Genomic DNA, 72,089 nt, shown 5'->3' with positions numbered 1-72,089 from the left:
TTCCAGCTAGCTTCTAACGGGCTCATAGAACCGGCAAGTAATCCAAATGGATGGCTATTTACGCTGTCTGAATTACGATGCACGTTTTCTGACAGGGTTTCCATGTTGACCTTTCTGATATGGAAACCCTATCGCAAAGCATGTTTGGGGGACCCTAGCAGGGTCCTCTTCCCCTTGCGGCCTCGAGTTGGGGCCATAGGTGCCCCCTGTTAATCTCTGCACCCTGTGGCAACCACGGGGTGCAGGGATTGACATCACCTCTCAGTTCCCTTTGGGAGCATGTACTACGGCTGGGTTACAGCTGTAACACATGCTTCCATAGGGAAATGTCTGTTTTCGGTTGCATCCTAATCAGGCAGTCAGGACCCCTGACCAGGGGTCGATTAATCCTGTATCTGAGACTGTGTCAGGCAGACGTAAGTCTGCCCATCATAAACGTCCCCTAAATTGTTCTGGAGATACTTAGTGGTTGTTCATGTCCACTGCTTAATGCCTTCTCTAAGTACGAGTGATGCTTCTAACCTTAATATGCATTAACAGGCTTGTTATACTGTGAACCTTCTAATCCTGTGGGTTCTCTAACATTTTCTCAGAGCTTGTGTTACTGAAATACTTCTACTGCATAAGCTTTACTGATTTATGTACTTCTTCTTTGAGCAATGCTAGCAGTTGCCATCATTTGCATAGAAAATGCCTGCCGTCTGTGCACACTTTCAGTTACCTGCACAGAACCCAACATAATCCTCAAGAAAAACTTTATCAGAAATCATCTGTATACATTTGTAATATGTCCTTCTTTCTTTGTTAATGTTAATTAACAGTCATGGGGCATTAGGGCAGCTGTAGTACACAGTTTAAAAGGATTTTGTCAATTTTGTTATTTTTATGGTAGGTACAGGTAAGTGGGAAATACTGGCTTTATTTGATTTTTCAAATTTCTGTCCACCTGGGATATTAATGTACTGGTCCTGCCTGTATAAAACTGTCCAGATGCCAACCCTAATCATACTAGAGTAAAAGGAGCAATATAGACATATGGTATCTGTAAATGTCACCTGATGGAGTAATGTCGTTGTCACCGATTTATGCCAGGAGTGAAGGGCCAAGTCTCGGAGACTTATACTCATCACACAAGGTCGCACATGAAAGAACATGTCCACAAATGCTCAAGACCTGCTCATGACAAATGCTTTCAGTGCTCTCTGAGCATGCACTATTGACTGCTGTTTCTTCTCTGAGCATGCAGTAGTAATGTACCTTGGCTACACGTGCTCTAATTGGGAGGTCAGCTGCGATTGTGGCAAGGCAAAACAGTTTAGAAAACTAAAAAATTATACATCACTATTCATATTGTCCTACAGTCTACCCGGTATTTTGCTTCTAAAAAACTTTATCCACAATAAGAGGCATACATTATACTTGGGTTTCATCCAACAGCTTAGGCGCAAGTTGTGCACACCAAAGATAGGAAATACCTTACATTAAGGGAATTGTCTTTTTACAAAAGAATGTGGTGGACCTGCCAAAGGTGAAATATTTAATTATCTATTGTTCATCTAAATTATCTGTTATTAGTGAGAGCCAATGATAAGGTTAGAACCAGTAAATTAAGGAGATGGATGAGAACCATAGGTATTCAGTTATGTAGATTTATAGCGTGTGCCATCACAGGAGGGTATGCTGGCATATTTTCAAATGCGTTCATCTGGAGAAGTGAACTCTTTATCCCTTCTGCTGTCCCTCTTTCCTATTAATTTTCCTATTTGCACAGAATAGGAGGTGAGAAAATATTATATTAAAGAATATAATCTCTGTTCTGCGTCTGTTTGGTAGAAACCTAAATATAAAAGTTAGACATTAAACCACAAGCTTATTCTTCAGAAACAATCCTCCCACTGTGGTACACCCAAGTAATCATAGCACTGCATGATTTAATTTAATACGTAGGAAAGTGAGCGTTAATACTTTTCCTTGCTTTCTGTATACTCTTTAAAAACACAGCCATAACTCCTATATAGTAATCACTGTCCAACATTTGTAAATACAAAAAAGCAGGTCGACATTTCCTCCAATTCCCCTTTCTCAGCAGCGGTAGAATCCACCTGGTTCTTTCCTTAGAAAAAAATGTGCTAAATAAAATCGCATAGACAGTTGTTTGTAAGGAAAGATCATCACAGGGGCATAAAGATTGCTCTCTAGACCAGTTGTTCAGCTCCAGATAGCTAATCAATCGATGAAATGGTCCAACCCTAAAACGTGTTAAAACATATCTGTCATATCCTCCTGTACAACGTAAAAGATATGGTTGAATGTGTTGTTACAAACAGTTGATGTTGAACAACCGCGGTTTTGCTGATTTCCAATGCTAGCCTGTTTGTCTCCAGGTGGTTCATGCCAATTAATTTAAATTCCTTTCGTCAATTGGAGTTTAAAGTCTCTGGTAAAGTGTAGTAATCTGGGCACCCAATATCACATAAAAAGTCTTTTACATACTTTAACCAGGTGATTTTAGTTGCATGATCCAAATTCCCTGAATCCTTTAATATTTCTTTATTTAAGCCTGTACTGTTCGATGTCCAGATTCTGTGCTAGAGTAACACTGGTTTTATCTTAATAACATCAGAGATAAATGGAACCCCAGCTCCAAAAGACAGTTAAAAACAGGAGAGCTAGCAGGAACCACTAAAATAAATAAATCTTAAGAACAAATTTTGGGGGGGCGTGGCAGGGCAAGATGGCCGAACGGACATAGATCGTCTCGGCTCCCGGTCCGCGCACTATTCCTGACTAATTTGCCACGCCGACTCGCTGCCCCGCCAACGTAAAACTCCACCACCAAAATGCAGATAAAGCGGGGCACACATTGAGGGCTTTGATTTGCTCCATCCCCGCTGCTACAAATTATTTGAGAACTTCGTAGAGAGACGTCGTAGCTCCCCAAAAGGGCACACCCACAGCTCCGAGAGAACCGTGACCCAAAAATGTTCAAGTCCGGCAAAAATGAACTTTATGGAGCTAACTACCAGGTCCAGGGAACAAGACTGCAGCGGCTGTGAGTTCTAACATCCACCCAGGAGAAGGCGATGTATGCCGACTTGTCGCTTCACCGGATTAAGGCAAGGGGTGACACTGGGAATTACTGTGGCGGCGTTGGCTTTGAATGCAACTTGAGATGTGCCCTTGTGGAAATTGCCTGCAAAGGACTCCGGAGGTTAGTCGCTGATAGAGGGAGGTCCGGGTCTGCGGCGTTACACTCCACAAGCACCGCGCCTGACCTTAAGATGGCGACGCTACAATGGCTGCGAGCGTGGCTCGACTCTCCCCTGAACGCGTAATCCGGTGCATGCCCCACAGTGGCATAGATAACAGCGGACCGTGCAACGTCTGCAACGTGTCCCTCCAGCCCGACCCCTGCTACCATCTCTGGATGGCACCCAGGCAGCTTACTTGCTCTGCACATCCCCGCCCAGTGAGCCTTGCGGAGGTTGTGCTTTGCAGGATAACACATCTTTGCTGAGACCGGCTTGTATCACGAGGACACATTGAACACGTGCAGTCACCGGGCCCATTTACTACTCTACCTGGCCTTCATCTTGTGGGCACGTGTCTATCAACAGAGGGGGCATGCCTCCCGGGGCTCATGAAGACTTGGAATGGCGATGCTCATCAGATGAGAGGCCTATGATTCTATTTATGTGACGGCCTATCGCACACTAATTGGTGCCAAGAACACGCCTGTCACCGCTGACCACCTCACAGCCATCCCCCGTAGACCTAATCACTCGAGCCCTACACAGCTCTCTTCCCACCATAGCAGGGGTTCTTCTGGGCCCGTCCATATGCTGCCAAAAAAGACAACGAGCTAAACACCGAACAAGGTCTCAAACTTTTTTGTGCTATCAGATAAGCGCCCTACGCTTATCTGCTAGCGGACAACATGGCCCTGATGAAAGAAGACATGGGCATGTTCAGAGACTTTAAAACTGACCTTTGTAATGATCTCATCCATAACATACAGGCGTCCATGGAGCAACTCCGATTCGACCTCACAGACAGGCTGTCCTCCCTACAACAAGATGTGGACTCAGTAGGCACGAGAGTGCTAGACCTTGAAACGCACAAGAACATGATACGTGTACCACTGAACTGAGAGAAAATGTCCGGAGCCTCCAGGATCAGCTCTTTCAGGCACAACTTAAAGCGGAGGACCATGAGAACCGGGCCCAAAAAGAGAACCTTCGAATTCAGGACCTGGAAGAGACAGTTGAGGGCCGAACTTGAATGCCTTCTTGGAGGGGCTCTTTGCGGAATCCTGAGTCCCCAGACTCTATAAATTAAACTGGACCATGCTCATCGGGTGGGCGGTCTATCGACAGGTAAAAAGAAACATCTGTGAGATGTTCTAGTCAAGTTTCACTACTTCAAAGACAAGGAAGTGGTACTGCTAGCAGCTAGGAAGAAGAAGAGACCAAAGTGTCAAGGTGCCACAGCGTGGTCATGGGTCAACAAGCGTTCAACTGCGGTTTGTTGATAAAGACGGCACCTACTACTACCACTACGAGGCCATCTACCGGGCACTACAAGTCATCTGTGGGACAACCGCCGGGGCCACCTATCTGACATATGCAGCACCCCTTATGGTCCTTGGCTGATTTGACATGCTGGTCAAACAACACGGTGTGGACCCTTGCCCTCAGATGAGGTAGGACTCATTTGGCATCCCAAGGCTGAAGTGACGCTTAGACTGTGGCTTCCTTTGGCTTTGATCAGGATCTACTCCTGTGTGTGCCCTTGAGACTTAGATCCTTCTTTAGCCTCGGCCCTTTAAGTAATGACAAACATTTGTGGATTGGAGAACTGTTTCGTAAAACGTCACTTTAGCCAGGGGCAATGACACCGCACTTCTTTAAGTTGATGCACAACTCTGATGTTTCCACTATAGCTGCACAAAGCTGTAAGCACGAGTTTTGTTCGGGATGGAAGGGGATCTCGGTCGTACCATCCCCCGAGTCCCCGTGAGGTCTTCCTTCCCTAGCGGGAACATGCCAGCGATTACTCAACTGCATTTATTCTGATATTTTTGGGGTTTGAGGGGAGGGAGGGGGAAGGTGACGGTGGCGGCTCTCCAATACTTTATCATGATGATTTATTTTGCTCAAATGTATTTATCGACAGCATCCAATGGTGGAAAACTCACTTCTGGAGATATCCAGGAGACCATGACGCATCGAGACGTCTAGCTCTAGCAGTGGGACATTGTTTTACACTTTAACATAATGACGATAACCATCGGATCATGGAAAGTTAAGGGGCTTAACTCACCCCAAAAGCGCCAAAAGGTGTGGAAATATATCATTGACCACCATCTCGATATAGTGGCTTTTACAAAAGACTCATCTTGCTAGAGCTAGGGACACACGCTTCCGCCATAAGCAATACCCATTGGTATATAGATCCTCTGCACCCATGAAACATAGAGGGGTGGCACTCCTATTTCATTCTTCCACAAAATGTCACCCACTGGATGTCCCGTCTGACAAGGTTGGCTGCCTGGTTATGGTCAAGGGCAGTTTGATGGGCAAACTTTGTACATTCATAGCAGTATACACACCTAATACTGGACCAACAGATTTTTTAAATACACTAGTTGGGAAAGTTCTAGATTTTGTAGAGGGACCAATGATACTCACAGGTGACTTCAACCTGACCTAGCAGAAATACCTCAATAGCACTCACCCACACCGTTCTGACATGGGCTCTGTTAGTACTGGCATCATTGTCGTGAGTCTCCCTCCCATTTTGACTGTATTGATATGTTTTTGGTGGTTATATGCTTTAGGCACCGTGCCACTGCTATTCAATGCCACAGTGCAAGTGCTCCCTATGTTAAATTAATGTACTAATTGGTGATTCCAAGTTGGGTTACTTGATTTAGCTGTCAGCCCCTAGAACAGTGCACCATGTGTGCCCAAGACTTGTAAATCAAATTCTACTGGTGGGCTTGCAGCACTGGTTGTGCCACCCAAAGAAGCAGCTTGTAAAGTGTGTCTCAGGCCAGCCATTGCAAGGCCTGTGTGCAGTCTAGCACTGCCATGTCGACTTGGCCAGGTGCACCCACTTGCCAGTCCCTAAACCTTCCATTTGCTTCATATTAGACACCCCTATGGTAGGCCCAAGGCAGGCTGCATTGCAAGTATAAGGTAGGACATGCTCTGGTGTGTGTAGCATGTCCTAGTAGTGAACTACAGTCATTTTCGTTTTTCACTATTGAAGGCTACCTGTTTTCCATAGGTTAGAATGGGCAGTTAGATTATTACATTTTTATAATCCTAACTGACTCAGGGAACATGGTAGAAATTCGGATTTAATATTCCTGAATTCAAAATGATAAAATACATCTTATAGTAAAGTTGGTTTTAATATTCTGTGTTTGAAAATACCACTTTTAGAAAGAAGGTATTATCATGCCTAACTGTCCAGGCCTGCCTCTGCTCGGTTGTGTATTCTTTGTCTGGGTTTGTGAGTGACAGGGCAGGGGAATTCCAGGAGACAGGCTGGGGCAGCCCATTGGAGAATAGCGAGATCCTCATCTAGATGGGAGGGAGGGGTTGCACCTGGGACCTGAATAGGGCTGGGACTTCCCACTACAATGCTGGCTCCACCGCCTGTCTCTGCCCTGCACAGAGAAAGGGAGAAGAGAGTCATGTAAACAGAGTGCTCAGGAACTGGTTTGGACTAGGCAGACTCTCTGCCTTTAGAGAACAAAGGCAATTGGGGTATAAATATTGAGACCCCGATCCCAAGATATTAAATCACTTCTGGAACAATAAACCTTTTGCCAAGGAGAAGAACCAAGGAAGCTGCAGGAGTTTTACTGCCCCTCTGCCAGTGTGCTGTTTGCTGGGTTGGCCTGCAGTTATTGCTTCATTGCCAAGGAAAGGAGAAGGAACTTTTTTAGGACTTTCATCATCTACAGAATATTCTCCAAGGGCTTGAATTGTGCTTGCTTCCTGCTGAAGTCTCAGCGACAAAAAACTGCATCTCCAGCTCCCCTCTGAATTTCCTTGCTGGGAATTCTCAACTCCAGACATTTGCGTGTCACTGGGAGCTGGAAGCCCGTCTCATCTAGAGGAAGCGTGTCGCCGCCGCAGCTGAAATCGTCGCATTGCCGGAGAAGGAGCCATCGCTGCATCTCCCTGGAAGCGCGTGTTCATCGAAGCTGCCACTGTCGCATCACTGGAGAAGCGTGACGCCATTGAGAGAGTCGCCATTGCATCACCGGAGAAGCATGTTGCAGGGCCTGTCGTTGCTCCAAAGTACCGAGTCGTTGCATGGTTTCTAGGGCGTCTACGCATCGTCATCGCATCGTCGCATCAATGGTGACATCTTCTCGCATCGCAACCAGATCATGGCATCAAGGCGCCATCTTGCGCACGGCAACGGGCCCGCAGGCCGGGAATGTACGCATCACCTCCGCGTTAAGGATTACGACTCATCCCCTACTCTGCGCAAGCATTGGGGTACAACACATCATCTTCCCAGGATCATGGAACCGACACATCTCCCCTTTTGCGACCCTTTTGTTTACTTTACGTTACGCATCCAGGTAGTTTGTTAAGAACTTTGTCGGATTTATCACCAACTTGAACTAAGTAACTTTGATCATCTTTTAAGCAATCTTAAGTTTAGTATTGTGGATTTTTGTCGTTTGTGGTCTTGTGTTAAGTCTATATAAGGAATACTTATTTTTATAAAACCTGTGTTGTGTCCATATGTAGTGTTTTAACTGTATTACTGTGTATATTCACAAATGCTTAACACACTGCCTCTGAGATAAGCCTGTCTGCTCGTGCCAAGCTACAAAAGTAGTGAGCAGGGGATATTTAGAATTGTAATCCCCTTATCCTGACTTAGAAGTAAGGGTCCCTATTTGGACAAAAGTGAATACCATTGCCAACTAGAGACCCCCAGATGCAACAGGCTTGTTCTCCACAGACCCTAAGCAACGCTTCCATAACCTGGGTCTTCTAGATGCCTGACATACACTCCACCCCCAATCTCGTGACTACACTTTTTATTCTCATGTCCACCGCACGTATTCCAGACTCAACTACATTTTCATTAGTCAGACTGTATTGGGTGCACTGCAGGACGCTAAAATATTTCCCCTCTCAGTGTTGGATCATAGTCTACTATCAATATTCTTAGCCTGCAATAGCAATTTCTCGACCACTCCCAGATGGTACTTTCCGGCCTCTCTCACGCGCGATAAAAAATTCTGTAATGCACTGAGAGAATCCTTTGATGAATTTTTTAACATTAACAAACCGGAAGACACATCAGAATATACCACCTGGGACACGTTTAAGGCAGTCTTTTTAAAGGGAAATGCATTGCCCATAGCTCAGCGTTGAACACACAACGGACCAAAGAGAGGAAAGCTCTGGAAAAAGAAGTAGCCACAATCGAACATGCACATAAAACAAACCCTACAAGGGAAACTCTTCGCAACCTAACAGCTATTGTAGTGTAGTTCCTATTTTCCCTATGGGCCCTGCGCATTGGAATAACATAAACAGCAGTTTAGACGTAGGACTGAGGTCATCTAGGTCTCTACTGACTATGTTAGACTTAATTTAGGTTTGCGCCAGCTAGCTCTGAGGTCACTGGAAACTTTCTTGAATGAATAGGAAGTGATCAGCTTCCCTGGCTCCGACAAGAAGGGATTCAGCTTCTGACAACCGCATAAACATGACAACTTTGCTCCTTCAGAATAAGAGTCAATCTCTAGAGTCCTGTGAAACAATAGACAGCTATTTCACTCAGTCAGATGTGCATATTTAATTTCACCAGGGTGCAGAGAATAGAGAGAGATGGGCGTTTTCAAAAAAAGGTATTATTTATTGAGCAGTCTTGCTTCTCATGCAACAATTGCAATACTTAATGTAAAGTAAAGTACGTACAGTAAAAGGAGTATTATGAAATAATACTGTAAAAGCATTGATATGGTTTCTTAGCAATAAGACACTTTAAAATGGATAAAATATATATACATATATACATAGGCTAACGTGCTCAACTGGTGCTTCTAAACTAAGCCTACCCCGGTGTACCTGACCTAAGCCTAATACGTGGGAAGGAGTAAGTAAGTAGCAGTTTAAGTTAAGTAGGTTTGTTGCCAAGGATCTGTTCAGGAATTCTCTCAAAGGGTTTAGTCAGCACTGTACCTTGGGAATAGAATGTAGGAGGTCTGGTATCTCTCTCTCAGGACTCAATATCCTGGTCACCCGCAAGGGTAGGCTGGAAACGCCGGAGCTGGATTTTATCGGCAGGAGAAAAGACAGCATCTTTCTCAGCGCGTCAAAGAGGAGGGGCAGCGTCCGTGAGCTTCTCGCTTCTGCTGGGCTCCCGGAAAGTAGATTAGCTGCTCTGCTCCAGAATCACCACCATGTGTTTGCTTAAGGCAACGTTGGTATATTTATACCTGAAAGGTACCGAGTTTGACGTAAGGTTTGGACATAAGACGTCAATAAAGATATCACTAAGAACTGGCCGTTCTTACAGTGCTCGCAGGAGTTCTATTACAAATCAAAACAAAGCAAGCGGGGCTTTCCCAGGTTGCTGGAGGTTTGGTGTGTCGAAAGAACTCGGTGTGCTCTCTAGGAATCCAAGGAAGTAGCTTTTGCCGTGCCTTGGACTGCAAGGGCGATTTACTGAAATATGGATCTGATTATTATGCCGTTATAGGGATATTATTGATTATAGCCGTATAGGGGCATAAAGTCACAATATTGAATCGGGTTCCTAGATAAAACACATCACTATGAGGGGCAAGCTCAGAGCTATTTATAACAACAGGGTGGAATTTAATCTCTTTTAAACTCTGACACTTATCCTATTCCTAAGGTAACAAGATTTGCAAACACTTAGCCAGACAGCTAAAAGAAAAGCGAGAACGAGAATACGTAGGAGGTATTCAGGGGAATAATTGGGTGCTCACGCATAAAGATGAGGGAAAAAGGCTAATATCTTTGGCTCCTTTTACAAGACTCTCTACACCATGGACCAGTTAGACATGAACACTCAAAGCAACTATCTTCAGACACTGCACTTCCCACACGTTTCTTCCAATTGGAGCAACATACTTACCACCCCCATTACCTCCAAAGAGGTAACCGCTGCTATAAAAGCTCTCAAATCCCACAAGGCCCTGGACCCAGATGGATACACCGCCCAATTCTATAAAACGTTTGCCCTAGACATCATACCGCACCTCATGGGCTATTTAACCAAATGGCGGAGGAAGGGGAGACTACAGGGTCAATGTGCGAGTCTGTGATCTCTGGTATACCTAAACCAGGGAAAGATCCCTATCTATGCGCCTCATATTGTCCCATCAATCTACTAAATCTGGACACGAAGCTTTATTCCTCTATCCTAGCTAAGCGACGTAACAAACTCATGACTGATCTTATACACCCTGACCAATCAGGACTTATCAAGGGTCAACAAACACATGACAAGACCCAATAAATTGTACACCTGATAGAAAAGGCCAACAGATGACATTTCCCAGCTGTACTGGTGGGTCTAGACGCCGAGAAGGCCTTTGACAGGATAGATCGGATATTCCTATTCAACACTCTCACAAGCTTTGGGCTTGCACGTAAATTTATCACCACGATTTGGGCTAAATATATCCAACCTCGCTCCAGGTTGAAAGTCAATGAAATACACTCAGCCTCCTTTCCCCACTCCAGGGGTCCCCGTCAGGGGTGCCCCCTCTCACCCCTACTTTTTGCCCTTAGCATTGAACTCTTGGCGATGGCTATCAAGGCCAATCCCAATATTCAGGGAATCCCCTTCTATAGTGACTCACACAAAATCTCATTCTTTGCTGACGATGTCCTCTTGTCACCGTCCGATCCCGCTAGGTTCCTAACCCCATTTACAGTCCAAACTTGAGAGATTTAAAGCAGTGGCGGGCTTCAAGATAAACCTCGGCAAATAGTACATACTCAATTTCACTCTCACACAAGCGGAAATGCGCGTACTACAGCCACTAACGTCTCTCCAAAGGATCGATTCCTCCATACAGTACCAGGGGGTCCAGCTAACACCAAGCGTCTTTTTAATGCTAACTTTCCCCCTATTCTGACTCGCATCCAAACAGATCTTGTGAGTTGGAAACCTCCCTTTCTTTCCTGGCTTGGCCGTATACACGCTGTCAAAATGACACTCTTTCCCAAGCTCCTCTACTTATGCCAAGCCCTACCCATAAAACTAGATAGAGACTTTTTCCGTAGAGTTAAATCCAAGATTCTTCACTTCATTTGGCAAAGGGGCGTACCCGCTTTTCTTTCACGCTATTACGTCGCTCCTGAGTAGCGGGCGTATTGGGACTCCCAGACATTGCACTGTACTATAAAGCAGCGCAGTTGAGAGTATTGACAGAATGGTCCAAACGAGAGTCCGAAAAACACTGGCTACATATGGATTGTAGTGTAGAGGGGAGGACTATTTTGGATTTAGCTTGGCGTCCTAGGAATGACAGGCCTAAGAATGCATACCTTAGTACTCCTACGCGTACCACCCTGAAGGTATGAGATTCGATCACGGGAGACGACCAACGGACTTCCTTTCCTTTACCATTTACACCACTTAATTTCAACCCAGCCTTCCCCCAGGCCTATATGAGGGACCCTTTCACGCCTGGAGAGATTGAGGATGCCTTGCCCTGACACGTCTTTTTCATAACGCTGACCCCCTTACCTTTGACAACTGCAAACAGGACTGTGGCCTAGGGAACACAGAACGATACCATTACACTCAGCTATTACACTGGACTCTCACTCAACAAGTATGGGAAGCAGCCACCCACCCCCCTACAAGATTTGAATCCTTCCTTTCCAAAGCTACCGCCATGAAAGAGCTAATCCTGTTCATATATAATTACCTTCTCACTACCGCACTCTCCCCAAGTCCAAGGTACATGAGCATGTGGGAGGGAATTCTGCAGCGCGGTATCTCAGAGGAGGAATGGTCACTACTATGGACTGACATCACAATATTCAATCACTTCATAGAGCTCCCGGTAGCGCTTCTCAAGACCATGATGGGCTGGTACCTTCGCCCTTCCAGACTCAAACACATATTTCCCAATATTTCTAATAGATGCTGGAGAGGTTGCGGGCTCTTACGTGACTTCCAACACATCTGGTGGGACTGCCCTACTATACGCCCCTTCTGGAAAGAAATACTCTCCCACATTAAAGATATTTTGGGGTACCCCATTCCAACCTCTATGGCAGGATTCCTTTTGGGGCTCTGCGATCCAGCCCTGGAACACTAGATCCGAGCGGACCAGGCAATCATGTGGCTATGTATAGGTGCAGCTAAAGTGACCTTAGCAGCCGCTTGGAAGCAGAGATCAGCTCCGGCGATTTCTCTTTTGCATTCCCGACTATGAAAGCTACTCAGCCTAGAATGAATGTCTGATATTTTCCGGGACAGTTACAAGAATTTTGAATTCAAATGGGGACTGTTGGCTACTTCCTTCTCACGGGGCTACCATTGGCTGGCTGTCCTCCTTCTGTCAGATCACTACATCTCTTTCAATTTTGATTTAACTTCAACTATCCTACTTTGAGAAAGTCAATACGATTGCTCCACCACCACTGTTTGGGAGGGGGAGGGGGGTTGGGGTTTTGGTTATTCTTTTCCTGTGTATTGTTTTTCTGGGGCATTAATTTACCTCATATTGCTCCTTCCCATTGGAAGGGTTTGATAGAACCCCATCACAAAAGAAAGATGGGACGCTCAGTTAAGTTCGTTTGGTTTTATATAAGGAATACAGGGGACTGACCGGAACCCCTTCTTCGTTAGAAACTGTATCCTCTAGTTTTGCGTTCCCTACGAGATAGGGGCGGGACACTGGCCAGGTATTGTGATACTGTGCGAACCCTGCTTTTCGATGATATGTCTGATGCTCACTGCGATGAGTGAAGTGATGGTTATATTTTAATGATGCACTTGAAAAACTTTCAATAAACAAACGTTTGACAAAAAACACACATTCCCAACATATTGAAGGGGTGAACAGTCCAGAAAGCACCAGACTCCTGCCCCAAATGTAGCTATGCTTACGTATTTTGAGGAGGATTGCAGGGGGCCTTTTACCAAGTTTTTTTAGAAAAGTTGACTACAGCCTCTGTCGATTTCATAAAAATAAGACTCCTGCTCCTTATTGCCTGAGTCCAGGAACAAGTGCAGTTAAAAAGAACACCCAGATACATAAATGGGTTAGTGGATTCTAGTCTGTTTCCAGCCACTCGAATATTACTACTTTTTTGCTTTTTCCCACCAACAAGACATGATAAAAGTTTTCTTCGGATTCAGTTTTAGCCCTAGTTCATTTATAGGTTGTGAGTGCCTTTTGTAAACCTATTTGTGTGCGTACCATGAGTACTGCGTCGTCTGCGTAGAGAAGGGAGACTATCAGGTGTTTGTTGACATAAGGTGGATCCCTAGCGTTTGACACCAATTCATGCTTCAAGGCATTCATATAAAGAGTGAACAGGAATGGAGCCAAAACACAACCTTGCCTTACTCCCTTCTCCACTTTAAATAACGCAGTACATTCCCCGTTAGATCTGTACCACGCCTTGGCACTTACCCATGAATACAGTTTTCTTAAGACTTGTACCAGTGCTGGTTCTACCTTTAAGTCAGTCAGAATTGTCCACAGCTTGTTGTGAACACAGTCAAATGAGGCTGTGAGGTCAACAAAAGCCAGGTACAATCTCTCAGCTTTGGCCTGACTATATTTTCCAATTAGTATGCTGAGATTGAGGACCTGCTCATTTGTGCCTAAACCTGATCTAAAACCATACTGCACATTGCTTAAAATACTATTTTCATTAGCTCACGTTTGCAGTCGATCTACGACTATTCTAACATCAGAGAATCTAATAAAGAAATTGGGCAGTAACATTCGAAGTTTTCCCTCTACCCTTTTTTGAAAATTGGCACGATTATAATCTCTGACCAGGTAGTAATGAAACCTTTCGCGCAGCATTCTTGGATGACCCGTGTTAACAACGGAGACCATAATGACGGACTTGATTAAAACAGATCGATTGGCACCCTGTCCGGGCGCCGGACCTTGCCAGATTTACTGGCATTTATTGCCCCTATTACATCTCTATGTGTGATTGAAAAATCAATTGGTATAAAAGGAGCGGCACCCCCTTCCTATCTGTTTACCTCTGCGGGTTATAGACAGAAGAAAAGAAGTCTACCCATGTTTTCTCATTGATTTCAACTTCTATTGTGGTGGTCTCCGATTTAGTGATAAAAAAGGTGCCTTCACAGCCCGCCAGAACAAGGAGCTATCTTTGCTCAGCGAGGCCTCGTAAAGGGTGTTGCACGCTTTTTCTTTTATTTATTTCTTTCGTACTCTCCTTGCCTCGTTGTAAAGCTTCCTGCATCTCCTAACGTCTTCCTTGTCTCGTACTGTCTTATGAAGGGCCTCCTTCAAAATTTGTGTATCTTTTGTACAACGAGAATCGAACCACCCTTTTCAATGGGCATGTGTGCCCTTGCTTTCCACATGCAACACATTTTTAACAGCTGTTGTTAGTCAGGAGAATGAACTCAATATCAATTCATTAGAACTAAGGGGCATATTACCAAGCAATAGCGATAATTATCGCTAAAAATTATCGCTATTGCTTGGTTAGCGTGAAAAATTTACTGCTGAGCTGCGGCGATTTTTACCGCAAATAAACCTTGGTATTACCAAGGTTTATCGCAAATGCGATAAAAATCGCCGCAATGCATGAATATCGCTGAAAAGTCAGCGATATTCATGCATTACTGAGCTAATGCTCTTAGCCATGTTATCCACCTCCCATTGGATAACATGGCTAAGAACTGCTCAGGGCAGGTGTTAGCTTTTGGAGATATTCGCGTTTAGCGCGAATATCTCCAAAAGTTGGTAATAGGAGATAGCGATGTTAGCGACTGTTTTCAGTGGCTAACATCTTGGCACGCCCACTTTGCCTGTCATTAGTGATAAATATCACTGACATGGAAAGTGGGGCCCAAGATGGTCGCTATCTCCTCCTAGCTGTCGCTAACTGGTGTTAGCGACAGCTAGGTAATAGGGAGATAATTTTTTAAAGCCAAAAAAGCGGAGATAAACCCCCTTGATAATATGCCCCTAGATTTGTCCAAACAGCTTAATATTGGATCATACGCCTTAGTGACGATTTGTTTGTTAAATTCTTGAGGGTCTTGACTTGACCAATGCAGTGAATATACATTCTGCCTCCCTAGTTCTACATTCTGGGTCCACACTACTTGATTATTGCGTTTACACTTTAGAACTGTTTGGAAGGTGATATTGACGCTTAGGGGCAGGTGATCACTTATTGCGTTTTTATGTATTTTGTAGCCATTAATATAGCTTGCGCATCGGTTGGAAGCGATTATAAAATCTATTGTGGATTCTGAGCCCCTACATAAGGAACCAAAACTATTAGTCAATAGAAATGTATAGACCTGTTGTCAAGCTTGTGTATTCCCAAAAAACCTTCTTAAGGAAAACATCCTGCAGGAATACGTAGTAGCCAGCTCACCACTGGAAATTAGAGGAGTGGTGGTTTCCCTTGAAAGCAAAAATTAAACAACCCCACTTACCTGAAATGGCCTCTGCTTCTCCTGCATCCTCTGTTCCTCCGGCATCTTCCTGCACTCCCGGCCAGCACCAGGAAGCACCCGCCCTCCCATCCTCCCTATAGCCTACCTCAACGCTGCGACTGGTCTGAGCGCCAGGTTGTGTAATGCAGCCTGGTGGGGAAGATGCAAAGTTCGCCTGAACACTTGGCCTACCCAAGAGGGCCAGCCAAGCAGTTGTGCGCACTTAAGAAGTGAAAACCACTTTTCTCCCAACTCCGCCAGCCCTGCATGAGAGCCAATGAAGTATACAGGAAAAATAAAATGATAATTACAATAGACTTTCTTTTTTCCCTTTGGTTCAGTGGGGCGACCCTCCTTGATGTTGCTGAGGAGCCACCACTGTTTAAATTATGGTGTCCCTCGAGAGGTGCGGGACAGGGCTGCAGACACTGTGCCCTACCACACCATCCGATGCTAGTAATGCATATCCACACAGTATTTGCGTGCTGTGCGCAGCTGGCATAAAGATGACGTAGTTGGTTGATAAATAGTTTCATGGGAAACTCAAGCAGTTTGGGCTACCTGTTATAAGAAAGAACACTGTGGCATGCAATCCTCAATCCCATGAGTGTTAGGTGCAAGTTGAACATGAATAGAAATGTTGGGTTATTCTGATACTTATTCACAACCTACATTTTTTAGCATTATGGCAATATTCAGTGATGTAGATCAAGATAACATCGAATGGATCATCACTCAGAAAGTTTCACTATACACTAACCAAATGAAAATGTTCCTGAAGAGAGAACAAATAAAGGTATGTCGATTAAAATACTAATATTCAGGGGTTAACTAATGAAATACCCTAGAACCAACACAATTTGCTGTGCCAATTATAGATTGAAGACCTAATCATTACAATGAATACACCTTGTTACTAACAACTCAAAGCACTTTCTTGCAGCAAATCTACAAGATGACATACTCTCCACACACTACATTACAGTTAGGTACATATGATTGACTATGATTGAATTGTAAGTATCTTGGCATGATAAACATTATGATGTATTCTTAGATCCAGTGTGGGTATGATAATGAATACTGATTAAAAAGGCATGTTAAATTGACATACCTTTTTCTTTGGTACAATGATTATGTTTGTGCAGCTTATATTCGGGCGTGGGCACTAAAACAATACACAAACAACATAGAAAAAGTTCCTTATTTTTGCCTTTGGCAAAACTTAGGTGAGTCACAAAATTAAGAAAGCTCTTCTTTTTGCATAATCACCCCCATTTCTTTGGACTTTGTACACTGAGAACATGCTAACCAGGCTCTACTCCAAGGTCTCTGACAGATAAAAAGGGAGGTAAACTGCAACCATGTGTTGGGGACTGTATGTGTCCAGTGGGAACCATGGTAGTGGTCTTGGGGGAATCACCATTCCATAAATATGAGAGGACATTTTTTGAAATGATGTTTCCTTAAGTAACTACCCACCGTTTAAAAATACAGGTCATTGGACTCGCATTACCCTGATACGCGGAGATTCAAATTCTGAGTTATGTTGGACAACTGTGAGATGAGAATGCTCAATTACAACCTCACATCCATGATGGTGTAGAAATGCCAAGTGTCCCGCTTCAAATAGGCATCTCCTCATAAACAGTAACAATGTACGTTGCCATGCAGTCTGACAGTAAACTTGTACAAAGTGTGAACATACATGTGAACACAATGTCAATATGCATTTCCCTCTCACATTGCAGAGGGAGAATCAACACCTCCTGCATAGCAGAATCAACAACACAGCACTGATGATGAAGAGGACCTCCCCAACATCTACACCAACGCTCTTGAACAGCTCAAAGACAGCTCCGGCACCCCACCTCTAGGAGCAGGGCAGCCCAGCTGCATCTATGAGACCCCACCCCCTGCACAGACCACACAGCAGGAAGCACCCACCACCACGGCTGTCACCAAGGACCCCCTCGATCAACACATGGCCATGTGTTCGGATGCCAGGAGGAGATGTCTGACCAGCTGCAGTGGAGTTCAACCTCATGTTAGTAAAACTAGATGCCATACGTGGTGTCTAAGTCCCATCAGGGACCACTCACAGTCACCCACTGTCCTCTCCTTGTTCTACAACAAGCCAGGGCTGACATCACTGGAGTCATGACTCTGAGCCAATAACAACTGTCTAGTCAGAGTGGCTCCAGAGATGTCACCCTGGAGTTGGGACACATGCGGAGGATCATAGAGAACATGGAGCGGATGCAGGCGGAAAGGATGTTTGCTACGGCTGTACACCAGTGAGACTTAGCTGTGATCTTTCATGCCCTGCAGATCCTCATCATGGCAATGCCACCACAAGGCCTGGCGCAGATAGATGCTGGTGCTACTACTACATCCACATCTCCTCCCCCTCAAGTGTCAGTGCCACACAGTGCGGTACAAAAAGGGGTGGTGATAAACGGAGCATCTGAATCAATCAAACACTCACACCCAGTCAAAAGATCTGGGTTTAATCCATCACTGTTCTTTAGCCCACTCTGCCAACCCAGTTCAGACATGGCTATATGCAAATCAGTCTGACCCTATGCCTCATGGGAACAGTCCAGCCCGAACTGCCAAGCCATGTCTTCCCTGGGCCGGAAAAAAGCTTCCGAGGACCGGTTTCAGGCATTCCAGCAATCTTCAGCCCGGCTTGCTTGAAACCAGTGGCAAAGTGAGCAAGGGACTCACGTCTGAGCATACCCTGCCACACTTATGGCGCCAAAAGCGGTACAAAAGGGGGTGGTGATGGACGGAGCATCTGAATCAATCAAACACTCACACCCAGTCAAAAGATCTGGGTTGTATTGTATATTGTATTGTATATAGATTTGTATAGCGCGATTGCTGCCCAATGGGCGTCCAAGCGCTGAGTATGTAGACAGAGGTGGGCAGTGCAGAAGAGGTTAGAACTCGGTGGACCTTGCAAACAGTAGGGTCTTCAGTTGTTTGCGGAATGAGAGCAGGTTCGAGTTGGACCGGAGTTGTAGAGGAAGTGAGTTCCACAACTTCGAGGTGTTCAGGGAGAACATCCTGCCTCCGGTCCTAGCTCTCCTAACTCTGGGTACCACAGCCAAGAAAGCCTCCGTAGAACAAAGATTTCTACTTGGGTGGTAGCGAGTGACTAAGTTGTCATTGATTACTGGGCCTGTCTTCCAGAAGGCCCGATGGGCAATGCACAGTGCCTTAAATGCCACTCTCTGCCTCACTGGCAACCAATGCAGACTTTTTAATCCGGATCTGTCTGACTGAGTGCGTGGGATCTGTAGCAGGGTACAGGCTGCACAGTTCTGTACCACCTGCAACTTTTGTAAGGTCATCTCAGGGGCTCCCACGTATAGGGCGTTATTCGAATCTAGCCGGGACTGAATCAGGCCTTGTACCTTTTGTAAGGTCATCTCAGGGGCTCCCACGTATAGGGCGTTATTCGAATCTAGCCGGGACTGAATCAGGCCTTGTACTGCCACTTGTTTGGCTTCCATTGGCAAAAGGGGTAGAACTTTCCTCAGTTTTCCGAGTAGGCCGAAACATGTGGCAGATAGCTTCGTGGCCTGAGTGGTGAAAGAGAGACTTTTGTCCAGCCATACTCCTAGGCTTTTTACACTTTCCTTAGGAGTAGGAGGGGTACCCAGACAGGGGGGCCAAAGGGAGATGAGCATGAGCTCAGTTTTATCTCCATTAAGTTTTAAAGAGGAGATTGTCATCCACTCCTTGACATCCTCTAAACATTTCAACAGGCCTTCCGGGGTTTGCCTGTTGCTCTCTTGTGCCAGAGAAACCACTAGCTGGGTATCGTCGGCATACGATATGATCTTAATACCGTGCGGTTCGACGACCCCAGCTAGTGGTTTCATATATATGTTAAACAGCGCAGGGCTTAAAGAGGAGCCCTGCGGAACCCCACAACTCAGTGATTTGCTGGCTGACACTATTTCCCCGTCAAAGATCTGAAAATATCTGTTGGTCAGGAAAGAGTCAAGCCACCTCAGTGCATCGCCTGTTACTCCAATGTTGTGTAGACGGTTCAGCAAGGTGGCGTAGCTGACCGTATCAAAGGCTGCGCTTAAGTCAAGGAGGATCACTGCCACTGATCCTCCTTGATCTAGTATCCTGCGTGATTCTTCGGTAGCCGCTAACAAGGCGGTTTCAGTACCGTGCTTAGGTCTGAAGCCTGTCTGGGTTGTGTCCAATAGCAAGTTGTTCTCAAGGAATTGAACTAACTGGGTGTTTATATACTTCTCCAGGACCTTACTTGCCCAGGGTAGAAGTGAAATAGGGCGGTAACTGGAGTGATCATCTGGATCAAGATTGTTTTTTTTTAACAGTGCCTGTACCATGGCTCTCTTCCATACAGTGGGCACTGTACAGGAGGAAATGGAAGAGTTTAATAGATCCAGGATTACGGGCAGGATGGCTTGGATTGCCTGGAGCAAGATCTCCGGTGGAGCTGGATCACGAGGGGAGCCAGATTTGACTTGGCGTGCCAATTTGTCAAGGGTATCAAGGTCTAATGGGGGGAAATGTTCAAGATTAGGCTGGTCTGGGGGAGTGGGGTGTCTCAAAGAAGTTTGGTCGGTTGCTCCTGGATTTGTGGCTGCTATCGGGAAGGAAGAGTAGATCTGGGTAACTTTGTTATGGAAGAATTCCGCTAGCTCATTGCATTGTTCTTGAGTTTTTGTCAATGGAAGAGCTGTGTTCACTTTAGTGCATTTTTTTACCAAGTGAAAGATTTCCTTGGGTTTGGATTTGGCTTCCATGATTTTGTCCGCAAGGTAGGTGGCCTGGGCCGCCCTGACCCCTTCTCTGTAGGCCTTGATTGCCTCTCTATATTGGGACTTTTTTTCAGGTAGGAAATCTAGACGCCACGCTCTCTCGTTTCCTGCAGAGGCGTTTTTTTTCTCTTAGAGTGTCTGAGAACCAGGGTGCTGATTTATGTAGCCTCTTTGAAATAGATCTCCGAAAAGGGAGAATCGTATCCAGTGAGTTCGTGATCCAGCCCTCATAATTCTTGTTTGCCATGTTGGGGTCTGTGCGGGGAGATGGGCGGGTGGAATCTAGGTTGCTTATCCAGGACTCCATAGGAAGTTTAGCCCAATTCCTCTTCGTTATGACTTGGGGGGTAGGCAGGGGGGTTTTGCAGGTGAGCCAGGTAAGGGGGATTAAGAAATGATCCGACCAGGGAAGGCGAGTGGGTTGGCCCACCACCAGCTCGGTGCAGTTGCTAAAAATCGGATCAAGTAGGTTCCCCTTTTCATGGGTAGGGGCTGTGACAAGCTGAGTTAATTGTAAGGCTGCTAGGTCATCTGTTAGTTCCATGGCAGTATGATCTGTAGGGGAATTAAAATGGAAATTAAGATCTCCTAGGACCGTGTAGTTAGCAGAGGTCATAATTCGTTTGGCTATGATTTCTGGAAGAGACCTATGGGGGGCGGTATATCAGAGTGCCGGAGAAGGAGCTGTTCGCATTAAAGTCTATGCTGAATGCTAAGCTCTCGCGCTCAGGAATAGTTTCAGCTGTGGTGCGACAGCGATACTGGTCTTTTAGTATTATAGCCAGGCCTCCTCCTCTCCCCTCTGACCGGTCTAATCTGTAGATTTGAAAACCAGAGGGTAAGGCTGAGACTATGTCTGGCTCAGATTGAGATGTAAGCCATGTCTCTGTCAAAAAGATGGCGTCTGGCTTGCGCTCCTCTAGCAGCAGGGCAATTTGTGTACTGTGCCTCGGTAAGGACCGGCAATTTAGCACATACATACAATATTCCTGCGATGCGGCTGGCGGTGTGGTGTTGTGAAAGGGGTGTTTGCATCCAAGGCAGCGAGAGGGGAGTTCAGCTGGTGAGTAAATGTGTGTACAGTGAGCAGCAGCTGTAATTCCTATGTTGTGGATGGCTGCCGAGCTGTACGACCTGCCCTGGGTTAAGTGGGAACCAGGGGTTGTGGCCCGTGGTCCCGTATGGTCGCGGACGGGCGCAGACGGGCTTGCCTTTGGCGCGCCTTTGGCGCACCGCCGGCGCGCCCGCTGCGCCCGTCCGCTGCGCTTCCGGGAACAACACATTCTTATATGTCAGAGAGGGGGGTGTGGCCTGTGTCAGTGGGCGTTGCCCGGGGGTCACGGCGATTCTCCTGCGACCCGCTGCAGCGCCTGACTCGGCTGCGCGGGGAGAAAAATCACGAAGGGGAGCAAGAGGTAAATGTCGTTTTAAAAGCACAGATTATCACAATACAAGTTTTAAAAATTAATCTTTTAAAAATAGTTCCTTGCTCTCGGCTTCCGCCTCAAGAGCTCTGTCTTCAAACAAGCGCTGGCTAGAAAGCGCGCCTTAAATAGCAAAGGGGGCGTGGCCTGTGTCAGTGGGCGTTGCCCGGGGGTCACGGCGATTCTCCTGCGACCCGCTGCAGCGCCTGACTTGGCTGCGCGGGGAGGGAAATCATGAAGGGGAGCAAGAGGTAAATGTCGTTTTAAAAGAACAGATTTTCACAATACAAGTTTTAAAAATTAATCTTTTAAAAATTGTTCCTTGCTCTCGGCTTCCGCCTCAAGAGCTCTGTCTACAAACAAGCGCTGGCCAGAAAGCGCGCCTTAAATAGCAAAGGGGGCGTGGCCTGTGTCAGTGGGCGTTGCCCGGGGGTCACGGCGATTCTCCTGCGACCCGCTGCAGCGCCTGACTCGGCTGTGCGGGGAGGGAAATCACGAAGAGGAGCAAGAGGTAAATGTCATTTTAAAAGCACAGATTATCACAATACAAGTTTAATCCATCACCGTTCTTTAGCCCACTCTGCCACCCCAGTTCAGACATTGCTATATGCAAATCAGTCTGACCCTGTGCTCATGGGAAGAGTCCAGCCCGAACTGCCAAGCCATGTCTTCCCTGGACCGGAAACAAGCTTCCGAGGAGCGGTTTCCTGCATTCCAGCCGTCTTCAGCCTGGCTTGCTTGAATCCAGTGGCAAAGTGAGCAAGGGACACACGTCTGAGCATACCCTGCCACACTTATGGCGGCCAAAAGCTGTACAAAAGGGGGTAGTGATGGACGGAGCATCTGAATCAATCAAACATTCACACCCAGTCAAAAGATCTGGGTTTAATCCATCACCGTTGTTTAGCCCACTATGCCACCCCAGTTCAGACATGGCTAGATGCAAATCAGTCTGACCATGTGCCTCATGGGAACAGTCCAGCCCGAACTGCCAAGCCATGTCTTCCCTGGACCGGAAACAAGCTTCCGAGGACCGGTTTCTGGCATTCCAGCCGTCTTCAGCCCGGCTTGCTTGAATCCAGTGGCAAAGTGAGCAAGGGACTCACGTCTGAGCATACCCTGCCACACTTATGGTGGCCAAAAGCGGTACAAAAGGGGGTGGTGATGGACGGAGCATCTGAATCAATCAAACACTCACACCCAGTCAAAAGATCTGGGTTTAATCCATCACCGTTCTTTAGCCCACTCTGCCACCCCAGTTCAGACATGGCGATATGCAAATCAGTTGGACCCTGTGCCTCATGGGAACAGTCCAGCCCGAACTGCCAAGCCATGCCTTCCCTGGACCAGAAACAAGCTTCCGAGGACCGATTTCTGGCATTCCAGCCGTCTTCAGCCCGGCTTGCTTGAATCCAGTGGCAAAGTGAGCAAGGGACTCACGTCTGAGCATACCCTGCCACACTTATGGCGGCCAAAAGCGGTACAAAAGGGGGTGGTGATGGAAGGAGCATCTGAATCAATCAAACAGTCACACCCAGTCAAAAGATCTGGGTTTAATCCATCACTGTTCTTTAGCCCACTCTGCCACCCAGTTCAGACATGGCAGCATACATTCAACCTCCGGCCCCTGGCTTTGTGGTAAGAATGAAGTGGTAGCATTCATCTTGGTCATATGGCCGTGTTCAGCTTGCTTCTGCCCACTGCATCATGCCCTGGAATAACTGAGCGACACTCACCTTGGACCTCGAGATGGACTGCCATATTTGGTTTGGTTACCAATGACACAGCAATCACACTGCGGACTGTAGTCTTCCACTTCCAAAGAACTTGTCAATCCCGAAAGGACTCTGGGCAGCCCTCCATGGGCCAACAATGTAAAGTGGGATGTGCATGGCACTGTACTGGTCAAGTTTTAACACTCCACTGAATGTAAATAAAACATTTTAATTCACACAGATGTGTCATGGCCATGATCAATCAAGATTGAAAGTATGGATGAAAGTAGGGACAGTGATTCCCCAAAAAGGTACTCCCTGGGTAATGCTATCAATACGCAAGTATGGCCGTGACCCAGATAGGCAATGAGACACACAATGCCATTCAAATCAACACTCATCACAGTTGAATACAAGTGAAAACATCCCCTACGGGGAATTCCTCAGAATAAAGAGAATTTGCTCCAAGGAAGATGAATGGAAGAGCACCAAAGACAAGCCAAAATAAGATTTGAAAAAAAAAATACAATCCAAGATCAATCAAAACTGCCCTAGAGCGAACAAATTCAGTAAATAGAGCAGACTTGTTGAATGAAAAAAAAAGCAGGAAAAAAGGATGACAACAAAATAAGATTAATTACCACCTACTCAATCAACAACTGATACAAATTCTAAGAAAGAATTGGCATATATTGCATATGGACACAACAACATCAGCCATTGTGGGAGACCATACGGAAGTAGCTTATCGAAGGGCCTCGAATTTAAAGGACTAGTTGGTTCATAGTCACTTCTTACCACCCAAAAAAACAGAAACATGGTTGAAACCAAAAGGCTTCTATAAATGCTCCAGTTGCAAGGTGTGCAGCATTGCCCAAAATACTAAAGAAAAGATCATGGCCAATAAACAGACATGGAAAATTCAACAACTCATCAATTGCAAAAGTCAGTATGCAATATATATCATTGAATGCCAGTGTTCCTTGAAATATCTTGGGAGCACGAAGTGCGAACTAAAAAAACGCATCCTGGAACATCTTCGTGCCGCGATAAACACCGACAGGAGCAATGCAGTTGCCAAACACATGTAAAAGGAACATGTGGGCAACTGGAAGGAACTCAAATTCTACGCAGTGGAGACTGTGGGAATACACCCAAGAGGTGGAGATAGTGAAAGAACAATGAGGCAGAAGGAATCAAAACACATCTTGAACTTTTGTACGTTAATCCCGCTAGGATTGAACCAGGATGAGAAGTTACATTACCATCTTTAAGATGAACAATTGCTGGTTCCTCGACATAACAAATTGAATTTAATGGGTGGCGACACTGCAAATGCTCTCCCCTTTTTATTTGTTTCCTTCCCCTCTTTTTTCCTCTCCCTTCTTTTTCTTCTCTTCCCATCCCTTGTTTCCTTCCCTTTCTTCTTTTCTCTCCCCCCATGTAATTCCCCCCCCCCTGTTTTTATAGTAACAATCGATTCACACTTTTTCACTTTTTTCATTACCTTTACACAGTGACTATAAAGATTCAGGGAAATGAATTGAGATGGATAGAAATATCATTATCGTTGAGAAAACCGGAGGGTTGAAATGGAATAAACTAAAGTGGCTTAGTGAATATGCCCACTGGAGAGCATAACCTTATGTTGGAATAAGGTCTCTATTGAGAAAAATCCCCCCACTGGAGAGATGAAATAGAATGTCCTGAAATGGCTCAATGAATAGGTCCACTAGAGGGCTCAACTGTGGGTCATCAAACAGCAGATATCTGATTATACTAATTAGAATAGCCACTTTCCAGGTTTTCTATTGTAAATAAGAGAACAATCATTAAGATATAACGTTGTTGGTAGAAATATTTACTTCTGCACTTCATGTCCCACAATTCTCTGAAACAGGAACAGGAAATGTGTCACTGTTTGAATCCACTTAATTTAATCACTTTAAAAAAAATGGTTTGTTTGTCATCAACAGTCCTGTGAGCAAGGTCTGCGTACAGACCGAAACGCATAGGGTTTTTGCTGCAGGTCGCTGTTAATAAAAAGCGAAATTGGAACTGGATATAGTGCTTGGACATCATTTTAATATTTACCAGAGAGTGCGTGAGGAAAAAACGCCCGATGGGGCAAAGAAGCACAAGTGAAGGTACGTAGACTTTTTTAGCATATGCATATCAGTACGGGCAAGATAAGTGCCACAACATGCAGACCAATGCAGCAGGATGTCAGAATGAGGAACGTTGCCCAGCTTCGCTTTCCACTCTGTGGCAGCGCCTCACCTTTCACAGGTGTGTGTTAAGCTGCGTTGTTGTCCGGGGGAATGCGAATGTCCACTGTTGTTGTGGGATAAGTGACCAGATCTCCAAGATGCAACAAGGCGTCAGGACATGTGCTATGTGTTCCAATCTTTTGTGGCTGCAGGTACGTAGTTACTCGTCTATTAATGCGATTGCAGCTTCGTAAGCTAATATTTCCAACATGAGGTCGTTTTTGACTTCATCAAACAGGTCGGCGAGTCCATCCATTTGCAGGCCCGGACAGATGTGCTGCGTCCAACCCCTTCCAACAATTTGAACTAGAGCCCAATAGGTGAGCGGTTCAATGTGGTCACTGCACACGAGGATTTGTGCAATCTACCAGGTCCAGCTGCCAGCATGTATGCCAAGTATCAAGGCATCCCATAAATGGGTACCACTGTGAAAATCCTGGGCCAACAGGGGGCGCACACACATGTCAAAATACAGTTTAGCTACTGCCCTGTTGGATAGGCAGACATCCATGCACCACTCAATATATGCACGATCGACAATGCAACAACAGGCTGAACGCAGGTGACGTTGGCAGGGCGGAAGCTTAGCTGGTAACTGATCTGCATCACTGCCAATGGCAGTCCCCCCATTAACCCCTTCCATGCTTATGATGAGCCCAGCTTGTCATGAGTCAGAGTGGAGCTGTGCTCATGACAAGCTGGGCTCGTCATAACGGCCGCAGACCGCCCCCGCGTGATCGATTCTCCGCCTGTGGGCGGGGTCGTGACGAGCCCAGCTCTTCATGAGCACAGCTCCACAGTGACTCACGATGAGCTGGGCTCATCATGAGCACCGCAGCACCGTGGCTCCCCCCGAACCGTGGGAAAATTACCCCGCGGTGAAGGGGTTAAATGCAGCATACGTGAATGGTACAATTCCATGTGACATGGGTTGCCCATGTTTCCGGGATGTTCTGCCATTGCATCAGTGGCTATGGTTGAAGCAGCACTGTTCTGACCTGCGCCAGTTCTGTGAATGAAATGCCACAGCTGGGATTAATGAGTTTTCTTAGTGTGCAATGATTGTACGCCTGGGATGGTGTGGGAGTAAGTGTGAAGGCCATTCCATGCAAGATAACTTTGAGCAAGGACTTCTGTCTGTGGGGTGTTAATACGTTGTTCTTTCGACGGGCTGTGTGTAGTGAGGGAGTCATCATCAGCTGCTATGTTGTCTGTCAGGGGGTGCCGGGCACATGTAATTCCGAGGTCGGAGGTGCAGATGTGCTCCTGCCTGATAGTTAAAACAAAGGAGCTTTCAATCCTAATGTTAGTTTGTCATCTGCTTGCATTCAAGAAATGTAATGTGGCATTTTGGGGGTGGGGGATGTGCACGACTTTGGGATTCATGTTTAACATGTCTTGCATGTTGCATTTGAGCGGCATCACTCTGTGTTACGTTGCCTCACAACTGCTCCTCCCTCCCCCAATTTACTTATGTGCTCTGCGCAATTGCATCACTTGCACTTCTACAGCAGAGTATTGTCATGCCAGTCTGCGCATGTCAACAAGCCTGACAATGACACTGTGATGTTGGCCGTTGAAGGTGGTGAGCCTTGTGAGTGTAGGCCTATGGTAAGGATAGCGGTCCAAAAGGGGGTGCTGATGGACGGAGCATCTGAACCAATCAAACACTCACACCCAGTCAACAGATCTGGGTTTAATCCATCACCATTCTTTAGCCCACTCTGCCACCCCAGTTCAGACATGGCCATATGCAAATCAGTCTGACCCTGTGCCTCATGGGAACAGTCCAGCCCAAACTGCCAAGCCATGCCTTCCCTGGACCGGAAACAAGCTTCCGAGGACCGGTTTCTGGCATTTCAGCTGTCTTCAGCCTGGCTTGCTTGAATCCAGTGGCAAAGTGAGCAAGGGACTCACGTCTGAGAATACCCTGCCAACTTATGGCGAACGAAGCAGTACAAAAGGGGGTGGTGATGAATGGAGCATCTGAACCAATCAAACACTCACACCCAGTCAACAGATCTGGGTTTAATCCATCACCGTTCTTTAACCCACTCTGTCACCCCAGTTCAGACATGGCCATATGCAAATCAGTCTGACCCTGTGCCTCATGGGAACAGTTCAGCCCGAACTGCCAAGCCATGCCTTCCCTGGACCGGAAACAAGCTTCTGAGGACCGGTTCCCGACATTTCATCCGTCTTCAGCCCGGCTTGCTTGAATCCAGTGGCAAAGTGAGCAAGGGGCTCAAGTCTGAGCATGCCCTTCCAACTTATGGTGAACAAAGCGGTACAAAAGGGGGTGGTGATGGACAGAGCATCTGAACCAATCAAACACTCACACCCAGTCAACAGATCTGGGTATAATCCATCACCGTTCTTTAGCCCACTCTGCCACCCCAGTTCAGACATGGACATATGCAAATCAGTCTGACCGTGTGCCTCATGGGAACAGTCCAGCCCGAACTGCCAAGCCATGCCTTCCCTGGACCGGAAACAAGCTTCCGAGGACCGGTTTCTGGCATTTCAGCCGTCTTCAGCCCGGCTTGCTTGAATCCAGTGGCAAAGTGAGCAAGGGACTCACGTCTGAGCATACCCTGCTAACTTATGGAGAACAAAGTGGTACAAAATGGGGTGGTGATGGACTGAGCAACTGAACCAATCAAACACTCACACCCACTCAACAGATCTGGGTTTAATCCATCACCGTTCTTTAGCCCACTCTGCCACCCCAGTTCAGACATGGCCATATGCAAATCAGTCTGACCCTGTGCCTCATGGGAACAGTCCATCCCGAACTGCCAGATCCTTCTGAATTGTGAGCCCTGCTGACAGCAGTGTAGGTCGAGGCAGTAGTGAGCACATACATAACTCTGCGGGGCTGTGCCGCTGGGTTCGCTGGGGGCCTCTGTTGAGGAGGCCGGTGGTCACGGCGGCGGCCTCATGGCAGGGTGAGGGGCACAACCCTGGCAGATGCTTTGCCCATCCTGTAAGTGAACCACCCCCAGGACACCAGCCTGTTCATTCACACTCCTACGATGGACTGGTGTACGCCAGACCAGCCCACTCCACTTACGCTTACAGGGGGGGACGACACAGCGACATGACCGAGGTCTTCCTCACTGCCTGAGGTAACATGCTTCCGTCCACTGTCCACAACACTACAAACACCAGCACTATATCTCCACATGGACAGGTCTGTGATCTGCATACTGAGGTCTGTCCAGCACATCACTGCCACACTTGGCATTGTGTGCATTCTTATTCATGGGTGACTTGCCTCCTTCACACATACTTGGTTCCTACCTCTCCCCACATTCTGCTATTGTGTGGCTTAGGGGCCATGCCATTTTCAGAATGTCCGCTGACCTGTTGTGTGCTGCCTCTGTGGTAGAGTGTGGTCCTGTAGGGGCATGGGAGTGGTGGGTGTTGTGAACCTCTTGGGTCTCCGAGCTGCATGATAGTTTTCTCCATGACTTGTGTTGGTCTTCAGATGTGGCTCTGGGTTGGGCTCCCTTTCATACTGCAGGTAGTCGTCCTGCTTTACACTAGTAAAAGGCAGGTGTTAATTGCCTGCTGCTAAGGCGCCTTATTGCCTGTTTTTGGATTGCATCGCAGATCAAGCTGGTCGTTGAGATTATTGAGAAGTGGTATTTTTGTGTGTTTTTGCACTTGAACGCCTACTCTGCATATCATTAGCATTAGTTGTCACTCTCATCCGTGGTGATATTTTTTGCGGAAGCTTTTCACATTGGGCTTGCCCCATGTGAAAGGACATATTGCTCGAGTTGGGTCTGTTTTCAGACACACCCCAGCAATGCGCCACTTTACCGCCTACAGATACGTCATGAATACTGATGTATCTGTAAATACTTGTGACATGGAGTGCTGTACAGTAAATACGGCACATCCATGGTGTCGCAAGAATGGTGCACTAAAAAGTGTTGCACCATGAGGGTCTTAAGGTGCTGGGAGGGTGGGATAGGCAGCTCCGCTCAGTTGAAAAACCAGGTCTTGAGTGTCTTCCTGAAGATGTTTAGGGAGAGGGCGCATCTGATGTAGATTGGAAGCTCATTCCAGGTCTTGCCTGCGATGTAGGAGAAGGCACTTCCACCTGTTTTGGCTCTGCGGATAAGCGGGGTTTCGGCGAGGTCAGTGGATCGGAGGTTTATCTTGAGTACGTGGAAGGACATTCTCTAGTTGAGGTTTTGGGGTCTAATGTTGTTGAGGTATTTGTAGGTGTGGTGAGTATCTTGAAGGTAACTCTCTTCTCAACAAGGAGCCAGTGGAGGTTACGCAGGTGTTGGGTGATGTGTTTGTGTCAAGGGATGCCAAGGATGAGTCTGGCTGTGGTGTTCTGTATGGTTTGGAGTTTTAAGAGCAGAGACTTGGTGATCCTGGCGTAGAAGGCGTTTCCATAGTCCAGTCTGCTGGTTATGAGTGCGTGGGTGACGGTCGTCCTTGTTTCAGGGGGATCTTTCGTAGGATGCAGTGGGTGTTGAAGCAGGTGGTGGCAACAGCGTTGACCTGTCGGGTCATGGATTTAGAGGAGTCAAGTATGATGCCAAGGTTTCGGGCGTTGTCCTTGGGGGTAGGGGAGCGGGTGAGGGCGGTGGGCCACCAGGTGTTGCCCCAGGCAGTCCAATGACGAGGACCTCTGTCTTCTCCACATTAAGCTTCAGGCAGCTGCTGTTCATCCAGGATGCAATTTCCTTCATTCCTTCCTGGAAGTTGAGCCTGGTGGTGAAGGGGTCCTTGGTGAGGGAAAGGATGAGCTGGGTGTTGTCGGCTTAGGATACTGTCTGACAATGGCTGCAAGGGGGGCCATGTAGATGTTAAAGAGCGTGAGGCTCAGCAAAGATCCTTGGGGTAATCTACAGTTAATTTCCCTGTGTTCATAGAGGAAGGGTGATAGCCTGATTCTTTGGGTTATGTTGGGGAGGAGGGAGTGGAATCAGTCGAGGGCAGTTCCCTGTATGCTGGCGTCATGGAGTCTGGCAGTGAATGTGCGGTGGGAGACGGTGTCAACCGCTGCAGAGAGGCCGAGCAGTATCAGGGCTGTGTTGTGTCCTTGGTCGAGGAGGGTGTGGATGTCGCCTGTGGCAGCAAGTAGAGCGCTCACAGTGCTGTGGTTGCTGCAGAATCCAGATTCGGAGGGGTCGAGGATGGAGTTTTCTTCGATGAATTTTGTTAGCTGGCCATTGACAATCTTCTCGGTGACTTTGGCCGTGAAGGGGAAGAGGGAGATGGGTCGTAGTTCTTGAGGTCCATGGGGTCAAGGCGCGAGGTCCAGAGGTGCCCGAAACGTATTGTGGAGGCATTAAAATGATCTATCACTAAACAACCTGGTTTTTCAAGGGAGTAACCTGCATTTTAGGTCCTGACCTCTGTGGCCATCTAGGGGCACCTTCAAACCCAGACATTTCTGAAAACAAGATAATCAATCAATCAACTAATCAAAGCATTTATATAGCCCCCTACTCACCCGGAGGGTCTCAAGGCGCTAGGGGAGGGGGGTCCGCTAATGCTCGAACAGCCAGGTCTTGAGCTGCTTCCTGAAGGCAAAGTGGTCCTGGGTCAGGTGGAGGTGGGTCGGGAGGGAGTTCCAAGTCTTGGAGGCCAGGTAGGAGAAGGACCTTCCTCCTGTGGTGGCTCTTCGCATGCAGGGGACGGCGGCGAGGGCGTGGACGGTCGATCGAAGCTGGCATGTGGGAGCGTAGAAGTTGAGGCGGCTGTTGAGGTATCCTGGGCCTTGGTTGTGTAGGGCTTTGTGTGCGTGGGTGAGGAGACGGAAGGTGATTCTCTTGTTGACCGGGAGCCAGTGCAGATCTCTCAGGTGTCCGGAGATGTGGCTGCGACGGGGGATGTCCAGGATGAGTAATGCTGAGGCGTTCTGAATCCGCTGGAGTCTCTTCTGGAGTTTGGCGGTGGTTCCGGCATAGAGGGAGTTGCCGTAGTCCAGACGGCTGGTGACGAGGGCCTGGGTGACCGTCTTCCTGGTCTCGGTGGGGATCCACCGGAAGATCTTACGTAGCATGCGCATTATGTTGAAGCACGACGAGGAGACGGCGTTGACTTGTCTGGTCATGGAGAGGGAGGAGTCCAGGATGAAGCCCAGGTTGCGTGCGTGGTCTGTTGGTTTGGCTGCGCTGCCCAGGGCGGGGGGCCACCAGGAGTCGTCCCAGGCGGAGGGTGAAGATCCCAGGATGAGGACTTCCGTCTTGTCCGAGTTCAGTTTCAGGCAGTTGTTCACTTGGCTATGTCTGTCATCCCATCGTGCAGGTTGGCTCTGGCGGTGGCGGTGTCGTTGGTGAGGGAGAGGATCAGCTGGGTGTCATCGGCGTAGGAGATGATGTTGAGGTTGTGTTGGCGTGTGAGGGCTGCGAGGGGGCTCATGAAGACGTTGAAGAGGGTTGGGCTGAGCGAGGAGCCTTGAGGAACACCGCAGTTGACTTTGGTGGCTTCTGATCTGAACGCGGGGAGGTGGACTCTCTGTGTCCTTCCGGCAAGGAACGAGATGATCCATTCCAGTGCCTCCTCCTGGATTCCGACGTTGCTGAGGCGCTGCACTAGGGTACGGTGGCAGACAGTGTCGAAGGCCGCGGAGAGGTCTAGGAGGATGAGGGCCGCTGTTTCTCCATTGTCGAGCAGGGCTCGGATGTCATCGGTGGCTGCGATCAGGGTGGTCTTGTTGCTGTGGTTGGCCCGGAACCCAGACTGCGAGAGGTCGAGGGATCCGTTCGTCTCGAGGAAGGCAGCCAGCTGCTTGTTGACTGTCTTCTCGATGACTTTTGCAGGGAACGGGAGCAGCGAGATGGGGCGGTAGTTCTTGAGGTCGGTGGGGTCGGCTGATGGCTTCTTTAGTAGAGCGCTGAGTTCGGTGTGCTTCCAGCTCTCCGGGAAGGTAGCGGTGTCGAAGGAGGTGTTGATGATGTCCCGCAGGTGGGGTGCGATGACAGCGTCGGCCTTGTTGAAGACGTGGTGGGGGCAAGGGTCGGTCGGAGATCTGGAGTGGATGGAGTTCATCGTGCGGACGGTGTCATCAGTGCTGATCGGGTTCCAGGCACGGAGGGTGGTGGTGGGGGGCGGTGGTTCAGTCGTGGCGTGCGTTGGTTGAGTGCTGAAGCTGTTGTGTATGTCCGCGATCTTGTTGTGGAAGTAGGAGGCGAGTGCGTTGCAGAGGTCTTGTGAAGGAGTGATGTTGTTGTTTCCAGCGTTGGGGTTGGAGAGCTCTTTAACGATGTTGAAGAGTTCCTTGCTGTTGTGGACGTTGTTGTCCAGTCGTTCCTTGAATGCAGTTTTCTTGGTGGCGCGGATCAGTTGGTGGTGTTTTCGGGTGGCGAGTTTGAGGGCAGTCATGTTGTTCGGTGTTGGGTCTCTGCGCCAGGCTTTCTCGAGGGCTCGGCAGTTCTTCTTGGAGCTCTTAAGTTCGTCGGTGAACAATGGGGCTTTCTTGCTGCCGGGTCTGCTAGGCGGGGTCTTCAGAGGGGCGAGCTTGTCTGAACAGTTGCTGATCCACTTCGCGAGGTTGGTGGACGCCTGGCTTGGTTTTGTTGCGCTGGTGGGAGGGTTCATGCTCAGGGAAGTTGCGAGCTGGTCGGCTGTGATCTTGTTCCAGCTTCTGCTTGCAACCTGTTGCTGGTGGTGGTGGATCGTGGTCCTTCTGAAGCTGAAGTGGACGCAGCTGTGGTCCGTCCAGTGGAGTCCGGTGGCGTGGCTGAAGGAGATGTCCTTGCTGGAGGACAAGACAAGGTCAAGTGTGTGGCCGGCGTAGTGGGTGGGGGTGGTCACCAGTTGCTTGAGTCCGAGGTTGGCGAGGTTGTCCAGCAGGGTGGTGGTGTTGTGGTCGTTGTTGTTCTCCAGGTGGAAGTTGAAGTCCCCGAGGAGGATGTAGTCAGCGGAGAGGAGGGCGTGCGGGCTGATGAAGTCGGCGATGTCTTCGCTGAATTGTGTGCGTGGTCCCGGGGGTCTGTAGATGAGGGTGCCTCTGAGGGTGGTCTTGGGGTTGATGTGAATCTGGAAGTGCAGGTGTTCGGCGGGTGCGAGGGTGTCGTCAGTGTTGGTCGTGATGCGGATGGTGTTCCTGTGGATTATGGCGATGCCTCCTCCTGTCTGGTTGACGCGGTCCCTCCGGATGATCTTGTAGCCGTCCAGGATGGCGGTGGCGATGTCGGGCGCTGAGGAGGCGTTCATCCAGGTTTCCGTGAGGAAGGCGACGTCTAGGGCTGTGGTGTCGAGCAGGTTCCAGAGCTCGACGGCGTGTCTGTGGATGGAGCGGGCGTTGAGCAGGATGCACTTGAGGTGGTTGCTGCTGGTGGTCGGCTTGGTCGGTGCTGGTGTAGTGCAGGTCCGGATGCAGGTGAACTTGCAGGAGAGGCAGCAGAAGGGTCCGTGGGTGCGTCTCGGGGTGGCTCGATAGCAGCCCGGGATTCTACCGGCGTTGAGTGCGTAGAGTTCGGTGGCGTCGTAGGTCTGGCGGGTGGGCTGGTGTCGGCGGGAGCCAGGGATCCTGGCACTGGCCATGGTCCAGGCGCGGACGGGTGCAGACGGGCTTACCTTTGGCACGCCTTCGGCACACAATTGGTGCACCCGCTGCGCGTCAGTGCTGCTTGTGCGCACGGTTGCCATTTATGGCGAAGTGCAGGGAGGGAGGAGCAGCTGGGAGGCTGGAGCGGGGAGGGCACACAAGGAAAGGGAGCGTGTCCACACTCCCGGCGGCGGGAAGCGGGGAGCGGGGTGGGTGGGCACAGGGGAACTGCACGGGGGGGACAGCAAACACAATCAACGGTACAGAAATAAGAAGTAAAATAAATATACAATGGCAATACAATTAACAGCAAAGTAAATGCGGGCGAACACGAGCGACGGCGGGGGGCGTGGCCAGAAGCAGGGAAGGCTCAGCGAGGCTGAGAGCAAGCAGCGGCAGGCGGGGGGCACACGCGACAGCTGTTGGCCGTGCGGCGCGGGGGTGTCCTAAGAATAGGTCACACTCACCTGTGCCGCACGGTCGCCATTTATGGCCAAGTGCAGGGAAGGAGGAGCAGCTGGGAGGCGGGAGCGGGGAGGGCACACAAGGAAAGGGGGCGTGTCCACACTCCCAGTGGCGGGAAGCGGGGAGCGGGGCAGGTGGGCGCAGGGGAACTGCACAGGGGGGGACAGCAAACACAGTCAACGGTACAGAAATAAGAAGTAAAATAAATATACAATGGCAATACAATTAATACAATACAATACCCGGGAGAGTCCATGGAGGTGTGGCTTATGTTGCTCCCACAGTGTTTTCTTACCCAGAATCCCCTGCAAATTGCAAACCTGAAATTCAGCTATAAAAATCTAATTTTCCTTAGATTTCTGTGTGGGAAAGCTGTGGGATCACTGGGCTGGCACAAATTTCCTAACACCCAGCGTTTCCCCAGGTCTTCCAATAAAAATGCTACCTCACTTGTGTGAGTGGGCCAAGTGCCCGAGACAGAGACAGGCCCAAAACCATTGTGGAGGAATCAAATGGATCAGTCACCCACACAAGTTGAATAGCACTTATATCGGGCAAAACTGGGGGAATGCTGGGTGGTATGGAATTTGTGTCAGCCAGGTAATCCCATAACTTTCCCACACAGGAATGTGAGAAAAATATGATTTGTTAGCTACATTTGAGGTTTGCAGTAGGTTTTGGGTATGAAAGTGTTGAGGGATCCATGCAAGCCATACCTCCCTGGACTCCCAAGGTGTTTAGTTTTCCGAAATGTCTTGGTTTGGTAGGTTTCTCTAGATGGCTGCCATGCCTGGGACCAAAAATGCAGGTTGCTCCCTTGCAAAACGAGTTTGTTTTAGGATAGATCATTTTGATGTCTCCACTGTATGTTTGGGCTATTTCCTCTCATTGGCACTAGGCCTATCCACACAAGTGAGGTGCCATTGGGGAAATGCTGGGTGGGTTGCAATTTGTGGCTCCCGACATATTCAAGAACTATCAACCACAGAAATGTGAGGAACATTTGTTTTTTGACAAGTTTTGCGGTTGGCAAGGTATTCTGGGAAAAAGAACCTAGATAGAGTCACACAATTCACCCCCTCCTGTATTTCCCTGGGTGTATGGTTTTCAAAACTTTACAGGTTTGCTAGTTTCCCCTACGTGCTATTTGAGCTAGGGCCCAAAATCCACAGCTAGGCACAGTGCAAAAAAAGGGTCAGTGTTCAGTGGAAATATGTGATGTGTCCATGTGGTATTTTGGGCCATTCCCTGTCACGGTCATTAGGCCTACCCACACAAGTGAGGTACCATTTTTATCGGGGGACTTGGGTGTATGCTCTGACTCCTCTCAGATTCCAGTGCTTTCAATCACAGAAATGGGAGGAAAATTTGTTTTATAGACACATTTTGAGGTTTGCAAGGGATTCTGGATAACAGAACTTGGTGGAAGCCACACAAGTCACCACATCCTAATTTCTAGTTTTCAAAACCGTACCGATTTGCTACATTTCTCTAGAAGACGGCTGAGCTAGGGCCCAAAATCCAATGCCAGGCACATTACAAAAAAAGTGTCAGTTTTCACGGGAAAATGTCATGTTTTCAAGTTGCGTTTTGGGCCACTTCCTGTTGCGGGCACTAGGCCTATCCACACACGTGAGGTAGCATTTTTATCAGGAGGCTTAATGGACACAGAATGGAAGAACAAGTGTTATTACCAATTGTCTCCATGTGCATTTCTGCGTTCCAAATGTAAGACAGTATGTAAAGAAGACTCATTTTGAAAAATGCCCACAAATTCACATGCTAGTATCACTATCCACAAATTCAGAGATATGCAAATAACCACTGTTTTAAAACTCCATGTCTTGTAACCATTTCAGAAACATAAAGGTTTCCTTGATACATACTTTTCACTCTTTATATTTCACCAAATGAACTGCTGTATACCATGTACACAATGAAAAACCATTGCATGGTGCAGCTCAGTTATTGGCTCTGGGTACCTAGAGTTCATGGTCAACATACAAGCCCTATATATCACTGCAACCAGAGGGGCCCAGCGGGTATAACAGTAAATTGCCTCAAAAAATCTGCCCTAGTTAGAAGTTACAACTGAAATCATAGAAACAAATGGCTGTATTTTTCAACTCAATCTCAATCATTTTTTTTTATTTCAACTGTTATTTTCCATTGGAGAAACCTTTTTTTTTAATTAATTTATTTATTTAATTTTTTTTGTATCCTCATCTTGCGGATGTATTGATAAGGAGGCTTTGGGAGTCTGATCAAAACATAAATCTACAATTCACATGGAAAAAATCGTTAGAAAAATGTTGGTCTTGTGTAAAACCAGCCTCACTGAAAAGGAACCACTTATTCTCATTACACAGAGCATACTGGACCCCCAAAAAACTGTCTAAATTTAAAGGTACAAAAGCCGATGACCTCCACATGTTTCAGAACTGCCCCGCACTTTCCACCTATTGGCTCAAGATTGGTAAGACGCTAACAATGGTAATGGGAACCCACATAACTGTAAGTACAACTCTCATTATTTTTGGGATACAGAATAACGTTGAGTTTGATACGGTAATCTAAGTAATAAACACGAAAGCTTATTGTTCATGTTGATATTGCTTGCGCGTAGAGAGATCTGTGCTAATTGTGTTAAGCCGGCACCGCCTACACATGAGAGTTGGTTAAACTCCATAATAACAATCAATAAACTTGATAGGAAAGGGAAAAACTCCAAAAGAATAAGTTTCTGGGAAATTTGGGAACAACGTTACCAGATAAATCACTAAGCTCCTTTATGTCACCGGAAAATAAAAATCCAATGATTAAAGCGGAGACAATAATTCAAGGCAGAACTGATCTCTGCTGAGTAGCCTACTAGGCTAGCTCCTCCTCCAAACCTTGGAATTATTTAACACGATAAAGGGTGATAGGAGTAATCTGATTGGTCATAAAGGTACACTCCCCACGGACAACTGATAACAAGGGGGCAGCAAAAGTTCAGAACAAGAAACCATTGGAGAAACCTTGCAGGATCTACACAAATAACCTCTTGCTGAAATTCGAATATTGTCTACTTTTCAGAAAGGTATAGTGTTCTAGGATCCATTATTGATTTCACACCTGATCCAGCCCGGACCCAATAAGTTGGACAGGGACGAACATTCAATTATTTCATTTACTTTGGCCCATACACATACACCTAAAATCCCTGTTGCGCTGGTGTCAAGTTTGCGAATTCAATACCAATTCATGCTTAGCTGTTTAATAATTAGACAGTTCACCATTTTTCTCTACAAACCCTTTCGTTCAAATTTCCATCTTCTTGGTTGATGGATCAATTAGTTGAAAAATTGAAGGCAACTGTTATTCAAACATTGACAGACTAAAATAACCACAGACTCTTTGTTTTCAAACTGTTACATTTTATCTAAGTCAAATGCATTAATCTTAAAACATTACCTCATGAGAGAAAATACACAATAAACAGTTAGATAATCAATCTCAAGAAACATATGTTGCATGGAGGGAATAAATGATGAGACATCAGATATATGCATATAATAATTCACAATTTAGAAGGATAAATGAAGAGACAAAAGTACAGGGATAATAACTTCAGCAAATTATTAAAGATACAAACCTAGAATTTGCTGCTCGTCAAGCGTCATATCCTTCAATGTGTCACGCTCTTCCAGCTTGTTCAGCATTCCAGCCACTCAGTCATGTGGTTTATGCACGTTGCGAGTTTCACTCATCACAGTTCAGCTAACTTAACCCAAAATGGAGACCTGTCCATTTACCAAAAGAACTGAAAGTAGCTATTCATTATTAATGTGACTATACAATTTTCACTGTTTACCACCCACCTTATCTCTAACCCATATTAACTGTTAACCTAGCATAGCAGAAGTAGAAAGCTGCATTAATTATTATGATCAAGCAACACAGGTCATGCTTTTTACTACATATACATGCAATGTGCAATGCAAAACATTCATAACACAAGCTACACACAATATTATTATAATTTCGGTTATTTATGTATTGTTAACATTAATTTCATGCATATTGCAAAGCAAATTCCCCATACTTACTACTTTAAATAAGTACATATGACAGGGGTACTTGATTCAAGCTGTTTTTTTTTGCGAATCCCCGCTCCATCAATCCCCCCCCCCTAATGGCCTACTGAGTGCCACCTTTCATTTTATCTAAAGTATAGTATCTCTATCTTCTTTCATGGCACTCTCATTAGTCTTTTCATCATATCATAATATTATTCATTTATTTAGTCAAGTTCTATTTCATCTCTTTTTCTTTTTCCTCCTCTCCTTTTATTCTTTTTATCTTTTAAAACGTTTCTGTCTTTCATGCACTTACAACATTTATATACTGTTATTATTACTAAAATTGTTATTGCTATTGAAAGTGCCAGCATTACTTTCTTTCCTAAAAGACTCTCTCCAAACATTGAACACCTATTTCTCATAGCTGCCATACTCATGTTCTACCATGTCCAAAACCATTCTTTCTTCATAATGCAATCCACAAGTCAAATTATTCTTATAAGCATAGTCGAAATTTAAGGGTTTCACCCATATAACGTGCATGTTTACCACTTTCTACCTTGTTTGGTTTTCTTATCATTTTACTTTAGAAAATACCAAGTCTACATCTGTATATTGTTATTTCAACTTACCTTCCATGTAAAATAGACTACTAAGGACACTACTTGAAACAGCATATGTTAAAAAAAGATGATGGTAGGTTATACCTTCAGAGACAGATGATGGTAATTTCATGCAGACATAGCAATCACTCACATTCATGGTGTTAGTATATTCATACATCAGTTTAGTAAACACATTTAAAGAAAAGTTGTTTGTTGATTCATCATGATGGAAAATGCTTCCCCCTAATTGTTTTTCATTAGTATTTATTATCTGTTTAGCAACATCTTGCATTCCTTTATTAGAGACATCCTCAGTTTTATTCCAGTTGTTATTCATATTAGGAATTGGTATGACAACAATTAATAAAATCCACATACATGTTAATAGGAAAACGTTACATAAGAACAATTAAACACATCTACGTTTTAGTATAGATATTGATTGCCCAGACACTTCATCTCCTGTCATTATAGTGCTCTACAAAAAAGGATCATGAAAAAATCTATCAATTTCTCTATGTTCGGGCCGAAGAAAAAAATCACAATCTTATCTACTGAAAATATATATAAAGGTGATGTAATCCCACACTTAATGACATTCGCCTTCACCCCCTAGACTATTTTTGAGTCCCTGGATATCTTGATTTTGACAGAAATTGTATTTTCCACCTCAGTTTTATTACAGTTTTTGTTAAGATGGTCTCCATTTGTTCTCATCCTCCTTTTCAGTATCACTAAACTTGCGTTCCTCACTTGGGCCTAAAGTTTCAAACTCCTCGAGGATCACATAGGTCCATTCAGGGGCTTTGTATTTTCTAATGGGAATTCTAGATCTTTTCGATCTTCTTCTTTTCCTTTTCACTGAATCTGCCTGTTCTGTCTGACTAGAGATTTTGTTTCTTTGTTCTGGTCTTCTTCTAAATCTTCTACTTACTATTCTGTATTTCAATTTCTTCACCCCACTTGGCCAACAGTTTCCCTTTTCTGGTTTTTCTTTGCCTGAACTATCTTATCACCTTCTGTGTTCTGTTCACCGTTTCTCTTATTCTGTCTCATTTCTTTTTGATTTTCTTGGCTTTCTTAGTTTTTAGTCTCTGTAGGTTCAGTGCTTGATTCACTAGCTACTTCTCCTTCTACCTCTTTGGTCAGCGTGTTTTCTTCTAGAATGTTCTTTTGAACCTCAGCTTTCTCTGCTTCTGTCTCAGCAGCTGTTGAGTTTCTCCTGGTTCGATAGCAGCCTCACCTTCTTCTGACTCAACAGCAGTCTCTTCTGTCCCAGTATCTGTTGCCTACTCTACTCGACTTGTGCTTGGCTGTTTATTGTCAAAATGTTCATCAGAATCTGTCACTCCAGGCTCTTCAGCTTCATACACTTCAGCTACTGGTTGTGGATTCATATTTCTCAGTTGCTGCTCTGCGGGGCCTTCGATTGGATTTAGGACTAGACGGGTATGGCTTGCATGTATGCAATTTGGCATACCAAAACACTTCACTGCTGTGGTTGTCACCAATATGATCTGATAAGGGCCTCTCTAATGGTGTTCTAGTCATGTTTTCCTTACCTGCCTCTCTCCAGAATTCAGGTTGTGTGCTTGGTCTCGCTGTGTCTGTATTGCATCTCCTCCAACCTGGTGAGACACAGAACGTACCAGATTAGCCATTCCTCTACAATAGTCCAGCACATCAGATATGTTCATTAATTTATTTGCAGGCATGTATGCTTGTCTCATTGCTCTTCCCATCAAGACCTCATGGGGACTTATTCCAGTCTTTTTGTCAGGTACACTTTTGAGACTCATCAACACAAGGGGCAAATCATCAGGCCATTTTAGTGTTGTGGATGCACACACCTTCCCTAACCTGAACTTTTTTGTGCCATTAATTTGTTCCACAATACCAGATACCTCTGGTCTGTAGGCACAATGCAACTTCTGTTCAATTTGCAAAGCAGCACAGATCATTCAAATTATTTCATTATTAAAATGCAATCCTCTATCAGATTCCAAAGTGTCTGGAAAACTAAATCTTGGGATCAATTCTCTTAACAACAATTTTGTCAGAGTAAGACTGTTTAGCCCATTACATGGAGTCAGTTCGATAAAATCAATCTCCTGCTCCAATTGCACCCCAACTGACAACTGTCTTTCTTCAAGGGTTTTGTTTCTGGCAGATAACCCACCTTTGGCATAGACTTTCAGCGATCAACTTAAATTTGGGATTATCCCAGGACTGCTTGAACATTCTTACCATGGCATCTCGTCCAACGTGTGCATGTCCATGGTACATACTGGCCATGTGAGAAAGCAATGAATCTGGTAAGACGGGTCTTTCATCATGATAAACCCATATCTCTTCAGCATTTTTCCTCCTGCAACCTGCCTTCTTCCATTCTTCCTTTTCTTTGTCACTGACCTCTTCCTGCACTTGTCTTACCTCATGCCAACTCTCCAATGTGGTGGTAACCATAAGGTGCATTCCGTATTTTTACTCTTTCTATTGATCTGTTTATTGCCAGAGTATTTTGTGTACACTAACAAGCCAATTGGTCAGCATATATGTTACCCTTTGTTACATTATCATCTCCTGATTGATGTGCAAGACATTTTACCACTGCAATTCTTTTTGGTTATTGTAAAGCTTCCAATAATTCCTTTACAGTTTTCCCATTCTGCATTGGAGAACCAGAGGAAGTCATCAATCCTCTTTGCATTCATAACTGACCAGGGTCATGTACAATGCCAAATCTGTTTTGACTGTCAGTGAAAATTGTTAATTTTAGATCTTTTGCCAATTTACAAGCTCTGGTAAGAGCAAACAACTCTTCAACTTGGGCAGAATTCATGCCTTTTAAACATGATGCTTCCAAGGCTCCAGTCAATGTACAGACAGCATAACCAGCACACAATTCACCCTATGAATTCCTCATACATGATCCATCTACAAACAATTAACAATCATATTCTTCCAATGGTTCATCTGCAGTATCTGGGCGGGGCTTATTGCAAAGCTCTGTCACTTCTAAACAATCATGTTATGCTTCCTCTCTCACCTCTTTAAATGTTGAACTTGGTAACAAGGTGGCAGGGTTCACAGTAGTGCATCTTACCACTGTCAAGTTTTCAGCTCCTAGGATCACTCCCTCATATTTACTAAGCCGACAATTTGTCATATGTTGAGTTTGAGTACCAGTTAAAAGTATCTCAACTGAGTGTGGTACATGGACCTAAACTGGGTAACCCATCACAATTGTTTCACTCTGTTCCATGCTTACACAAGTGGCAGCTACTGCTTTTAAGCCACCTGGCAATGTGGCGGCCACAGAATCTAGGGTAGCAGAAAAGTATGCTACTGGACGTCTTGCCATCCCATGTTTCTGAGTTAAGACCGCAAGCGCACAACCATCTCTTTCGCAACAGTGCAACGCAAATTCTTTAGAATAAACTGGCATCCCAAAGCAGGTGCTTGACAAAGACTGTTTCACAATCGATTGAAAGATTCCATACCCTCTTCATCCACCACAATCGGTTCCTTCACATCTCTTTGGGTCAACCTTTGTAGATATTTTGCAATCATTGAGAAGCCACATATGCACTGTCTGCAATATCCAACCATTCCCAAAAACCTCCTCTCTTTCTTCTGATTTCGGAGGGATACATTTTCTTGATTATACTGATTCTCTCTGAGGTCACTTTCCTTAGTCCCTTTTTAATCTTATGACCTAAGTACTGAACTTCTTGTCTACAGTACTGTAACTTTGATTGTGAAAGCTTGTGTCCTCCTTCAGCCAAATGGTTTAGCAAAGGAATGGAGTCTGTTACACATGCCTCTTGTATTTTTATGCCAACAGTAGGTCAATTTCCGGGCAGTTTTAGAGTTTCCAAACTCTTTTAAAGATCTGATTAAAGATTGATGGACTCTCAGTATACCCTTGAGGAACTCGGCACCATGCCAAGACACGATTTCCGAACCGGAAAGCAAATAAATATTGGCTATCCGGAAGCAAGGGGATGGAAGAAAATGCCTGACACATATCAATAACTGTATACCATTCAGCATCACATGGAATCTGGTATAGAATTACAGCAGAGTTTGGTACCACTGGGCAGCAAGGCACAACGATTTTATTCACCTTTCTCAAATCCTGTACAATTCTATATTTTTCATTAGACTTTTTGATATCAATAATGGGCGAGTTCCAAGGACTGTTCAATATTTCTTCTAAAATCCCTTGTTCAATCATCTCATCAATCGCAGGCGTGATTCCAACAATTACTCCTGGACTCAATTTCTACTCTGGTGTATTGGGATATACTGCTCCATCCTTCACTACCACCTGAATAGGGTCCACATTTCTCATTAATCCAATTTCTCTTCCTGTGAAATCCCACACATCTGATCTCACTGTACTCTTTAACTCTTCTGCCAATTCTTCTTCTGTCAGTAGTAAACATAATTCACTTACTTCTGATTCTCTTTGGGTCATCATTATTTTGTATTCAACATCCTCATTTGGTGTCATTATTGCAACAACATCCAGTGTACAATAAATAATGCAATTCCTCTTGCACAATAAATCTCTGCCCAAGAGATTTACTGGATTGATATCACACACTACAAACCAATGCTTGCCTTTAAACTTTCCATTGTGGACTTTTATTGGGGCTGTGGCAGCAGTTCTAATGTATTTATTTGCAACACCTACAACTTGGATTGTTACTCCCGAGAGGGGTAGGTTTGGGATTTCCACTGCTCTCACAGTCAAATGGGTAGCACCAGTGTCCAATAAAAAGGTAATATCTTTTCCTTCTACCGTTCCATCAAAAAATGGACTTGACTGATCTACCGCTAAAGATGCGCCAAGTACGCATTCTTCCTCCCCCCTTAGGCACCGTCACTGTGCAATGTCCAACTCACACTCACTACAACTCACCAAATACTGCAAAACTAATGGATTCTTACTAAAATGCTTTTCTCCTTGAAATCCTGAACTTACACTGTACATCTACATGTGAGCATTCATGTTGAGAGGTATAGGTGGTTGTGGCACCTGTAACTGAGGTGTAACTACCTGTTGCTGCTGCCTAGTCATGTCATAATGCATCTATGGATTCAAATTTTGATTTACTCCATTATCCTTTTGTACAGATCTACACTCGTTCTTCCAATGTCCCAACTTCCCGCAAGCATGACAAGGATATTTCTTCTTAGCCCCGTCCTTACTCATTTTAAACTTCCCTCAATTTTCACTATTTACCTGTCCTTCCTGACCATGTTTTTGTGTAACAATATTAATTTCCTGTTGCTGTTCTGCTAATTTCACTTGTGCCCACATCATTTTTTTCTTTTAGCTTTAAGAAGAGATTCTATATTGTTTCTACAATACTTGCCATATGGTAGAATCATGTTGATTGACTTACTCTGCCTGCACAGCATATGCAGCTGTATCATGGCACTAATTTCGGGTCTCAATCCATATACGAATCAATACACAAATTGTCCCATATCCTTATCTCCAATATTCTCAAACCCACTTTACTGTTTAAACACCTGCAATAACCGTTCATAATAAGTGTGAACTGACTCTTTAGGCTCTTGAGTTGTTCTGTCAATTTTAAACCAATCTGTTTCTTTTGGACTGATTTTTCCTTTCAAAAAGGTAATGACTAGATGGTACTTTTTCATCACCTCCTCAGATGGGGCACCTGTTTTTGCATCCCTAGGATACACATCCTTTGGCCAGTCTACAGTAAACTTACATTCTGTCCACAAATCATCCGGAACCACTATCTCAAAAAGTCCATCTAAATCTTACAGCAATACCTTTGAAACTTTTACAAATCTATCCACTTGCTTATACTACTCAAAAGGTTTCTCTCGTAATCTGGGAAAATCTTTGGTAAATGACAATATATCCTGTCTAGTACAAGGTACATGAACATATCCTGCACCTAGAACTTCTTTCATGGGACAAACACTTTCTACCTTCTCGGTTTCCTTTAATGGAAACATGGATGTTTCCTTTCCACTGGTTTCACCCTTCTTTTTCACTTCTCCATTTTTTTATCATTCCCCATTTCTTCAAAATATTCATCAATTCTTTTATCTGCAATCTCTTCCCTGACGTATTCAAAGTCTCTAAATCTTTGTCAGTGAAAGCCTTGTAGTACATCTTTTGTAATACCTATGATTTTTTAATATCAACAACAAATTACTTCTGACAATTTCTCATGGAAGTTCTTGACTCTCCAAGTAATAGTTTTGTACAAAAACAACAGCCCCTCGTCTGTATAAGTCCCCAATCTATCTGGACTTATAGGTCCAACAATTATTTCTTCTAAATCTACTTTTAATTTACTCACATTCACACTTTTAGGCTGTGCATCTGTTTTAGTTAACTCTTTTACACAATTACTGAGTTCTTCTGTGGAGGGACCCATCAAACTCCCAGCTACTGGAGTGATATTTTGACTTATTTTCCTCTGCTCCAATTGGGTACTTCTTCTTAGGGATTCATTCATTAGATCTCCAACCGGTAGATCCAACAGGATATTATTTTGTCCTCCTTGACTCTCACTATTCATTACTTTACTTATGGTACACCTGACACTACTTTTTGGGACTGCTAAGGTTGGCATTTTCTGTAAATTGGAATTTTCCCCAATTAGTGGGATCACAGGACCAATAGTCATGGGTACTGTCAGAGCATCTGCATTCAAGTTCAATTGATTCAGTTTCTGCACTTGTTCCATTCTAGCCTTATTTAACAAACGTACTTCATTCTCTCTTGGTTGTTTAGCTAATTCAGTGACTTGAGGAGTTAATGGGATTACATCTACTATTTGCGGAGCACTGGGAATCACCCCCTCTGAATTTTCCGAATATGGCGCAGGTCTTTTTATCGAGAGTATAAGGGAGAAGCACACCTAATCTGAAAGAATTTTAGTGTGAGAAAATGTTTAACTTTTATTTTTCAACTTTACTCATATGCGTGCAACAGTGGTAGCACGTTTGTCCTCAATTGCCTACTTCTGAACCTTCCTACCTCGAGTGAAGTCACACCCGACCACTGTGCACTGTTGCAAAACTGTTTTAGTTTGTTCTTCAATTCTGATTGAATATTCTATTTACAAAATCACATATAACATATACAATTTTGTTTTCAACAAATCAATACATTGTATTCATCATTCAGAGTTATTAACTTTGTACATTTCATTTGACAGCAGAGCAAAAATTTAAAACAGTTAATGGAAAACAAGCATAACAACTTTCACAGTCATATATATTCTGTTGCTCTTTTTAAATGGAATGGCCGATGCATTTCGAGCCAGACATGGCTCTTCGTCCGGGGCCTTAAATCTGAACAGATGAGACATGTGTGCTAAATGAAAAAACTGTCCGGAAGACAAGGGTCCAAAAGTTGTGTAGTTAGAAATGTTTACCAGCTAGTGCTCAAACTGAAAAGTTGTGTGTTAACAGTAATGAGAAAACCTCCACCTATTTGCCCGTGGTTTACAATACTGACAATGGCGCTTACCCTCCTCGTGATACTACTGAATCTTCCTAAAAACAAACGAGATGAACAATGTAGACCAACATCAAAACCTGAGACAAAAAACGGGTATACACAAAGCAACTTTAAACTTCTGCGAATACTGCACTCACCCTCAATTAATTCACTGGTCTGTTCGTAACTGCCGATTCAACTGAAAAAGCAAAAATTCAAACTAAATAAGCCTGATCTGCAACTCAAACAATCGACAAACCACTAATCTTCCCGAGCTTATCACGTACCTTAGATGCTCTTTCCACTAGCTTCTCTGCCGTTTCAACTCGCGCTGTATTCAGCAAGCTGCTGTATCCACAAACGTAACTACCATCTTTACGCTTCACTTGGGAGATTATTACCCAATCACTCGCTCGCTTTCCTGCCTTCCGTTAATCCAAGACTAGAGCGCTAACTGAACGACGAAGTTAGCCTTACTTCCTCAATACGCAAAATGTCACGTGATCGGGGGACCCAAAGTGAATCAAACACTACTCTATATAAACTGTACCAAAATACACTATCCGGGCTACACAAATCTGATAGAAATGAAAGAAAAACACCTGTGAACAAACGTAAGATGTATCACAATAATATAGTGTGGGTGGGAGTTTCATGATGGGACACAAAAAATCAGAGTGGAGAAACCAGTACTCCATACATTTTCTCATGGTGCACAAACAATTGTACATTTTCATAAAAAACATGAAAAGTCAATGTTTTCATTTAACCCTTTTGGATCCTGAGTTCCTAGCTTTATTATCCAATAAATTTCTCTCTGTAGGAGAGATCTGGTAAGATCTGTACCTTCAAACTGTTGAACTTGTTCTAATGCTGAAAACTGTAGTTGGGCTATGCTATGCTTAGCCTCCATCTAGTGCACTGCTAAAGTACTTTTGATGGACTGGTTCCTAATAGTGCTTTTATGTTCAGTAATCCTCACTTTTAATTTACGTTCTGTTTTACCAACATAAAGTTTCCCACATGGGCACTTTATGTAGTAAACCAGAGTGTTAGAATTGCAATCTGTATTGTGAAACAATGGTATAGTTTTCCCTGTTTGTGGATGATGTAAGGATGTTCCTACTATGACATTGTTGCAATGTACGCAATTCCCACATCTTTTCATCCCTTTATAGGATGAAATCTGTTTCTGTTTCAACTTCGTTTTGACTAATTCTTTCAGGTTTTTAGACCTTGTGTAGGCAAAAATGGGCTTTTGATCAAAAATTCCATTGAAATCTACTTCATTCTGCAGAAGTGCCCAATGTCGGTTCACTATATTTTTGATTTTTTGGGAACTTGTGGAGAATTTAGAGACAAAGACAGGTCTTTCTCTGTTTTGCCTGGGTCTCTGTTGAAGCAAATTCTCTCTATCACATGCCTTTATACGTTCTCTTGTTTTGACCAGTATTTCTGCTGGATATCCTCTTTTTTTCATATTTTTTCTGCTGAATATCCAGATGTTTTTCAAGGTGTGCACTGTTTGAGCAAATTCTTTTCATTCTCATGAATTGTGAGAGAGGTAGATTATTTTTCAAATTTTGGGGGTGAAAGCTTTGAAAAAACAATGCATTATTCACATCAGTGTCTTTGCGAAAAACTTCTGTTTGCAGCTCTGAATTCTCAAGGCGTATTGCCACATCCAAAAATGAGATCATCTTATTGCTTATGTTGGAGGTGAATTGAATGTGTTTGTTGTATTGATTAAGTAGAGCCAGTTTTTCTTCCAGTGGTTGTCTATCTGAATTCCAGATCACAAAAATATTGTCTATGAATCTGCAGTAAACAACTGCATGAGTTATCCAATCTTGATCTGTGTATATATGGTCTGACTCGAATTTGGCCATAAATGTGTTAGCATATGCAGTAGCCCCTGCAAATCCCATGGAAGTACCTTGTTGTTGTAAAAAGAAGCGTTCATCCCATTGAAAATCGCTGTAATACAGACAGAAGTGAAGAATTTCTAAGATGAACACTTTGTCGGCTCTGATTGAAGGTTGACTCAGCAGGGCCCATTCTACAGTTTCCAGGCCACCTTGATGGGGGATGGATGTATACAATGATTTTACATCCATTGTACAGAGCAGCATTTTGTTGTTTACTGTTGCCAACTGGAGTCTCAATAAAAAGTCAGTAGTGTCTTTGACATATGAAGGCCACTGTTGTACAAACGGTTGAAGAAATTTGTCTTCATAGCGCCCAAGGGGTTCGAAGATGGTACCGCACCCTGTCACTATCACCATTTCTTCTAATAATTCATCATCAGTTTCATCCAAACCCTCTCTATATGCTTCTAAATTCTTCTTTTTTTCCTTGCATTTAGCTCCTGTTTGACATTCCACTGTGAAAGCTGGGTTTAACCCTGCAGTTACTAAAGCTTTTTTCAATCTTTTCATTTGATCCTCTCACCTCTCAAATAGGTAGCCAGCAAAAAATCTTCTATTCTTTCTACCAACTCGATCCATCTCCCTTTCAAATGCTTCTGCTTCCTACTCTTCTAATGCTTCGTAGTGTGCGAGTCTACGATTTGGTTCTAAGGAGTTCATTTTGTCTCTCAAATTTTGTAAGATCCTTATGTTAAGCATGCCAAACTCAGGAAAAGCTAACACTCCATCATCCTTCGTATATTTCCTCCAGTTTTCTAACCAAACAAACGTATGATATCCTCACTCCATAATCATATATAAGGGGGGAATTTTCGGCGCCAAATAGGAATTCCCTCCCTTGTCAAAATCGGTCTATCCTCATTAAATAAATTTTTATGTTTCTTCTACAAACCCATGTTCAAACTGTTCTATTAGTGAATTTCTACCTGATCAAAACCCCCAAATCTTTCCGTATTTTTCTTTTCCCAGTCAACTTTTATCCTATTCCTGTGCATCTCACGCCAAAAAAACCAATCACAATAAACTACGTATTTCAGTCTTGTCCAGTGTCAGCGTGCCTCACACTAGTCACCCAATCACCACACTGCTTGCTCCCACTATCTGACCAATGCCAGCGCAGCACTTAGTGACGTCAGTATCATTCGTGCAACTGACCCTTTCTTTACAATCTTCTCATTGTTACACGCCTGCTGTATTCTCCAATACCAGCGCAGTGCCTTGTGACATCTTTATCACTCCTACTACTGACCCTCCCTTTACAAAGACTTACAGCAATATTTTTCAGAACTTTTCTTAATCAAAATCGTGTTAGTAACAACATTAAAAGACAATGCTACTTTGTCTGGTCCACTAAATAAAAGATAGTCTTAACTCTTCAAAGATAATTTCATATACTGCAAGCAATAATAACGACCAGCGTTATCTTACTTCTCTTTCAAGTTCCGGAGTAACCTATCTACTCCTCTCAAGATTGCACCAATGTATCACAAGAGGGCCTCTCACATACAAGAGGGTTGTCCTGTTACTGTTCTCGGCTTCTCTTACCAGAGTTTCAAAAATGGTGACTGTTCACTACTACAAACTTTCCCCTTTCATGCGGAAATTTCTCTAGACATAATACCGACAGCCCTACCTAGCTTTTCAGTGTTATCACAACAGACAAAATACTTCTGCAGTATGATTTCTTTACTACACTCTTCCAATTCCTTCCCGGGATTTCTCATGCACCTCTTGTACCTGTACTTCTGGACAACATATAAACAAAAACACTAACCCTCATGTTAAAACATATAGTGAATGTTTCATTAACCATTAATTATAATTAATCAATAAATAAACCATAACTCTGCTACCAAGAAACTGATCCAGCGTGGACCCAATAATTTGGACAGGGACCAACATTCAATAATTTCATTTACATTGGCCCATTCACATACACCTAAACTCACTGTTGCTCTGGTGTCAAGTATGCGAGTTCAACACCAATTCATACTTAGCTGTTTAATAATTAGACAGTTCACTATTTTTCTCAATAAACCCTTTTGTTCAAATTTCAATCTTCTTGGTTGATTGACCAATTAGTTGAAAAATTGCAGGCAACAGTTATTCAAACATTGACAGACTAAAATAACCACAGACTCTTTATTTGCAAATTGTTCAATTTTATCTAACTCAAATGCATTAATCTTAATAAATTACCTCATTTGAGAAAATACACTCTAAACAGTCAGATAATCAATCTAAAAAAACATGTGTTGCATGAAGGGAAAAATTGAAGAGACATCAGACATAATTCAATGCACAATTCAGAAGGATAGTTGAAGAGACAAAAATACAGGGTTAATAACTATGGGAAACGACCACCCAGGCCTAGGTAGCTGCAGGGAAACCCCCAGACAGAGAGTCAGGGATCAAAGATTTCTAGGATCAGGACAAAGATAAGACGGAAACTGCTAGGCCTTTATGCATCCCGATAATCAGCAGTGCACCCTCTCTCTCCTCATCTAAGACAGCAGCCGTATCTGCCGCCCTCACATCAAACTAGACCCCACCCATAATTCATCTATTCTTTATACCCTTACCATAAATGTCCATCACACTAAAGTTATTAAAGTCATTCATTCTAACTACGGCATCGGTTAAAACGAGGAACGAGTGGCCACCCTATCATTAGGTCATACTTCTTTGACTACACCATTGTTAAGCTTCCATTTCCCACATATTTAGTATATGTTCCTGTTCTCTCATGAGGTTAAAGTAACACGTTAAGGACAAATGTTTATACATTTAACATCTTGTGGTACTTTCACACGAAAACACTGAAATTGGCTGCTCGTCAAGCATCATGTGTCACTGTGTCACGCTCTTTCAGCTTGTTCAGCATTCCAGCCACTCAGTCACGTGGTTTATGTGCACTACGAGTTTTACTCATTACAGTTTGGCTAACTTACCCCAAAATGGAGACTTGTCCATTTCAGAAAAGAACGGAAAGTAGATCTTCATTAATAATGTGACAATGCAATTCTCACTGTTTACCACCCACCTTATCTCTAACCCATATTAACAGTTAACCTACCATAGGAAAAGCAGACAGCGGCATTATTTATTATAATAAAGCAACACAGGTCATGCTTTTTACTACATATATGTGCAATTTGACATGCAAAACATTCATAAAATGCGCTACACACAATATTATATTTTCGGTTATTTACGCATTGTTAACATTAATTTCATGCATATTGCAAAGCAAATTCCTCATGTGTAATGTCTAATTGCAAGTTAATTTGAATTACTACTTAAAATAAGTACGTATTATAGGGGAACTTTTTGCGCACCCCTGCTCCATCACACCCATTTCTACCACTAACTAGAAGGAGGTGGACAGCACAACAAATAGGAAAAATAGCCTATGCCCTAGTAAAATCCCAAAACTGTGTAGAAAGATATGGTCTTCCAGCTCCTGAAAGGTCGGAAAATTGTGATTTTAGCACTGCAAACCCCTTTTTGATAACACTTGAAGGGAAAAAACTGAAACTTCCTTCTGCAGCATTTTTTTCAGATTTTTCCCAAAACCCCAAAATGTATCTGTATTTTGACTAATTTCTCAGTCCCCTCCAGGGGCATCCACAAACCCTGAATACCTTTAGAATCCTCAAAATGTTGGTAAAATATAATGCAAATTTGGCATAGATACCTTATGTGGACAAAAAATTATGGGGGCCTAAGCCTGAAATACTCCAAAAATCCAAAAAAGGCTTAGCACAGGGGGCAAAAAGACCTAGCTGCGAAGGGGGTTTCACAAAATCCCCCTTAATGCTAAAGTTGAATCAAAAAAAGTAACTTTAGAAAGTCATTATGTTCTGCCTAAAGCCTTAAGAAGCCTTTTCAGAGTTAATCCCCAACTGTCACCTGGCAGCCTGCTGACACTCTGTAAGGAGGTGTGAATAGCTCAGAGGAAAGGGAATAATTGGGTTTTGGTTGGAAGGAGATGTGAGCTCCTCCTGATAGGATGGCGTGGGAGATGTGCATACTAACTGCCCAAGCTTCAAGGTGATATCCCCTGTCACAGGTAGATTTAACGCACACCTAGACCTGCCCTTTCCATTGTCCAGGTAATCAGGATGTTACCAATGCCAGTGGGCGAAAACCTGTTTCAGAAAATTTTACAGGGGGAGTTTCTTTTTTCTTATTGGTCGTTGGAGCTTCTCTCAGTCAAAAGCTGGTACTAGTCATAATTGTAGCATCTTTGGATACCTTCTTCAGAACACATCTGGACCTGTGGAAGACCGACAAAGGAAAGCATCTGCTGTTGAAACTGTGGATCAAAACACCAGGGGCTGGACTTGTTCTGACTTGCACCCAGGACAAAGCAGTAGACTCCAAGGGTCAGTTGCCCAAGCTAAATGGCCACAAAAGAAGTATGAATTCTATTTTTTCAAAATGCAGCAGGCCAGTTCAAATTGCATTTGGTCTAGATCCTGAAGGTGGCTTCTGGTTGAGTCCTAACCCTTAGGTGATACCCACGAGGTCCTGTACCATTTGTCTGTGTTTGATTATACTTCATGTACCCTAAAACATGCAAAACCAGACACTTAGAAAGCTGAAGTCATGGCTACCGACATTGAATCACTGGTCGGACTCAACTTGCAGATATCACCCAATAAAAGGATTTTTACTTCTAGAAAGGCTTACAAGTATGAACATAGAGGGGCTTCACCAAGGTCGATGTAGAACAGCTTCTGATTGCTGCCGAAACATTCCTGGGCACAGATTCCAGAATTTGTCTGCTTAGAGCTTTCCTGCCAATGATGTAAACTGCATCAAGTTTACTGCTGGAGCAGAGAATCTCACAGATGACCCATGTTACACCAGGCCACCGTCATCAAGTCCTCCTTCAGATCTAACCCACCAATGACTCGTAAATGCAGGCTTTTCTGTAGAAAATCTTATAAGTGAGAATTTAAACTTTTAACGTTTCCCAGGAATTCGGGAGATTAAACAGTTAATGTGATGCGACTGTATGCTACTATACACACTGATGTATGAGTGTGGATGTGCATATACCTTCTGTGTTAGGAGCCAGCAGTACGGATGACGGACTGGCTGAATCCAGGGAACAAAACAGCCAGCAATCAGGATGACAATAAGTGAGTGGTAGAATGACATGGTACCCTAAATGAAGTAAGTAATATTGCACGGATCAACATGCATAAAATAATGGGGACAAAAGTTATTTTTAATCATATCCGGGCACATAAAATAAAGGGAAACTGGGTTGCCCCTTAGTGTAGTGTCGTGCTCTAGTCTTCACGCACCCGCGTGATGACATGGAGCGTGGCCGCCATTTTGGGCGCGATTCGAGCGCCAGAGGCTGAGAGCAAATTACTTTCCCGGTGTTCTCTTGCAGCGTATTATAATAAAGCCTACTAACTCACCTCACAGGGTTCTACTTCTCTGGGAGGGGGAATACCATATCATTACAGTGGCGACGAGTGTGGGATACAGGGAAAAGCACAAAATGCGGACCCACCGACAGGAGAGCAGGCAAAGGGCTATAACAAATACACAAGGCCCGAATCACACAGACTGCAGGAGAACGTGGCAGAAGACCGCGCCAGACCAGGCGAGCACCTACGGAAGCCAGCAGCCGCACAAAAGACGTGCGAACAGCTGAGAAGGTCGCAGATACTGGGCGTAAGCAAAATCCGGACGAGAGACAGAAAACAGGCACGCCCCATGGAGCAGAGAATAAGCCTAGGGAGACAGCAACCTAGGGTGAGAACCTATAGCCAAAGAAAGGAGAAGAAAGCCAGAGAGACCGAACGTCTTCCCAGTAGACATTACCCAACTGAAGGCATCTCACAGGTCAGCCAGGGCCCTGGCGGAGCAGGCAAAGCCCTGCGTACGAGACACCTTGGAGCCTCAACAAGACCAAACACTCCACAGAGGCGCAAGTGTGCCAGGCAGTCCTAGAGGCACAGAATCAACAGAAGAAAGGCGCGCTGAAATGAATGCGCAGGCATCATCACTCATGACACCAATCCTGTTCCTACCCAAACAGGGTGAGCCTTTGATGAAATGGGAGGATTGGAGAGAGTATTTCATGAATTACTTGGAAGCTCTAGAGGATAAAAACGGGGAAGCGTTCCCCAGCAAGACCAGGAAAAGTACATTGCTGCACAACTTGGGCCCTGAAGGAATTAGTGTCTTCCAAAACCTGGTTCCCGCGCAGCGCCCAGCCATCGCTGATGACGTGTTCCGACATGCGATAGAAGACTTGAACAACTATTATAGACCGGCAGTGTGTACATCCATAGACAGATACAACTTCCAACAAAGGAAGCAAGCAGCGGGTGAGTCCATAGATGACTATGTTGCAGCATTGAAGAAATTAGCGATCACATGCAAATTCGGCGCCTTACATGATGAATTCATCAAAGATCAAATAGTCATGCACACTACAAACACAGCGATCCAGGACAAACAATGGGTGAACGGGGAGGCTACCCTAAAAGAAGTTATAGCCATGATGAAAAAGGCAGAACTGTTTAAAAGATGTGCAGACACGGCTAAGTCAGAAGCTACCATAAGGCCCATGGTTAACAGAGTCTCCGAAGCAGAACCCCTAGAGAGGGGCAAAACAAAAGCGATGGAAGGGAATGTGCAAACCAAATGGGTTCCACGACCGGCACAGGCGAAGAAACTAAACAAGGACGGCACAAACGTGTGCTACGGATGGGGCTTTCCAAGCCAATTGCATGTCCTGCGGGATCGTGGGACACTTCGAAAAAGTGTGCTCCCGAAAACTGAGGATGCAAACTGTAAAGTACATAGCACAAGAGATAGGAGAAGAAGAAGAAGATGACGAAGGTGAGGAAGACAACGTTGTATCGAACAACAGGTGCTAGGCATACACTGCAGATGCTCCAAGAAACCACAATGCAACATGGTAGTGGGAGGAGTTTCGATTAAGATGGTAGCTGACTCAGGATCCCCATACACCATCATACAGCGCTCGGTGTGGTAGGACTGCTTCAGGCCTAGCCAGGAATCACACCTGGAACCTCCAGACATAGGCCCGGTCACATTCCCGGGAGACCCCATCCCAATGGTAGGATTTCGTGTTCTGAAATTCGAATTCAAAGATCGCAGTGCGAAATGCAAACTATATGTAGGAGAAAGGGGACCCTCTGTCCTAGGATGGGTAGACCAAGGCGACTTGGGCATACAACTGAACCCAGGAGGAGACACGCAAGTCCTGATGACCAGCACAGAACATCAGCAAGACTTTGCCAGAATGAAAGAAGAATTTCCCAGAGTGTTTGAGGGAAGAGTGGGGAAGCTCACAAAGTTCACACACAGGATTGACCTTAAGGACGACGCCAGGCCGGTGTCCCACAAAGTGAGAAATGTACCACTGGTGATCAGAGAAGCAGTACAGCAAGAACCACAGAGACTAGAAGACAACGGGATAATAGAACCGATAAATAGCTCAGAGTGGCTAGCCCCATTGGTGGTGGCGAAGAAACCCAACGGCAAGGTTCTTTTGGGTGTGGACCTAAGGGAACTGAACAAATGCATAATAGTGGAAAAATACCAATTATCAACGATATACGAGATGCTAGCAAAAACCAAGGGAATAAAATGGTTTTCTCGCCTCGGCCTATCATCAGATATCCCTGCATCACACAAGCCGCAAGCTGACATCCTTCAGTACCCCCTTCGGATGCTATCAGTTCCGCCGGATGCTGTTTGGACTAGCATCAGCAGCAGCGGTGTTCCAAATGCTGATGTACAAACTGTTCAAGGATGTAGAGGGAGTACAATACTTCCATGATGACATCTTGGTGATGGGCAGGGACCGGACCGAGCATGACAGGAAGGTAGCCACTGTCTTACATGGGCTAGAAACGAATGGTCTGACAGCAGAGTGGGAGAAGTTCTGATTCGGTATGACATCGGTCACCTACTTGGCCACGAGATTAGTGATCAATGTATCACGCCCAAGCATGCCAATGTGAAGGCGATATTCGAAGCACCGGTACCGAAGAGCAAGGAGGTATTACAGCAAGTTTGTGCAGCATTTCGCCACAAAAACCGATCATCTGTGATTACTCGTGAGAGACAAGTCCGACTTCGAGTAGACAGAAGCAGCCCAAAAGGAATTTCAGAAAATCAAAGGGGACATAAGTGAAGCAGTTCCCCTGCAAGGTTACGACCCACGGGGAAAATCCATTTTGACAACAGATGCGAGTGAGAAAGGACTAGGTACAGTCCTCATGCAGGAAAGGAGGAATGGAGAGATGGCAACCATCAGTTTTGCGTCCAGGTCTTTATCACCCACAGAACAGAAATTTAGTGTGATAGAAAAAGAGATGCTGGCTGTAGTATGGGCCATGGGAAAATTCTGTCAGTTCCTGTGGGGCATGAGGTTTCAACCAAAGACAGACCACCAGCCGCTAGTCAAACCGCTCAGGTCCAGTGGCCATGCGAGCACTACCCCACGCATTGCAAAAATGACTCTTAAATTACTTGAATACCGGTATGATGTTGGGTTTATTCCGGCATCCAAGAATAAGCTATGGACGAAGCCCTCACACTGGCGGAGGTAGACGAAGTTCAGGTGGCATTTACCGAAGATCACAAGATAGTGATAAGTAAGCAAGAGTGGAAGCGGCGTATGACAATGACACTGTGATTAAAGAAGTCAAAAGCTGCATACTGCAAGGGTGGCCGGAGAAAAGACTCCTGAAAGCAGAGCTCAGAAGGTTCTTTGAAGTGCATGAATAATTTTCCGCAGGAAACCAGGGTATATTTCTATTCAGGGGGAACAAAGTTGTTCCCCCAGCGTCACTGTCACCTCACTTACTAGCTGTGCTGCATGAAGGGCATTTGGGTATAGTGAAGACGAAGATGAGAGCCAAGCAGATGTACTGGTGGCCGGCGATGGATAGCCAAATCGAGAGACTTGTGCGGGAATACGACCAGTGCCGAAGAGCAGACAAATCACAACCTTAATGCAGCCGTCTTTAGGAAAATTCGACAACCCAGCCAACCCATGGGAGGAAGTATCGATCGAAATTCTTGGTCCATTGCTAGATTCATAGGGAAACCAGAGATACGTGGTGGTGCTCATAGATTGATATTTGAAATGGCCAGAAATAGACATACAAAAGGAGATGGACAAGGACACTATTCTCAGATTCCTCACGGCCACATTCCTTAGAGAGTGGATTCCTCGCTCCATTCTGAGCGACAAGGGACCTCAATTTATCTCAGACAAATGGAACAAATACAAATGGCATCAAAGTCAAACACACCTCCGTATACCACCCAGCCGGCAACGGACTTGTCGAGAGGTTTAACAGAGGGATAATGGGCTCCATACAGTCAGCCATAGGAGTCGGTAAAGACTGGGAAAGAGAAGTGAGGAGTACACTGTGGGCCTAACGAATCACACCCACAGGCACACAATACAGCCCATTCCAAATCTTGAGAGGTCATGACCCATTCACCAAGGACAACTTGGCATGGAAGGAGAGAACGGTCACAAGCAAGTGGTCTCCAGCCGTCGTGCACCAGAACTTAGAGAAGGCACAGAGAATATATACTGAGCACTACAACAAGAGACGCAATGTCAAGGAGACACAGTTGGAGAGAGGGGAATGGGTCAGAGTCAAACTTGCTCAACTAAGAAGGAAAGGTGACAGTAAATACAGTTCATCCCTGCAAGTGAAAGAAGTGTATGACAGAGCAGCCTTACTCAGCGATGGTAACATCTGGTCGCAAGACCGCATGTCCAAGTGCAATAAGATACTGCGGTGGGCCAGAGAGGAGGAATCGAGGACACAAGAGGAGCAGAGTTCTAACACAAGAAGCGACGCACCGCGTGAAGGAGACATGGACTCAGGATCAGAAGGAAGGGGAGTGGAGAATGAAGGACAAGACCTTCCGAGTGCAGTGGAAAATCCGGACATTAATGCTCAGACTCCTGCCAGAGAGAGCCCCAGGAGAAGTGAATGGAGAGGGGCTGGCGTGGCCGAGGATAATGCAGAGACTTCCACATCCACTCAGGTAAGGCGTACAGGAGCAGGGAGAACAGTGGTAAGGCCTGCCATATACAGGGACTATGAGATGGGAGAGGTGAAGTAACCTGCCTTCACATGGACTAAGAGACATACTATATGTTTGTTGATGTATATAAAGAAGGGAGATATGTAGTGTCGCGCTCTAGTTCACGCACCCGCGTGATGAGGTGGAGCGCGGCCCCATTTTGGGTGCAATTCGAAAACGGACGTTCCCAGCATTCTCTTGCAGCGTATTATAATAAAGCCTACTAACTCACCTCAGTGTTCTCCTTCTCTGGGGGGTAATACCACATCATTACACTTAGGTATTTTTATTTCTAGATCCATACCCCGGGAAGAAATATCTAAGTGGTCCCTTCACTCAGGGTGTGCCCATCCTGCTTTAATAGGTACCAGGGTCAGAACCAGTGATGAATGTAGCCACTAATGGAATTGGCGAGGGTCTATGAAACAAAAGAATGCGTATATGCCAGGGTTCCACCTTTCTGCTCGGGGTTTGGCTCATGGATACCTTTTGGGAATATGAGTAATTAAATTGAGAGGAAGCATCCTCGGCACTGAGAATCCTTCTGTTCTCCTCTATTTAGCATATTCACAGCAAAAAACAGATTCAACATACTCTGTGTGTTTTCCTTTTTGGTTCCTGAGTAGTTTCAATCTAATGTTTGGTGGGTTTTTCTCTACTATTAATGGATCCGTATAATATTCGGTGTGTTGTCCCCAGCCTCAGTCTAGATAGCACAGTGAGTTCTTGCGGCTAGGTAAACTTCACGTTAGTTGTACACTTCCAGTCTTCATTGGAATTCATATAGCCCTCAGTGTATTGCCTCTCTTCCTCTGTTGAATGAATTCCAGGGGCCATATTACACATTATCACTGTTTCGCCCGGCGCACCTTTTAAAAGGAATTCATGTGAAAATACAGTGTTTTCACAGTGCCAGAAAGCACCCGTCTGCACTTTCAAAGGGGTTTAGAGATCCCCTTGCAGGCATGTGCAGTCAGTGACTGCACCCACCTGCAATAGGATGTCTGGGGAGTTCATGGGACCCTTTACCCCCTGCAGAGGGCTGCTGTCAGGAGGCGCACTGACAGTGCACCACCTATTAAATGGCGCACTGTCAGTGTGCCTCCTGGGGGCTTCTTTGTCTCTGCGCCCCTATCTGTAATATGGCTCAGGCATAGAGTCAAAGGAATTTCCTCATTTGCATAGGGCACGCCCCTATGCAAATAAGGTAACACCCTATGTTGATAGAGCTGGCGCCAGTGATATCGGTAATATAGAAGGGGTAGCACAAGCATCTGCGTCCCCTTCTATAATACCAAACTCCCCCAGAAGTGCACAGAGTAGGTGCAAACACCCATTGCAGCATCTGCTACACGGCCCCAGATATCCCTTAGAGGGTTGCCTACTTCCCACTCATGCAGAAGCCCATAAAAATTACTCAATGGGTTAGCTATCTCATGCTCCTGAGTAGACTCTATATAATTCTTAGTGGTCTGCCATAATCATATGTATGTGTGGTCTACACATAGCCCTTAATTCCTAAATGAAAAACTTTTGACTTTTGCAAGAAAAGCTTACTTGTGATGGGATGATTACACAATGGCTGGAATGATGCTCCTGCTTCACCCAATATTCTGAACCCATAAATATGGGAGTTAATGTGCCTTAAATCTGGCTAATGTCATAATGCTGGTTTCTTATGGTCTTCAGCGACCCAATGTTCATGAAATCGATTGTAGTAACCATCCTCAGGACATCCAAGTCTTCCATCTGCTATACGGATTGCTTGACCAGGCATCCTAACTAACTAACACGATTCATCGAAGGCAACGCCGTCCTTGACCCATCCCAATCCATATTCTGGAGAAACCACAGCACCGATACTGCCCTACTCGCCGCCACAGACGACATCTGCACCCTCCTGGAAGAATTATACTCTGCCGCCCTCATCCTTCTCGACCTTTCAGCAGCCTTCCACGCCGTCTCCCTCCCATACACTCATCACCAAACTACATGACGCCGGCATACAAGGAACTGCCCTAGACTGGGATCCAATCATTCCTCCCCGGAAGAAGACAAAGAATCAGACTGCCACCCTTCCTTTCCAACCCCATGATCATCACATGCGCAGTCCCACAGGGGTTGTCACTGAGCCCAACCCTCTTCAGTGTCTACATGACCCCACTCGCAGCCATCGGCCGACAACATGGCCTCAACATCGTATCCTACGCCAACGACACCCTGTTCATCCTCTTCTTCACCAAAGACCCTGATACTGCCAGACTTAACTTTAATTAATTCATGAAGTAGCAATCCGGATGACCAACAGCTACCTTAAGCTCATCGCTGAGAAGTAAAAAGTCCTTGTCCTTGGAACCACCCCCTCAGCATAGGACAACACCTGGTTGCCATCTGCCCTCAGAATTCCACCGACCCTCTCAAACCATGCCAAAAACTTCGGCATTGTACTCAACTCATCCCTCACCATGAATCGACAGGTGAACTCCGTCACCTTCAGCTGCTTCAACACCCTCTGAATCCTCCGCAAGACTTTCAAGTGGATCCCCCCTGAGTCAAGAAAGACAGTCACCCATGCACTCATAACCAGCAGACTGGACTATGGAAATGCACTCCTCACCAGCATCAACAAGTCCCTACTCCGCAAACTCCAGCCTCCAGACTTGTCCTCGACATCCCCTGGCATGAACACATGAGCCCACGCCTATGTGGGCTCCACTAGCTCCCCGTGGAAAAAAGAGTCACCTTCAAAATCCTAACCCACGCCTACAAATGCCCGCACAACACCGGACCCGAATACCTCAACGACAGAATAAACTTCCATGTACACAAAAGGAAACTCTGATCTTCCAACCTCGCACTGGCCAAAACCCTGCGCATCCGCAGAGCCAGAGCAGGCGGAAGATCTTTCTCCCCCATCGCGGCCAAAATATGGAACAAACTCCTGGCAGACATCATGCGTAAAACTGTGGTTCAGGCTCTTATCACCACCCATCTAGACTATGCCAACAGTCTATATGCAGGTGTCCCCCTCTACATCATTGATCGCCTGCAAATAGTCCAAAATGCGGCGGCCCGGCTTATCGGTAACATCCCTGCCCGTACTTCAGTCAGAGCCTACTGTAAAGAGCTTCACTGGCTCCCCATTTTACGACGCATTGATTTTAAAATTCTGATCCTGACATTTCGGGCTATACATGGAATTGGCCCGGTATACCTGAGAAAGCGTCTCAAAATTTCTGTCTCAGCGAGACATCTTAGATCCAACAATCTGCGTCTGCTGATGGTTCCTAGATTTAAGCTCTCTCGGACTGGCGGCAGATCTTTCACCGTCACTGCCGCCAAGCTCTGGAACAGTCTCCCCCTTGACCTCAGGTTCTGCGAATCCGAGCCAATCTTCCGTAGCAAACTTAAGACCTGGCTGTTCACTAAGCGGTAGGATCAGGCTCGATCAAATCAAATTATCACTTTTTCAGTCCCTCTGTGTGATATGATTCTGGCTTCTCTCTATGGGGACAATCATGTAATTTTAGCGCCGGGACACCTCCGACGGAGGTAGCTGTGCGCTCTATAAACTTCATAAATAAATAAATAAATAAAATGCATGCTACCTCCCTGAACCCCTTCAGAAAGGCTCTCAAGACATGGCTCTTCAGCTAAATGGATCTGCTGCCCCCCCCTCTCTCCTCAGCATCTTGAGACCCTCACGGTGTAGTAGCGCATTTCATAAATCCTAATTGATTGATTGATCCTAGGCAGGTTTCCCTCTAACTTTATTCATTCAGACCTCCAGTTATTGCTGACTTTGTTTTTGCTGCCTTTAGGCTTATGCTCTCCGTTCAAAACATGATAACACTACTTATACACAATTGGCATATTAAATTTACTCATAAGCCCCTAGTGAAGCGCTCCACATGTGGCCAGGGCCTGTAAATTAAATGCTTCTTTTGGACCAGCTGCACTCATTGTGCCACCCACTTTAGTAGTCCTTCAAACATGACTCAGGCCTGCTGGTGCAGAGCCTGTGTGTGCAGTTTTTAACTGCCATTTCGAATTTGCTAAATAAACCACTTGCCAGAAACAAACCTTCCTTTTACATATATATAGGGCACCCCAAAGGTAGGCCCTGCACAGACCTAAGAGCAGGGTGTAGTATATTTACAAAGTTGGGCAAGTCTGTTTAAGTTTTACATGTCCTGGCAGTGAAAAACTCTTAAATTCAACCATAGGAGTTGCTTTATTACATTATATACTTTTGATAACCAAATGGGAAGAGATAACCACTTCATGTTTGGTGTCTCTGCAATCGCAATTTAAAAGCCTAACTTATGGTGAAATAGGATTTTAATTTGCAGTTCTGAAAATGCCACTTTTAGAAAGTTCAAATTGTTTTGCCTAAGCCATTCAGTGACTGGGTGTAGTTGGCAGTTGGTCTTTGTGTATTCCTCTTAGACGGTCACACACAATGGGAGCTTAGGTGTTACAGGATGGGTCATCACTGGCAGGATGGAAGGGAGGGAGGGGCTGGATCTAGCCTAACCTACACCTAAATAGGCTGTGTCCTGTCCCCACACAAAGGGCTCCCTCCCCCTGTAGTTTGTCTGGGCATCTGTGCACTACAAAGGCATGCCTCTTAAAGCTTCTCCCCACTTCAAAGTCATAACCTTGTATAAAACAAGGGCATCATGCGCTACCACTTTAGTACACTTCTTGACCTGTGCAAACTTTGCATGGAATGCTGCTTAAAAGGAGCTGTTGCCCAGCTGTGCAGACCTGCTGCCCTCTTGTCTAGAAAAGGAGAACTGGACTTGCAACAAATCCCAAACCCTGGAGTGACTCACAGGGCTGGTCTGCTGGCCTCCTGATCTGAGCCTCAGTGACTTAAAGGATTCTCAGCAGCTCTTGGACCTGTCTTCAGTGAGTTACAGACACCCAAGCTATGCCTCTCAGGTCCTGGAGCCTTGGTGTGGCTCTCAAGCTCTTGGGTTCTTCTCAATCATGAACAAACATATTCCCAACTGAACAACACCGCTCGCTCCGAAAATCAGTTTGCGATTTTGCCAGCCCGTATGTTCACACAGCAACATCAACAGCCCTTGAGAGACTGCCAAATGCAAAGATCCAGCCTGCCCATTCCCAACACCTGGAACTATGCCCACTGCTGCCAGAAACTCTCTCCTTGCTCCTCACGACCTTCTCCAACTTGAACTTGACTCTTGGCACAAAACTTGAGGAGGTAAAACTTCACCCAAACTAATCTGGGACTGTGTATGACCTGCGCTCCATCACAGTGGGCCTGAACATTTGACCACGACCACACCCAGTGAGACCAGATAGCTATGGTTGGCCATTTATGCTTTTAGGAGCTAGATTGCAGTTTATACTATAAAAAATCCAAAACTTCGGTTCTACTGATTGGATTTGTGTCATTTTGATCTTGCTTTATTTAATACATCAAGCTCTATTTCTTTAACCGTATGTGGGATTTTTTTTGTGGTGTTTTGACTATGTAACTGTTTGAAATGTTATACAAATACTTTACAGATTGCCTCTAAGTTATTCCTGACTGCTTAGCGCCAAGCTGCAAAGGGGTGAGCACAGGTTAATTTGGGGGTTGCTTGTGCTTTACCCTGACTAGGACTGTGGTTGCTACATTGACAAGGGCTCACATCCCTGTCAAGTAGTAACTCGATTTTTAGCATACATCATACCAGTTAACTGCGATAATATGAGCTGGTTAGCAACCAGTGCCTAATTTTAGTCAGTGTTTGTTCATGGGGGATACCAATTTTTTGTTTGGGACCTGCACTACTTCTCTGCTTTAGACACTTACCAAGAGCAACAGAGAGACACAATACACAGCAGAATGACGAGGGAAGAGAAATACTGAACAACTGTGACAAGGGAGAATGCCGGAACCTGCAAGAGTGGGATGAAGAGATAGGTAGTGACTGGTAGTGGATTAGAGAGTCATGTGGTGGTTTAAGACTACATGGCCTGGGTAGTTGGTGTCCTAACAATTAATTACACTTGACGCAGGCTAATTAGAATAGTGTTGGGCATCATCATTTACAGATCAGGCACTCTTAGCAACTTCCATGCTTATCCTCTGCCTCTCCAGTGGCTTGTTTTACCAGCATGGGGACAGATGTGCCAAGGGGTTGATGGAGCAAGGATTTGAACATGAAGCGACTTGCTTGTATTCATGAACCTCGAATAACGTTAAAAGCACTAATCAACATGTTTGTTTTACTAAAATCGCACTTTACATAAACATTGGGTGTCCAAGAGAAGCTTGCTTATGTGTTTTACTAACCGTAATACGCTTGCATCTAAGATGGCTGCTGCTTCGCGAGAGTTTCTACTGCGCATGCGTCTGTCATACTCACGTGACATGACGTATTCTTTGCTTTGGAGGGAATCTGACGCTTCTGCGCACAAGTAATAATATGGATGCTCCATGTCTTCACATGCATGAAGCTTGTACTGCTGCTTTTGCCAAGCTGTCCATTCTGCCTAATCCTAATGCTATAGTTAAATATAAAATAATGGGTATAGAGTAGAGATACATGGTATACAGTGTATTCATTTATTATGTGTTCTAAAACTGTTTCTTTTCCATTTCATGTTACTCATGGAAAACTGGCCTAATCTGTAACTCTGTACTCCATCTTTGTTGAAACTGTGACTGCTCGAAAGTCTCAAGTCTCTGGAACAGTGACCTTTGGACTGCAGCCAAGGAGCTGACTGACTAGAAGATGCTCCTGAGAAAATGAACATCTGAACCTAAAATGTTACAATGTTAATACAATGTATTTACCAATAGAACATTCATTATTGGATGGAATAAAGATGTCATGAGAACCTTTATTTGATGGACGGGAACGAAAATTTAAATATGAGACGGTAAAAGTTTCTTTTTTGGTCTGGTGTGATGACCTCTCCTCACTCTTTGTCCAATCAAAATTGGGGATCCTTACACTTGCAACATTGGGGGGTGGTACACTGACCTGGAGAACAGTATAACTAGCGTAGGTTTAGCTAGAGAAATTGTTCGACTTGTCCGAATAGCTGACCTGTCACTGACCCAACGCACTCAATAGGTGATCGAGAGCAGAAGTGCTGCGGAGCACTCTGTCAGAAGATTCGCTGACCCAATTGGGGTCCGGGAAGCTGAGGTGCCGCCGATGTAATTTGTCGGTGAAATCGATAACCCAATCGGGGTTCAGACTGTAAGCTGCAGAGAGGGAGTAGCGCAGGTGTTGCAACTAAACTGCGGGTGCAGGTCTTTACCTTTGGTGGTCCGGTCCTGATCCAAATCTGGTTTTACCTGTCCTGATTCTGAATCTGCACCTGCAAGCCTACTGGCGACTGCAACTTTAGATGTTCTGTTCTTTAAACTGACGTGTGGCCAGGGTTAGTTCTTCATACCATTCCTAGGTAAATTTAAATTTGTGTGGGTTTGTCATTTGTTTTGTTTCCTTCTCTTCCCCTCCCAAAATGTTACATATTTGATAATATTGCTTGCATATTATGTTCCTTCTCTTTACCCTTCCTATTGCTAAAGTTGATATGTTCCTTTTTTCCCCTACCCTTTTGTTAAATGCTTAAACATTTTGATCGTATTTTATGTTCTCTTTCTTTACCTTCCCTATTGCTAAATGATTGAAATTAGTTTATTACATTTTCTGCATAGCTACATTGTGATTCTGATTTTTCATTATTGAGAGTCTACTCATGTTTATTCTTTGGATCATGACCATTCAAGAAACTTAGATAAAGAGTTTAAAACTTCCAGAGTCTGTGGTTATTACATGAGTGCAAATATTATTTTTCCTATTATGCTAACACTCTGATCCAATAGGTTTACAGGTACCAGTGACAAGGATTGGTAAGTCAATGGTATAGGAACTAGTAGGTAAAGATAACTGGTAGTAGAGCGAAGGTTACCTGATTAAATTGTGAGTTATTGATTATGGGCCCAGGTGAGTATGGTAAATTCATAGTCGGGTGACCTGCGCGCTCTATGAGGGTTATCACCATAGAAGTTAGTATTCCTCACATTTCTGTTCAAGATGTTTTCTGAAGGGCTTACGGTCCACATGTGAAATTAAAGAAGAGCACTAGCATGCTTTAGGATGTAACACTTGCATGCTTAAGTTGGTGATCCTAATCTAATCCCAAAGTGTTCTTATACATTAAAGCGGGACTTTGCTATTGTGCAATGTATTTCTGAGGGAGTAAACAGTGGCGCTCAAATTCTCATATAATCCTTTGCAGGAAAAATTGTAACAAAGCTGATGACAATATTTAAGTTATTTTTAATAAATTAAGTGCCCTAACAGTGAAAAACCTCCAAAGTAAGTTTTCCAGGTGACACAGCTGTCTCAGAATTTCAATTTATAGTACTTAATATTAGTTTTGAAGCAGCTAGAAGAATAGTTCCTGGACTCATGTTAACAGAAATTAAAAATCCAACTTGGTCATGTCGGAGTTAATATTACTATTTTGAAAATGAAACTTTAAGAACTTTGTACTTTTCCTGCCTAAGACAAAAGGGGTGTTTATTAGTGTTCAGTGTCACCTGATTGCTGATGACTCCCCTGTGGTGTGATTTGGACTGCTCCTATTAAAACACAATTAAAGAGAAGGGTGTGGCACTGATTGTCCCTACAAATTACCTTAGATTCCTATCTTCAGAGAAATAATCCTTAATGGGAGAGGAAACCTCACAGACTTATTAGTGTCATGCCTCATCTCAGGAGTCCTCTCCCCACCATAGTAGGACAATGCCACCCGGGCAGACACGGCCTCCTCAAAGACTGACTAGATAGGAGGGAGTTCTTACATCAATCTTACTGGTCAACATAGGGGATCCAGATGGATATTTTAAAATTACCTTAGTGGCCCTGGGGAAATTATTCCTTTATCAGTGGAACAATAGGTAAGGTTAAAAATGAACTAGGTTTGGTACTAGGGTTTAATGACTTGCACCCAAGAACTTGCCAAAATGTTCCTCCCTACTATTAATAGCCTAAAAGGTCTGGGGCATTCATCAGGGCATGTGGATCCGTATGGGTGAAAAGTTCCTAAACAAAATTCTATTAGACATGATAAGGTTGGTTCACAGAGGATTCCATACTTAGGTCCTACCATTTTTTCCCTACCTATTGGTAAGAAAGTTGTCTTTGCAACCCCAAGGTATAGGGGATACCTGCATAATGGTCATAGGGATGTCAGGGTCCTTTTTAGTCACACATTTGTCAATCGAAGTGCCCATCTTTTTACCTACAGTGTGTCCTGTTCTGGGCCTTTGTTAGTGTACATTGTCATTTGACTGCTGATGACTCCCCTGTGGTGTGATGTGGACTGCTCCTAGACAGTGAACACAAGGTATGAGTGTGAAAAGATGTTTTTATTCATTGGGCAGATTGGCCTGAGGTCCTGTTCCCAGCACCTTCCTGAGTTTGAGCTTTAAGGGATGCCTACAGTGTCACTTGCAGTTGTAATTCCCACCTAGGCCTGACTCCCTTTTGTCTTGCTAGGTATGTTGTCTCAGAACCAATGGAGTGGTCACAAAGAAGGGTTTACCCATTATCATGGACACACATCTGGGTAGGCATTGGGAACTTTGGCCAGGGGAAAAAACGATATGCCATGTTGGATTAAGTTAGAGAGGGGCACTGAAGGATAGCTTACAGTAAAACACGCAGAAAGTGCTGAAAAACTGGGTAAGGTCACCCCTGGAAACGTTTACCTCATTAACTGGGGAGAGGCCAGGAGTTTCACACGTTCACAGGCTGGTACCATTACCCTCCTCAGAACACTCCTGCACCTGTGAAGAACAGAGAAAGGACTTCCCTGCTGTCTGGAACCTGAAAGAAGATAGGACATGCTTGCCTTGAACTCAGGACACCAGAAGTGACTCAAAAATTCAGCTGGCTGACCTCCTTTGCGCTATAGGAACACAACGTTTTGGGTACTAAGACAGTTTGATTGTTAATGTATGCTGATGATTTATTCTTGATGTCTGTTCCTTCTATATTGCTTACAAATACAGGTAGAGGAGTTAGCGGCTTTCTATAAAAACACATTTTAACAGTGAACAAGGGCAAGACCAACATTTTATTATGGGGACTTCAGGTGTGAATTCCCAATTTGATTGGTACAACAAGGGCTCCAAATCGGAAATAGTAAAAGTTAGCAACTATTTAGCGGTGAACATTTCAAACAATTTAACCTATCACTTGAAGGGCCAAATTGCTAAAGCAACAGCAATAGGATTTGGCCTCCAGACGTTTTTGAATTATGTCGATGGTAGAGATATTCCTTCTCTACAGCAGATTTTGGTAGCCAAAATTAATTCTGTAGCTTTATATGCAGCATAATCTCAAATGCTGCCCTCAAGAGATACGCTAGTATTGATTCTCAATTGTAGAAATGTTGTCAAGGTAGAGGCAATTTAATTCGATTGGAATTATTTGCTTAGTGGCCTTAATAAATATATATTTTAGGCTATACTGCCACATTTTATATTATGCCTAGCTACTATTCTCTAGCCCAAAAAAATATCTTGAATAATACCATCTGGAAAGCTTTTTCTACCAATTCAGATAAGGCTTTTACTTTTACAAAATCATTTTTTTATTTTGCTGAGAAATTGAATCTACTAAGATGTGAGTTTTTTGCATATAATTCGATCAAATTATTTGAAGAACTAAAAAGTTAGCAAAGTGATCTGGATCACTGCATGTTGATTGGAAGACTGCAAATGAATAGTTTAGTTCCTATATGTGGTTTATTATAATTGTATTTAAGAACACATCTAGGTCCATGAGTTCGGATTATTTTTATGAAATTTATCTTTGTGTTGCTTCCTTTATGAGTAGCACATGGTCATTCGAGTTATCAATGTTGCAGTGCCGTGGTGCAAGTTGTACCATATATTGTGTTTTGTTATTTCAAGGTCTGGGAGGCGAGCAAAATAAATACATTAACCCACTACTGGTAAAAGAAGATTAGAAAAAGTATGAGGAGTCAATCCAAACGATAAGTCCTCCATCAGTAAATATTTGTTTCAGGTTTAAGAGCGTTTTAAGTCAATTTTAAAATTGTTAATTACAGGATTTAGGGTTTAGCTGAAAATGCTATAGAAAGGTAAATTAGCACTTTTTAAAAATTATAATGTTTGGTCGGTGCTGTTATGATAGAATTTTATGTGATTAAAGGATTGTTTGCTAATTTTAAAAACTGTGCCTCAACAATGATTGATATGTGGGTTTTTAATTAAATTAGGAATCCTGGAACACACGTACTTGTAACTGGTGACATTGCAATATTTGATATACGAATGTTTCATGAACTTTTGCATGAAGGTACAATATTATTTCTGTTGCTTCACTGCTAAGCTAAATGAATAATTAAATAAATACAGAGACACAACAAGCACCCAGAGATCTTTCAATGCAACTGCCAAACTAACCAGTAGCAACTGCACAGGCCCTGGTAATAGTAAAATGAGGTTTATGTAGACCAGTGATTTCCAACCTTTTCTGTATTAAGTGCTGCTTACATTCAATGAAATTCATTGAGAGCTGGTAATATTATTAGTGTTGTGACAGTCTCATCATATCAGAAAAGATTACATTAGTGACCACAGTATGCAAGATTACAACCAGCGATCATGATTGTTTGCCAGCAGTAGCTGTACACAATTGCTTGCTTCCAGTAATGGTAAAAAGACTCAAATATCAGCTTGAGATATATTTTGGAAAATATCAGTTATTACTTTTCAAAATAAACACCCTTTTGTCTCAAATATACACTCTCAAAGTTTGGTATGCATTTATTATTCCAAACAAGGAAATATTCTAAATTTAGTAAGCTTGACTGCCCACAAGAGTGCTACTTAGAAGTAACTGGAGAGCTACTGTAAAGATGGTATTTATTTAAAGTAGACACCAAGTGAAAGTGGATTAACTTCTTTTATTTACGAAGCGCCGGGATAATTAACCTTGCAAGCAGTGGTCGGCGCCTATATGCAAAATGGCCGCCTTCCGCTTCCGCTACTCCCCTTCCTGTTCCGTTAGGCGGAACACTAGAACGCTACCACATATCTCCCCCCTTTATGCAAACAGCACAATAAAGCCAAGTCCTTACTTCCAGTCCATGTTAAAGTCCTTATACTTCTCTGGCACCTTCACTTCCCTTCCAACTCTAGTCTTCACCATTGCCACGCCTCCTTCACTGTTCTGTTCCTTCGTTCCCATGGGCCTCCCTGCGCTTCCTCCTTCTTTGTCCATCACGTCCTCATACTCTTCCTCTTTGCACCAGCCCCTCAGTCCTTCACTCGTACCTTCTTCTCCTTCGCCATCTTCCACTTGCTGCATTCCTTCTTCTACATTCTCGCTTCACCTTCCACTACTTCCTTCTTCTTCATCTTCTACAACATTCTCTGCTCCTTCCTCCATCTCACGTTCCCACTTTATGATCTTGCTGCATTTGGCCATTTTGTCCTGCGACCACACCTTCCCATCACTGAGTAAGGCTGACCGGGCATAAGGCTCTAGCACTTGTAAAGGTGGCGAGAATTTGCTTTCTCCCTTCCTCTTGAGGATGGCCAGCTTAACTCTCACCCAGTCACCCTTTTCCAGTTCAGCTCTTTTCACATTGTGACTTTTGTTGAAATGTGTAGTGTACACCTCTTGTGCTCTTTCCAGGTTCCTTCTGACCACCGCTGGAGACCACTTACTTTGTATCACTAATTTCCTCCATGCCATGTTATCCTTGGTGAAAGCCTCTCTCCCTCTCAGTACTTTAAAGGGGCTGTATCCTGTGCTCCCCGGAGTGATCCGATAGGCCCAGATCATCTTTTCCAGTTCCTTCTCCCAATCTAGCCCATCGTTGATGGCTGCCTGGATAGTACCCATGATTACACGATTGAATCGCTCCACTTAACCGT

The sequence above is a fragment of the Lissotriton vulgaris genome, chromosome 5, assembly GCF_964263255.1.
Source record: "Lissotriton vulgaris chromosome 5, aLisVul1.2, whole genome shotgun sequence".
NCBI lineage: Eukaryota > Metazoa > Chordata > Amphibia > Caudata > Salamandridae > Lissotriton > Lissotriton vulgaris.
Note: the sequence above shows the minus strand (reverse complement) of the source record.